The sequence below is a fragment of the Papaver somniferum genome, unplaced genomic scaffold (assembly GCF_003573695.1).
Source record: "Papaver somniferum cultivar HN1 unplaced genomic scaffold, ASM357369v1 unplaced-scaffold_114, whole genome shotgun sequence".
NCBI lineage: Eukaryota > Viridiplantae > Streptophyta > Magnoliopsida > Ranunculales > Papaveraceae > Papaver > Papaver somniferum.
In genome coordinates this window covers 2,074,108-2,146,196 of record NW_020620381.1, presented here as the reverse complement: position 1 = coordinate 2,146,196, position 72,089 = coordinate 2,074,108, and the positions used below count along the sequence as shown (strand labels likewise).

The 72,089-nt window shown below is 36.3% G+C and overlaps 5 protein-coding genes and 3 non-coding genes across 8 annotated transcripts; 4 read left to right on the top strand and 4 right to left on the bottom strand.

The window, feature by feature from the left end:
• Window positions 1-4,076: 4,076 nt before the first annotated feature.
• Window positions 4,077-9,765, bottom strand: LOC113328745 (heat shock 70 kDa protein 18-like). The gene is made up of 4 exons (XM_026575761.1): window positions 9,552-9,765; window positions 8,923-9,404; window positions 7,460-8,210; window positions 4,077-4,765 (listed from the first exon to the last, which is right to left on the bottom strand). Exons 1-4 carry the CDS (start codon window positions 9,763-9,765, stop codon window positions 4,077-4,079), a joined length of 2,136 nt encoding a protein of 711 aa, XP_026431546.1.
• Window positions 9,766-10,764: 999 nt separating this feature from the next.
• LOC113328744 (receptor-like protein 20) lies at window positions 10,765-12,425 on the bottom strand. Its single transcript, XM_026575760.1, has 4 exons — window positions 11,741-12,425; window positions 11,322-11,582; window positions 11,010-11,205; window positions 10,765-10,828 (listed from the first exon to the last, which is right to left on the bottom strand). Exons 1-4 carry the CDS (start codon window positions 12,423-12,425, stop codon window positions 10,765-10,767), a joined length of 1,206 nt encoding a protein of 401 aa, XP_026431545.1.
• A 9,175-nt stretch (window positions 12,426-21,600) lies between these two features.
• On the bottom strand, window positions 21,601-22,422 carry LOC113328743. The gene has a single exon (XM_026575758.1). The coding sequence runs from the start codon at window positions 22,420-22,422 to the stop codon at window positions 21,601-21,603; it is 822 nt and encodes a 273-aa protein (XP_026431543.1).
• A 1,029-nt stretch (window positions 22,423-23,451) lies between these two features.
• On the top strand, window positions 23,452-25,083 carry LOC113328939 (ornithine decarboxylase-like). The gene has a single exon (XM_026575939.1). The coding sequence runs from the start codon at window positions 23,522-23,524 to the stop codon at window positions 24,773-24,775; it is 1,254 nt and encodes a 417-aa protein (XP_026431724.1). The 5' UTR covers window positions 23,452-23,521; the 3' UTR covers window positions 24,776-25,083.
• Window positions 25,084-40,115: 15,032 nt separating this feature from the next.
• LOC113328967 lies at window positions 40,116-40,241 on the top strand. Its single transcript, XR_003349667.1, has one exon. It is a non-coding gene; the product is annotated as a small nucleolar RNA snoR86 (small nucleolar RNA).
• A 1,072-nt stretch (window positions 40,242-41,313) lies between these two features.
• LOC113328969 lies at window positions 41,314-41,441 on the top strand. Its single transcript, XR_003349669.1, has one exon. It is a non-coding gene; the product is annotated as a small nucleolar RNA snoR86 (small nucleolar RNA).
• A 7,533-nt stretch (window positions 41,442-48,974) lies between these two features.
• On the top strand, window positions 48,975-49,099 carry LOC113328973. Its single transcript, XR_003349673.1, has one exon. It is a non-coding gene; the product is annotated as a small nucleolar RNA snoR86 (small nucleolar RNA).
• Window positions 49,100-60,415: 11,316 nt separating this feature from the next.
• Window positions 60,416-62,687, bottom strand: LOC113328823 (receptor-like protein 53). Its single transcript, XM_026575829.1, has one exon. It carries the CDS (start codon window positions 61,586-61,588, stop codon window positions 60,680-60,682), a length of 909 nt encoding a protein of 302 aa, XP_026431614.1. The 5' UTR covers window positions 61,589-62,687; the 3' UTR covers window positions 60,416-60,679.
• Window positions 62,688-72,089: the final 9,402 nt, after the last annotated feature.

The following is a 72,089-nucleotide window of genomic DNA, read 5'->3' as shown; positions in this document are numbered from 1 at the left end:
ATGGACAATGGGTAACTGATACTGGTGCGACCCATCATCTAACTCCTGATGTGAACAACATCTGCATACCGCATGAGTATGAGGGCACGAATCAAGTTCGTGTAGGTAATGGTAATGGTCTGGAGATTGCGCATATTGGTAACGCAACATTCACTCATAATTCACGTTGCTTTATATTAAATCATATTTATCATGTGCCTAAGATTAAAACAAATCTTCTATCTGTTTCTAAGTTCTGTAAGGACAAAAATGTGATTTTTGAGTTTCACACAAGCTTTTTTCTTGTGAAGGACAAATGCACAGGGGAAGTGCTGCTAAAGGGGAGGAATAAGAATGGGTTGTATATTTTCGATGGCGTAGGTGACTTTCATCCATCCAAAATGCCTTAGTCTTTTCTCTCAGCCAGTTTACCTGTTTGGCACCAGCGCATGGGTCACCCCATGCTTGGAACTGTTTCAAAAATAATTAGGAATTACTCTCTTCCTGTTTTGCATAAGAAGTTCGATTTTTGTCACTCTTGTCATGTTAGCAAGAGTAGAAAACTTCCCTTTTCACTCAGTACTACTACCTTTGATACTCCTTTAAGTTTGATTGTTTCTGATATTTGGGTTTCTCCACAACTATCAAGGAATGGTTTTCGCTATTACCTGTTGTTAATGGATGTTTTCTCTCATTACACATGGGTATTTCCAATGGTTCATCGTTCTGATGCTTACAATGTCTTTGTTCATTTTCACAAACAAGTAGAAAATTTAACTGGTTACAAAATCAAGGTTTTTCAATCTGACAATGCTCTTGAGTACAAAAGAATTACCTCCTATTTAAATAGTTCAGGCATCCAACATAGATTTTCCTTCCCTCACACCTCGGCTCAGAATGGTCTTGCAGAGCGTCGTATAAGGCATGTAACAGAAAGTGGTCTAGCACTTTTATTTCATGCTCACTTGCCAAAAGACTTTTGGTCAGAGGCTTTTACAACTGCTTGTTATCTTATCAATAGGGTGCCTAAAACTAAAACAGATTCAAAAACACCTCTTGAGTTGTGTACAAAAGAAACCAATTATACCTTTTTAAGGGTGTTTGGTTGCTTGGCTTATCCCTGTCTAAGGCCATACAATGCAAAAAATTAGAACCCAGGTCACTTCCTTGTGTATTTTTAGGGTACAGTGCAGCGCATAAAGGCTATATTTGCCTTCATCTGCCAACCAATAGGCAGTATATTTCCGTCACGTGAGATTTGAAGAAACCACATTCCCATTCTCTCCTCAACAGCAGCAAGCTCTTGCCGTTTGTCAGCCGATTCCTGCACAAGCACAGATATTCTTAGCTCTGCAGTTTTCAGCCCATCATCTCCTGATCAGCAAGCACCAGCCGCTGTCACCAGCATTAGAGCTGGAGTCTCAGGCAAATGCTCCAAATTCTCCAGATGTTTCTCCGGCTGCTTCAGAAGAGTCTGTATTGAATTCCTTGTCTACTGCTCATGCTGTTTCTGAGATTCAACCTACTCTACATCAAGTGCAACAAGGTCACATGATGGTCACACGTGCTAAATCAGGCATTACCAAACCAATTCAAAAATTGTGTCTTGCTGTCACTAAATATCTTCTGCATGACGAAGATTTTATGGAGCCGACTTGCTACTCTAAAGCTTGCAAAATACCAGAATGGAGAGACGCCATGGACATTCAGATAAATGCACTAATACGAAATGGAACTTACTCACTTGTAAAGTTTGAGTCTGGCATGAATGTAGTGGGGTCTAAGTGGGTCTTTCGGATTAAGCGAAACCCAGATGGTACTATACAGTGCTATAAAGAACGCTTGGTTGCTAAAGGGTTTACACGGCAAGAGGGGGTGGATTATGGAAAAACTTTCTCACCAGTGATCAAACCATGCACTATCAGACTAGTACTATCGCTTGCAGTGATGAATGGCTGGCAGTTGCGTCAGCTTGATGTTGAAAATGCATTTTTGCATGGTGTCTTGGAGGAGGATGTCTACATGAAGCAGCCTGCTGGCTATGTCGATCCTAACTTCCCTGATCACGTCTGCAAGCTCCATAAATCCTTGTATGGCCTCAAACAGGCACCGCGTGCATGGTTTTCTCGTCTCAGCAGTCATCTTCTCCAGTTGGGGTTCAAGGCGTCAGTGGCAGACTCATCTCTTTTCATCAGAATTTCTGGTAATTCAACCACATATGTGTTGATATATGTTGATGATATAATTGTCACAGGCTCTTCATCTGCATTGATAGATCAACTGGTGATTGATTTAGGCACTGCATTTGCTGTGAAAGATATGGGTCTTCTTTCTTATTTCCTAGGTGTTGAAGTTTTACGTCAAGGTAGCAAATTAGTGCTTTCACAACGGAAATACATCTCATACTTACTACATCGCACTAAACTAGATGGGGTTAAGCCGTTTTGCACTCCACTGGCTACTAACCTCCAAGTTCGTCGACAAGGTGCTGAGTTGTTTGCAGATCCCACACTTTACAGAAGTGTTGTGGGGGCCTTGCAATATCTGCATATCACACGGCCCGACATAGCAGTGGCTGTTAACAAGGCCTGTCAGTTTATGCATGAGCCATATTTGGAACATTGGGAACTAGTTAAACGAATCTTGCGCTATTTGAAGCACACAATTGACTATGACTTGTTCTTCTCACCAGTCTTGATCTATTCTCTCAATGCCTATTCGGATGCAGATTGGGCAGGTAATTTGGATGATAGGCGTTCCACAAGTGGTTACTGTATCTACTTTGGGGGTAATCTTATTTCTTGGAGTGCCAGGAAACAAAAGACGGTTTCAAAGTCAAGCACTGAATCAGAGTATCGTGGCATTGCTATTGCAACTTTAGAACTTATTTGGATTCAGTCTCTGTTACGTGAATTAGGGGTTCTTACGCCTGTGCCTTCCTTATGGTGTGACAATCTGGGGGCAACTTATCTGACAGCAAACCCTATCTTCCATGCAAGGACAAAGCATATTGAGATTGACTATCACTTTGTACGTGAACGGGTCGCTGCTAAACAACTGCAGGTGCACTTCATTAGTTCAAGGGATCAAATAGATGACTTATTTACTAAGGGGCTTCCTTCCGTTAAGTTTCAACTTCTGCGTGACAAATTGAACATCCGTAAACTCCATCTCAACTTGAGGGAGGGTGTTAGTCAGCACACTGCGTCAGCTGCATCTTGTTAACAATAACAAGATAAGCACTATCACAGAGTCAGAATACCGAGTAACAAGGAAGAATTCTAAGGCTAGGTTTACGCTAAGTTAAATCAGAGTCTTGAGTTTGTTAGAGTCGTTGTTTTGATAGAGTCTGTAACAAACAATGTAACTGCATTGCAGTATCTTTCTAGTATAAATAAAACTCTAAAATCTGCACATTAAGTGTGGAAGTATTTCACCCAAATATCATCTTCTAGCTAAATATGAATTAACCCCTAGTTAAACATCTTAGATCCAACCTTCTATCTACACAAATAAGACTAATTAACAAAATTAAATAAACTAATCATTCAATACCAAATAAAACATTATCCAAATTGGGATGATGATGGCAATAGATTTTCCAGTATAAATCCTCCTCCACCACCCCTGGCACTGCCAATTACAACGCCTTATCACGATTTCTCTAGAAATCTATTGCAGAGAGTGTAAGTACTTCATCTTTAGATTGTAAATCGGTTTGGAGATGTGATTTATGAACACAATTTTAAATTTTCATCACGATTACGATGATTTGTTTTGATCATCTTCTCTCAATTTTTAGATCTGGTTTGACACATACACAGTGACACATCTGCTTCTAATAGTGGAGGACGTGGCGGTGGCGACGACGGAATTGGCGATGAGTTGAAAGAGAAGGAGAGAAGAAGAAAGATTTGGATGTGTAAATGAAGTGCGATGGACAGGGGTAAATATGAAAGAAAAATAAATATTAATAAAGAGGGACATATTTATTTTTTGATAAGGATATTTTTGAAGTCCATCACAAATAAAGACAATAATTCAATTTCGGCAACTTAGATACATCAAGCCAATCAAAAATAAGAAAGAAAAGAAATTCAACTGCAGCAACACTCAAATTCCCCTGGTTCATCGATCTCATCAGGTTGATCACCACCCGTGTCAGGATAGCCAGGGCCCATAGCAGGATTGGCACCACCCAACTGGTACATCATAGTTATGTCAGGATAGGCAGCATCCATGTTAGGACCGGCATTCATGTCAGGACCGGCACCACCCAACTGGTACATCATAGATGTGTCAGGATAAGTAGCACCCATGTTAGGATCGGTACCGATGTCAAGATAGGCAGCACCTGTGACCGGAAGGGCACCACCCAACTGGTACATTGTGGTAAAATCAGGTCCGCAAATGTTTTGCAATGTATTCCACATGTTTTGGATATCCTCTAGGTCAGATGATTTATCCAACCATTCCATAGAGTGGTTGAATGCATCCATGATGTCCATCTTTTCATTCAGTGTTTCCTTACCTCCATTATTGATCTTGTTCCTGATTTCATATGCGCAATTCTCAAATGAGTTCCTTGCCTCCACCTTCTTCTGAAATTTTCCATCTTCTAACTTGTGCCGCTCGACCTTTTCAATCAACCCATCAATCTCAGCCTGCGATAACCTTCTTTTGTCATCTGAAACTCTGAAGCTCTCTTTATTCCCTGTTTGCATGTCCTCAACAATAACATAGAATATACCATTCGCATCCACCTCATAGCACACCGAAAACGAATCTAGGAATTACCAATAGGTACCATTATAGTGTTCTTAGTTAGTGGCAGGTCCACCCATTAAAGCCCACTAATCAGAGGTCCATAATTAAAAGAAAACATGAAAATGGACCAAATTTTTTAAGCCCAGGTCATGTACACGTGCGGGACCAAATATGTGTATTTCAAAAATTCCTAAAATAACCTTCACCTAACAAATCACATTTTAAGTTTTCTATATTCTCGATCAAAAAAATTTAGATCTGTTTTCTTCTCTCCTTTCTGTTTCTTCTGCTGTTGTTGGTGCCGGTGAATTTAGACGTAGGGTTTCTGAAGGTCGCCCTCTTTTTGCAGGTATGTTATCTAATCTTTTCTATAATGTTTGTTTTTGTTTTCTTTTATGCTTTCAACTGAATCATAAAGATTAGATCGATTTCATGATTTTGGTAACTCGAGTATAATGATGTTCTCTATGTTAGTGATTTATGTGATTTACATTGTTTATATTTCTATTTGTGAATTGTTTTTTTTTTGTTTTTGTTTTTATAAATCTTCTTTGTGATTGTTCGATTCTGTTGTTTCTCATAGATTCTTAAAAAAGTGAGAGATCTATGCTTTCGATTTCATTATCTTTCTGTTTTCGCTTCAAAATCAGGCTTGTTTATACTTTCAGATCGTATTATCCAGCAGTACATATACAGAATACTCATAGAGCTTGGTCGTTTTTGTTCCTTTTTTATGAATCTTGTTCATATTTATTCTGTTATTTGGTTAGATTATCATGTTTTTAATGATTTTAGCTATCGATTTTATTATTTTTCTGTTTTCGATTTGTTTGTACTTTCAGATCGTATTATCCATCAGTACATATATGGAATACTCATAAAAACTGCTCTTAGATTCTGGTTCTTTCATAGATCTCTCATTTTTTTAGTTTGATCCATCAGTACGTATGTGAAATACCGTATTATGTGCTTCGATTCTGTTGTTTCTCATAGATTATTAATTATTCTTGTCATGAAGTTGATTTGTAGTTCATGAAACTGCAGTACATATATGACATACTCATAGAAACTTCTCTTAGATTTTGTTTCTTTCATAGATCTCTCACTTTTTTAGTTTGATCCATTAGTACATATGTGAAATACCGCAGTATGTGCTTCGATTCTGCTGTTTCTCATAGATCCTTAATTATTCTTGTCATGCAGTTGATTTGTAGTTCATGAATCTGCAGTACATATATGGCATACTCATAGAAACTGCTCTTAGATTCTGTTTCTTTCATATATCTATCACTTTTTTTAGTTTGATCCATCATTACATATGTCAAATACCATATTATGTGCTTAGATTCTGCTATTTCTGATAGATCCTTAATTATTCTTGTCATGCAGTTTGATTTGTAGTTCATGAATCTGCAATACATATATGGCATACTCATAGAAACTGCTCCTAGATTCTGTTTTTTCATAGATCTCTCACTTGTTTTAGTATTGATCCATCAGTACATATGTGAAATACTGTGTATTAATACTGTTACATCTTTGTCACATTTACAGGTTCAAAACATGTCTGATGCTGAGTGATCCAATCCAAATACTTACTCCTATGCATACATCTATTATAAGCATCATCATTTTGCCTTCCTTCTGGCAACCAGGCTATGTAATGCTGGTATTAATTGATAGTCCCGACAGTTCCTTCATAAATGCCTTTCTACATGGATCAGAGAGTGCACCAGCTCATTGTATACTGATGTCTACTTTCCGAATGATTCATACACAGGTTTGTACTCTCCATTTTCTTTGTGCTTTCTCTTTGTGTTTTCATGAATCTTTAGTACATATGTCACATACTGATAGGAAGTGCTCTTTGTTATGTTTGATTCAGTACGTATATGAAATACTGAAATAAATGATCTTTGTTACGTTTGATTCAGTACTGGAATTGGATATGGAGATGATCTGGAGCTGCAGTTCAAAACTTATTGCAAGAAATGACAGATTTTGAATGATAGGAACAAGAGTTGCTATTGGTTCAGATTTGCAAGCTTGTGAAATTGGTGGTGGTCTTGATAAAGTTACAAATTGGTTGTGATGTGTGTTTGAAAGAAGGTGTGCTGAAAATGGATTTGGAGGAACATAGAAGGTTGGGTTGCTGATGTAAACTGAAGATACATATGAGATAGAGGAGGAATTGTATGTGGTGATTACTGTGAACAAAATGAGTGGATGAGATGTTCGTGTCAATGGGTTTATGAAGATGATAGTGCTGTGTAAACAGGAAAGAAGAACAAGTCTGTGTTGCAGCTGAATTGAAATGACAATGGTGTTGATGTAGCTGTTGCAGTTGTGGTTTAAGCTAAGAAGATTGTGATGCAGCAAGAGAGAAGATTACTGAGAAATAAAATAGTAGAAGTACTCAAATTTGTAAACAGTGTAGCAGATATGTACTCAAATTTGTAAACAGTGTAGCAGATATGTACTCAAATCTATGGTCCTTTATATGTTTTAATTAAATTTGGACCTCCAGATAAATAAAATCCTGATTTGGTAGAAGTATGTTATTTCACACGTACTTAAACAGTGGGGTATATTAGTCATTTCCATGTTTTCAAATAACTTTGGACCTTAGGATAAGAGTAAAATCCAGTTGGACCCTACTATAAATAACCTTATGGGCTTAGGACCAAACAAGAAATTTTCCAAAACGAATTACTGATATCAGAATTTTCTGCAGAAAATCTAGTTAACTCAAACTCACCTAACAAGTTCTCCACACTGGTTATATTTCTATCTCCCAGCTCATACACATTTATCTTAAGACTAGTACTATTTTTTGTGTTTTGCTTGCAGAGAGTGTAAACCTGCTTATTCTTGGTGGGAATGGTTGTCTTCCGATGGATAAACACATTCGCAGGACCTTCTTCTGGCTCAATAAAAAGAGTAAAAGGGGTGACATCCAACAACCCCAAATCCGGCACCTTTTTATTATATTCACCACTCAAGATAGCAGCTCGCACTGCAGCTCCATATGCCACAGCTTCATCAGGGTCGAAACCCATGTAGAGATCCTTACCATTGAAGAGATCCTGCAATAGAAACCGAACCATTGGAATTCTGGTGGACCCACCAATGAGGACAATTTCGTCAACACTGCACTTGTCCATCTCAGCAATAGCCAAACACTTCTGAACAACTACCATACACTGTTGGAACAAATCCATGTTCAACTGTTCAAACTGAGCACGGCTAATGGATGCATGAAAGTCGACTCCTTCATACAAGCTGTAAACTTTTATGGCTGCCCGAGTAGTGTATGTGAGGATCCTCTTGGCGCTCTCGCAAGATGTTCTCAACCTGCTAAGAGCCATTGGGCTTCCACTGATGTCCTTTCTGTGTTGCGTCTTGAACTTCCTAACAAAATGCTCTAACATCCTGTCATCAAAGTCTTTCCCTCCCAGATAGGGCTGCACAAGACCCGCCCACGATACCCAAACCCACCCGTACCCGCTAAGTCCGCGGGTTTTTAATCCATACCCGCCCGTTGTGGGTGCGGGGTTGGTTATGAAAAAAAAAACCCGCTGTCTGTGGGTGCGAGGTTGGTTTAAGCTAATACCCGCCCATACCCGCCCAAAAAACCCGCAGATTATATATCATTAGATAAAAATAATCCTAGTCGTCCATTATGAAACTCTAATACTAGTAGATAGGATAACTGATAACCCTCATTCACTTTCTACACTCTTCTCTCGGTTCGGCCTTTCCTCTTTTTCCTCCTCAGTTCTTCTTCTTCACCTACGAACGACAATTACCAGAAATCTTCACCAGAAATCGACAACAACAACTTCGAATCTTCACCAGAAATCGACAACAATCGAAAAATCAACAGATTCAACACTTAATCTTCATCTATGAACTTCCTAGATATGAATATTTTGGGGGTTTTGGTTTTTTTTTCTCACTTAATCAAGGAGAATAGAAGTTATTCTAAATACTTGAATATAAAGCGGGTTTAAACCTGTTTAAATCCATACCCGCCCAACCCGTAACGGGCGGGTAACAAAACCCGCCCGCTGTTTATGGGTGCGGGGTTGGTTATGAAAAAAAAAACCCGTAATATATGGGTGCGAGGTTGGTTTTAGCTTATACCCACCCATACCCGCCCATGTGCAGCCCTACTCCCAGATGGGTATCTCCGTACGTAGCCTTGACTTCATAGGTATTATTGTTAATATTGAGTAGCGAAACATCGCAAGTTCCACCGCCAAGATCAAAGATAAGAACATTCCTGGCAGCAGCCCCAAAAGCCTTCTTCTCAAAACCGTATGCTATTCCAGCCGGTGTTGGTTCATTGAGTACATTGAGGCCAGCAATTTTCCCAGCATCTAAAGTAGCTTGACGCTGAGAATCATTGAAGTTAGCAGGAACTGTAATAACAGCATCCTGAACACTTGAAGCAAGATAAGCTTCGGCAGTTTCTCGCATCTTAAGGAGAACCATGGCTGAAATTTCCTCACTGGTAAACTGTATTTCCTTTCCCTTGTAATTGACTTGAATCATGAGTTTATTCTTTTGGCCAGCAATTACTTTAAATGGCCACATCTTGATATCTCTCTGAACGAGGCTATCGCTTATTTTCCTACCAATCAAATGTTTCACATCTACAAAACAGATAAAAATATTTAGAAAAAGTAATAGTAACTCTTTTCCAGAAACGGAGAGAGAGTATGAAACTACTAATGTGTCAAAAACTAACAGGGCCATGAATTGTAGACATTCAACTGATGTAAGGGTGCCAGAAAGCTTACTGAATACGGTGTTGGTAGGATTCCTAGCAATTTGATTTCTAGCAGCATCACCAATCATACATATCGATTCGGTAAAAGCAACATAAGAAGGAGTAATACGATTTCCTTGATCATTAGCGATAATCTCAACACGATCATTCTTCCATACTGCCACACATGAATATGTTGTTCCTAAATCTATTCCTATGGCTGCTCGTGCCCTCCTTCCAGCCATTGCAAGCCCGTGGTAAAAACACTCGCAATAAAATGCCTATTAGAAATAAGAAAACTAGCTTAGAAACTTGTGGTGAAGGGTTGAACTCATCATACAGATTATTACTCAAATGAAGTCGGACTCAAATTTCTACTATTACCAAACTTCTTCTAGGCTGCTAATGGGGATACTATTTTGCTTGGGTGTGTATCAACCCAAAGGAAAATGTTTTTTTGTCCTATATGTATATCGGTACACCCCCAAACAAAACGCACCCCTTTAGCAGTCTTATTGGGGCAAGTTGTATATGATTTTCATGGCTAACTTAAAACCAAGCACATAACACGAGAGAAAACTCGGGACTTCTACACCCAAAAAGCCCGTCAAAATATGTAAATAAAGATTTTTCCACGAAAACATGTGTTTATGAAATTCATAATCTTAAAACCAGTGTTTCAAGATGCATTGATATAGCTGCATCATGGAAGAGGACTTGGATTCGGATAGTCGTCTATCATGTTTGTTTGTCCTTACATAATGTCTAGATTTAAAATCGGCTATTCGCACCTTCTTGTGGTGGAGTGCAACTAGAGACTTATCTTAGTTCTGAAAATGATACATAAGAAAGACCCTTCCCGTCATTGACAAATCAAACCAGGGGCGTGTACTAATCCATATAGAAACCGACTGGTGATTCGGACTTTTCTGGGCTGGATTCGGTTAAGTGGTAAACAGCAAGAATATGGCTCTGTATATCAAATCTTTTAGTTTTGGATGCGTTATCTGCGGAGCATGAGAGACCCTAAATAACTGCAAATTCATGCCTGCTCAGAAAAATTGGATGCGAGCATAATCCAGATGATCCAAATGCAGAGATTTTGTTGTGCACTATAACTTTTAGTGATGCTTTCTTCTATATCATATTCCAACGAAAGAAGGTAATTCCTCTCACAGTCTCTCGGTAATTCACATTGGTTTTATTACAAGTTGTGAATAATTTCATGCATGTGTTCAGATTTTTTATATAAAACCCGTGGGATTCTCCAATAGAGTATCCACATAACTGTGACCTGTAAGTTTTCCTCTGAAATATTATTAGAAAACACAAGAACAAGAAAGAGCAGAACATTGCATAAATCAATTTTTTTAGCAGGTATCTTGCAATTATGATTGCAACAGAATCAACAAATCTCCAATAGCCAAACCACCATTTTTGTTTCCTTAGAAGCAATATGAAAAACAGGCCCCAAAATCCAGCTACAAACCCCAAAGCAACAATGCTATAAAACAAAAATCTCTCTTTTGCATCCTCAGCTTCACTTGCGTCTTGTTGATCATCTTCTTCCGATCCCGTTGCATCATTTTGTTCACTCTCGCAAGAATTCTGAGTAGGGAAACCACACAACAGATTGTTACCAGCAAAAGCTGAACCGTCTAAACTCAGTGTATCAAAGTGAGTCCCTCTGACAGTTAATGTATCAGTGTATCAAAGTGAGTCCCAAGAGAGTCAATTGATGTTAAAGATTTTGGGATTTCTCCAGACAGTTTGTTGAAACTCAAATCCAAAGAGTCTAAACCTGTCATGTATCCGACATTATGTGGGATTCTACCTGATAAATGATTGTATGATAGATTTAGCATGGAAACCCCTTTAAGAAGACCTATCGCTTCTGGGATGTTTCCTTCAAGAATGTTGCATGATAGATCAATTCCTGAACTATAGCTATGAAGCTGTTTAAACTGAACGATTGTCTCTTTGATGACCATTTTCAGTTGGTACGCAACATCAAAAGTATGCTCTGGATCCCCTGAATTTGTAACATCTTCCAATTTCCTATCTGCTTTGGAATTGGTCCAGAGAGATTGTTTATAGACAAGTCGATGAGTTGTAGATTGTGTAAATTAGTAATTTCAGATGGGATTGATCCCCTGAATTTGTTTGAACTTAGAGAAATGACCCCAAGACTGTTGAGTGATCCAATGAAACTGGGTATACTTCCTCCAAAATTGTTTTTCCCCAAGTTGAGAAATTCCAGATTCTGAAGTTTTCTGAGATTAGGAAAAGAACCATTTAGGTTGTTGTCATTTAATAGAATAATAGTGAGTCTTGTTGCATGTCCAAGCTCATTTGGAACATTTCCACTGATATTATTCCAGCCAAGGTTTAGTGATTCAAGGAGAAGGCAGTTACCCACGCTCGAAGGTATAGGCCCAGACAGCTGGTTGTTCGATAGATCAATGTCACTTAGGCTTGGTTTGGAATAATTATCTTTTCGACAGAACGTGGATGGTATTGAACCCACCAATTTATTCCCAGATAAAGAAACATATTTAGCACCAGATAATCTTAATCCAGCTTCCATTGAGATTTCACCACTAAATTTATTGTTTGATAGATCAAATAAGTAAGAATTTTGTGGTGGAACAGGAAGAGGGCCATGCAGATTGTTATTCGATAAGTTTAAGGTTACACTTATTTCAGGATCTGAGTCAATACCAAAATGAACTCTGTGGGGTATTTTTCCTTGGAAGTAATTTTGTGAAAGATCTAAATGAGTGAGAGCTTGGAGATTAAAGATACAAGAAGGGATAGTTCCTGTTAGCTCGTTGCGAGACAAATCTAATTTTTTTAAATCACCCAAATTACAAATGGATGGTGGTATGTACCTTTCATATTGCATGATTTCAGCTGCAACCTCTCTAGTTGAAATTTATTCCATGGAAGTAGGTTCTGGTCTAATACTACTGTTAAGTTATTTTAGTTAAGATTTAAAAGTGTTAAATTTAATCCATTGATCAAAGAGAATAAGGAGGCTATTCCACCGATAGAATTTTGAGATACATCCAAGTGGTTGAGGTTATGGAGCTTGGTAATGCAACTTGGTATTGTTCCCGTGAAATGATTGTATGCTAAATCAATTTGTGTGAGTGAGAATTTTACAGATGGATTTCGGGATGGGTCCTTGCAGATGATCCACTCAAACTGAGAAACTGTAGATTGTTTATTTTGGAGATTGATGAAGGAAGGTAACCTGTTATGCTGTTGTCAGAAAGAGCTAGAAACTGCAATCGAGAAAGGTTGGAGATGGAAGAAGGTAATGCTCGTTTAATGGAACAACCTGAGGCAAATATGCTTATCAATGATGGAGCTTTTGTTGAAATTGAACCCAAAATTGATCCTGTTACTCTAGTATACAAGATGGCAAGTATTTCGAGTTTAGGCCATTCGTTTTTAAACATCTATGTAGGATCAATATGAAGATCATAATTATAACTCACACGAAGCTCTTTCAGATGAGGAAGAGAAGGAACTGATCCTTTTAGCTGACAATTAGATAATTCAAGAATAGAAAGTGAAGTGAAGATGGCTAGTTGTATAGAAACTGGGGAGTCGAAGTTGGAATTCATTCTTAGAGCTGATAGACGCGAAAGATTATAGAATTTGGGAAAAGGAGATAATATATTACAATTAGAAAGATCGACATCCTCAAGATTGCCAAGAAATGACAAATCCTCAGCTAAGTTGTTCTCTTGGGTTAGCCAAGAAACAGCCCTTACTTTTAAGTTAATTAACCCTCTCAGCCATTTGTGGATGCTGTTTTTAAATCAGAAGTAAAATAATTATTTCCGTTTATAGAGGCAAAAGAGCTAGAGAGATCAAGGTATTTTAGGGAAGACATGTTTGAGAATTGATCTGTAATCGAGTCAGAGATAAAAGAATTGGAGATATCAAGATGAGTGAGTTTCTTGAGATTGGACAACTGATGCCGGATTTTCGAGTTGTCAAAATAATTGAAGCTAATGTCTAAATACTCGAGGTGTGTAAGGGTGGAAAGGGAAAGAGAGATTTTACCTGTAACGGCAGTTCTACTTTGCTCTCTTAGGAGTTCATCGTTAGGGACACGATAATCATCTGAATGATCTTTATATATAGAGTTGGCAAGGTGGGTCGCCCGGAAACTGTTTTGGAGGTCGATTGAGATAACATGCAAGGATTCGTTAGAACATTTGATACCATTCCAACTGCAACAGTTTTGCTGGCTACCTGCTTGCCATGATGACAAACGCTTCGAAGGGTCATTGAGTAAGGATTTGAAGCTTAAGAGTGCAGTTCTCTCTTCATCGTGGCAACCATGAGATGCTGCCGGTGATTGAGCAGTCACTAACAAAAACACGAAAAGACAAACAGGAGAATAATAAAATGAATAGAATCGCGTAAAATTCTTTTTGATTTTCATGATTAAATATGAGTTGAATACTTAAAAATTTGCTGGATGAATAATTATCTATAGAAATGGCTTTGTTTTATGGCTTATTTATTTAAATCTGGTATACGTAGATATCTTCGACTTTATAAATTATTTGAAAATTCTATTAAATTCAAGATTTGAGTATTCATTGACTAAATAACTAGAGTGTGCTTGACTTAGATGCATTGCCATATGGAAACTTTACTGTTTGGTCCTAAGCCCACAAAGTTAGTTATAGTTAGGGCTGCACATGGTTCGGTTTTTTTGGCAAAACCTAAACCGAAACCAAAGTACTCGGTTTTCCAATAATGAAAACCAATGAAACCGTATAGCACATTCGGTTTCATTGGTTTCGGTTTCTACTCGGTTTTGTTAAAAACCATACGGTTTTTGGTTAACCGAATGATTTATAAACAATAATGTGCCAGTGCTTTATAGTTTACACAAACAGTACACCCAATACTACAAGCGGCGGAAAAGTTTACTGACAACATATCAGAGGCATAAATGACGAGCAATTAAAATGACAACAAAAGGCTTTAACTCGAATAATCCTCCTAAGAGTCCTAACCATTCATTAACTACAATTCATCAGTGTGAAAACATTCATTCTGCTATGGTCACTATTAATCGGTTAACCAATTGGTTTTTGGTTCGTTTTGAGATAAAACCTAAACCGAAACCAATACTTTTGGTTATCTGAAACTGACAACCATTAATAAACCATAGCAATATGGTTTCGGTTCGGTTCGGTTTAAAATCTTCGGTTTCGTTTTCGGTTCTGGTTCGGTTTTGTGCATCCCTAGTTATGGTAGGGTTTAATCGGATTTTTTTTATATAGAGGTCCAAAATTAATTAAAACACGGAAATGACCATAATACCCATTGTTACTGTGTGTTTACACGTTCATTACATAAAGTACATATTTGTTATACTGATTATAAATTCGAGTACATATCTACTACACTGCTTATAAATTCGAATACATATTTGCTAGATTACTTACAAATCTGAGTACATATCTGTCGCGTATCCGCTAAACTTCTTACAAATTAAGTATATATCTGCTGCTTACGAATTTGAGTATGTATCTGCTGCACTGCTTACAGGAAAAGTACATGTTTGTTAGAATCAATGATAAATGAATTAGAAAATGTTATACATCACATATATTGTAGGATAATACCAATTAATCCCTAATATTTCTTTAATACAATATTAAATCATAATAAAAATAAAGGAAAACCTTAATATGCACTGCAAACACAGAAAAAAGCTATACAAAATTAGCACATATTTCAGTATTTCACATACGTACTCATGGATCAAACAAATAAAAATGTGGCAAAACTCTGAATAAAAAAGAATCAAAAGAAGTTTCTATCAGTACACCATATACGTACTGCATATTCATGAACTAAAAATCAACTGCATGTAAATAAGAATTATAAATTGATGAATATAACATAATCAAAGAACATGTTTCAGTATTACACATACGTACTCATAGATCGAACCCACAAACAATGACAAAACTATGAATAAAACAAAATCAGAAGAGGTTTCTATTAGTACACCATATACGTACTGCGTATTCATGAACCAAACAATCAACTGCATGTAAAGAAGAAATAATGAATCCATGAATATAACTGAATCAAATCACATGTTTCAGTATTACACAAACGTACTCATAGATCGAACCCAAAAACAGTGGCAAAACTTTGAATAAAACAAAAATTAAAAGAAATTTCTTTCAGTACGCCATATACGTACTGCGTATTCATGAACTAAAAAATCAAATGCATGTAAAGAAAAAGTGATGAATCCATGAATATAGCCGAATTAAAGAACATATTTCAGTACTACACATACGTACTAATGGATCAACCCAAAATAACAGTTTATATCAGTATGCCACATATGTACTGTTGATTCATGAACTAAAAAACAATTGTATGTAAAGAATCTATCAAAATAACATAGTCGAGAGAGGCTTATTTCAGAATCGAAGATATGTACTTATGAATCAAACAAAAACAAGTGATAAAACAAAGAACAAAACATAATCAAAAGAAATTTTTATCAGTATGCAGCATATGTACTGTTGGATAATACCCCTGAAACAACAAACAAGCACAATTTTGATAAAATAAAGAAGCGAAAACAACAAGATAATCAAATCCAAAGTTCAGATATGTTAAAAACATCATAATCTAACCAAAAATTTGAATAATTACGATCAAGATTCGTAAAAAACAAACCAAAACGAAAATACACGCAAAAAACAAAACAAAAAACAAAACAAGAAAGTGAAAACATAATCAAAATGATCCGATCTTCACAGATTCAGTTGAAAAAAAAAACAGAAAATAGCAGTAGAAAGAGATATTACATAACATACATGTAAATCTTCAAAGAGATCTTCAGAAAAACTCTAGCTCGTAATCAAAAGCAGAAGCAAAATTTGAGCAGAAGCAGAAAGAGAGGAGGAGAGCGGAACTCAGATCTATAAAAAATGGTGATTTTTTTTTAAGAGATATATATGTATTATCAGGGAATGGGTAGTTCGAGTATTTTTAAAAGTGGATTATGACATTCCGCACGTGTACCGGACCAGGGGATAAAAAATTTGGTCCAATTTTCTCTATTTCTATGTATTATGAACCATTGATTACTGGACTTTAGTGGGTGGACCTACCACTAACTAAGACTACCGTAATAATACTTATTGGTAATTCCTACTTATCATATTGGTCCGAACTCCAAGCAGACGGAGTTGTTCACTGAAAAATCTAGGCGATAAGAATGAGTTGAATGGGTGAGGTCTGCAGTGAATGAATGAATGGAAATAATAGGATTTATGGATGTGAAGTCTTTGTCTGGTCATTAAATTTTCAGAACCACTTGTTATTTAGTGGGACATGATTTTGTTGCGCTGAAATTGATTTTGTTTATGGAACGATAAAGTGATTAACTACTTGAACGTTTGATTTATTGACTAAACCATATTATCTGTATTCACTCACAATTTTAATTTAGATGTAGCACACATTGATAGTAAATGCCTTTTTCCTAAGTTAGCTGTAAAATTCTTCCAATTAATTATCCCCCTGTGATGTTTGCTAGGGGAAGCATAATATGTATTTTAATGTCTTACAGTACTAATTAATTGTTCCTTTCTTTGCTGTAGTTTTTACTAGCAAATGATAAGTGCATCAGTCAAAGTACAAGGATAATTGCAACGTCGTCAAAAGTAAGTGTCGGAAGGTAATCAATCCTTATCTATTATCATTCCATAAACTCATATAAATAGAGTTGTACTATTACAGGAAATCTGGTATTCTCCCAGAATATTATGGTAACTAATATCTCTAAATATGTCTCTAAATATATTGTCTATTACACCCCCTTAGTCGTAACGGGAGAGGAGCACACGTTAAGACTAGAACGGAAACGAACAAACAATACTCGTGGAAGGCCTTTGGTGAAGATATCTGCATATTGACTGTCAGAAGGGATGTGCAAAACATGAATGTCACTGATACGTACACGCTCACGTACAAAATGAATATCAATCTCCACATGTTTAGTGCATTGGTGCTGGACAGGATCCCCGGACATGTAAATCGCACTAACGTTATCACAGAAGACAATAGTGGCACGTCGTAATGGAATGTGAAGCTCGAGAAGTAAATTGCGTAATCAAGTAGTCTCAGCAACAACATTTACAACGCCTCTGTATTCGGCCTCCGCACTAGAACGAGATACAGTAGCTTGTCGTTTGGATGACCAAGAGATGAGGTTGTCTCCAAGAAAGATGCAGTAGCCAGAGGTCGATCGACGAGAATCCGGACAACCCGCCCAATCAGCATCAGAATATGCAGTCAAACCAGTGACAGTGGAAGCGGAGAGAAACAAGCCGTGATCAAGAGTGCCTGAAAATAGCTGAGAATGCGTTTTATAGCCTGCATATGTGACTCCCTAGGGTCATGCATAAATAAGCAAACCTGATGCACGGCATATGAAATGTCGGGGCGGGTGAAGGTCAGGTATTGAAGAACTCCGGCCAGACTTCTGTATAATGTTGGATCCTGAAGTGCTGGGCCAGATGTAGTACTGAGCTTCGGTTGTGTATCAACTGGAGTACCGACTGGGTTGCAGTTCGTCATCGATGCATGAGCAATAATATCCCGTGCATATGAAGACTGTGACAGAAATAATCCTGAATCTGAGCGAGTCACAGTAATACCCAGAAATTGGTGTAACACACCAAGATCAGTCATAGAAAATTCACGTTTCATCAACTCAATGAAACGACCTAGAAGGGCATCAGTAGAGGCGGTTAGGAAAATATCATCCACATAAATTAATAGGTATGCATGAGGTGAAACAAATAGTGAGGGATCAGAAACACTGCCACGAAAACCGCAACCAATAATAAATTGTGAAAATCGCTGAAACCATGCATGAGGTGCCTGTTTAAGTCCATAAAGAGACCTACGGAGGCGGCAAACATAATCGGGATGAGCGGAGTCAACAAAACCCGGTGGTTGATGCATATAAACCATTTCGGCCAGGTCACCATGAAGAAAGGCATTTTTGACGTCTAGTTGACGAATACCCCACGAACGTGATGTTGCTATACTGAGCACAGTACGTATAGTTGCTGGTTTAACAACCGGACTAAACGTCTCAAAACAATCAACTCCAACCCGTTGAGACTTGCCATTTGCCACTAGGCAAGCGTTGTACCGCTGTAAAGTGCCATCAGCGTGAAACTTGTGACGGAAGAGCCACATCGACCGAATGATAGGAGCATTCCGGGGGCGAGGAACAAGATCCCAAGTACCGGTCGTTTTCATAGCATTGTATTCGTTATGCATGGCAAGATTCCAGTTTGGGTCTCTAAGTGCATGAAGGTAAGAACGGGGAAGAGGGGATATAGGAGAATTGGTTTGGACATGAAGGTTCAGTTTCTGGATGGGGCGGAAAATGCCACGGGAAGCCCTAGTAGTTGGGCGAGAGGGTGCGGGAAGCTGTGGGCTGGAAGGGGAGGCTGGATGGAGTGGGCTGGAAGGGGAGGTTGGATGGAGTGGGCTGGAAGGGGAGGTTGCATGGAGTGGGCTGAAGGGACAGACGGAACGTTGGTGGCCTGTGGGGAGTCTACCGTGATGGGCAGCACGGGAATGGGCTGGGCAGGGGAGGTTGGTGGAGAGTGGAGTGTAGTGGGCTGTGGGAAGGACAGAGATGTGGGCTGAGTAGGAGTGGGCTGAGAAGGAGAACTGGGCCGTCGGTGAGGAGGAGTGTATTGAGTTGATCGTGGGCTTGGTGCAAGCAGAGGGTGAACAAGAGCGGAGATGGGGAATGGCGTAGGAGAAGTTGTAGAGGCTACAGGAGGGGCAGAAGGTGAAGAGTCTAGAAAGGAGTAAAAAGGATGAATTCGTGGGTCTTGAGGAGGGGAAGAGCCTAGATGAGAGGAACTTGAAAAAGGGAAAGTGTTCTCATCAAATGTGACATGTCTTGAAATGATGAATTTGTTTGTGGAAATATCAAGACAACGATAACCACGATGATTAGGTGGGAAACCAAGAAAAACACACCTAATGGAACGAGGAGCAAGTCTGAGTGGTGTCGTGGAAGAAAGATTAGGGTAGCAAAGACAACCAAAAATGTGAAGATGATCATACATGGGTTGGCGTCTATATAAGATGGACACCGGTGATTGGAAACGGAGAATTTTAGTGGGAATAATGTTGTGTAGGTAGACGGACATAAGAAGAGAATAGACCCAATATTGTGGGGGAACGGATGCATGAGAAATTAGAGTACGAGTGATATCATTGATTCGGCGAATCATGCGTTCCGCCTTACCATTTTGAGAGGATGTATGGGGACAAGAGAAACGAAATGCTAAACCGTTTTGACTAGCAAAATTGTGAAAAGATGAGTTGTCAAATTCGCGACCCATGTCGCATTGGAAGGATTTAATTTGACGTTCAAATTGAGTTTGAACAAAAGATCAGAATTCCAAAAATTTGGTGAAGACTTGGGATTTTAGTTTTAGTGGAAAGACCCATAGATAATTAGTGAAATCATCCAGGAAGAGAAGATAATAACGAAACCCCGTGTCAATATTCAACGGAGATATCCATAAATCACTATGAATTATATCAAAAGGAGCAACACTGGTAGAATGAGAGTCATAAAAGGGAAGACGAACATGTTTGCTAATTTGACAAGAATGACAAAGATTGGGGGAATGATCCTTATTACATTTAATAAAAGACTTTATGCGTAATGCATCTAAGACAGCCTTGCCAGGATGACCGAGGCGACTATGCCAAAAGTCAAGGGAGCAGACAACAAGAGAAAATTGGTGAGGTAGTGGCGAAAGGGAGGATTGCACGGCAGATGTAGTGATGGGATAGAGCTCTCCAGAACTATCACATCGTAGAATAGTCCTCGAATTCAAATCCTTCACAGAAAAACCATAAGGATCAAATTCAATAGACACATGATTAGAGCTGTCAAACGGGCAAGCTAGGGTCAACCCGGCCCTAGCTTGCCAACCCGTACTAGGGTTAGGGTCAACCCTAGCCCTAATACTATTCACGAACAAGCTCAAAACCCCAACCCTAGCCCTAGACGGGTCAACCCTGACGGGTTGGCGGGTTGGCTTGTTAATGTTATCAATTTAAAAATTAAATTTAAAATCTAGGATTGTTTAGGATTATTCATTTAGTAAAGGTCGAATCTAGGTCAATTTGGTGTTTAACTAGAAGCCCCACCACTGAGTTGTAAAGTGGACGTTTTTATTGCCACTTAATCAACGATATAGCCGGTTACGTCGCTTTAGTTTTCTTAGGCAGAGAACCCTAACATCAACTAAGCATTTTACTTTTTTTTTATCATTTTATAAGTTTAAATTAATGTGAGTAAGACTAACTCACTGTTTAAATTATGCTAGTCCTTTTATCAATTTAGGACATCCCGAATAAATATGTGATTGATGAATCTAAGTTGTAATTTAATTTATTGATTGATTATTTAAAATCTAAAAATTGTTATATTTGTTTGGGTAGATCCAAAATTAGTTTTATTTATTGATTTAAAATTAATTAATTCTAATATATGTTTGCAAATCATGGATTTTAAAGAGTTGGTGGGATTGAGGGATATATTTATTAATTTTGACGGGTTGATGGGTAACCCGCGGATTGGCCCTAGCCCGGCTTGTTTTCTAGTAGGGTTGTCTATGCCAACCCTAACCCGGCTCGTTTAGACAACAAGCCAAGCCGGGCCGGGTTGAAACAAACCGGGTTAGGGTCAACCCGCAAGCCGGGTTATAAATTGACAGCTCTACACATGATTATCGGTGGTAAATTTACGAACAGAGATTAAGTTTTTGATGATGGAAGGAACGACAAGAGTGTCTTTGAGGTGAAGGGTGTGAGATGGAAGATTTATGAACTTAGAGCCACAGGCAGTTACTGGAATGCTACTACCATTTCCCACTAAAATAGACTGTACAATACTCTGAAGGAAAAACATTATGTAAGGTACCTGGATTCGAGGTGATGTGTGAGGTTGCGCCAGTGTCCATTTAGAAATCATCATCTGGCTGTCGAATGCTCATGGAGCTGTATGCTTCAGCAATATCCGATGGTTGAAGGTATTCCGTGGTAGGAGTGATGTATGCTTGTGGTGAACGGGCTGAGAAGTTGCTGCGACCACGGCCACGACCACGCCCACGGAACTGGCGCCCTCGGCCACGACCAGAAAACTGCTGCTGAGAAGCCCAGTCAGGGACAGACGGATATGGGCTTGGCGGAGGCGTCCAGTGAGGAGCCCAGTGAGGAGCAGTTGGGTAGGGTTTCCTTGGGCCTGCTGGGGTTGGCAAGATGGGTGCTTGGCGGCCCAGATGAAAGCTGTGTGCACTGGGCTCAGATCGGTGATGTACAGACTGAAGATGACGACTGTTGGCAGCGGAATAAGGAGTAGCAGGCGGAAGACGGTGGCTGTTGGCAGCTGCAAGGGCAGTGTGGGAGCCAGAATTTGATTGCTGGTCGCGTCGAATCTCCTCAGTGCGCAGTTGAGATCGAGCAGTGTCAAAAGATGGCATCGATTGTTGAATGAAAGAGGCAACAGTATTGTATTCCTCTGGAAGTCCATTGACAAGTTGGATAACCAATCGTTTTTCATCCATAGGAAAATCAAGGTCACTTGGTCTATTTGAAAGTGCCTGTAGCTTATCACAATAATCATCAACATCGTTACAATCAACAAATTTGAGGTTGACGAACTTACTTTCCAGGTTGGCGGCACGGCTTCCTTTGTTGTCTTGGAAGAGGCGTTTAAGATGATTCCATAACTCCTTCGCAGTTTTTCCAGTTTTGAGAACAGTAAGCATCAAATCTTTGGCCATGGTGGAGAACATCCATTGACGACAGAGAGCATCAAGTTGTAGTACGGTGGCAGCATCAAGATCTGGTGGTGGAAAGGAATCGTCAATAAGATAAAGGAGGTTGTGTGCTTGAATATGAAGTTGAAAAAGGAAGACCCAAGAAGAATATTCGTCTTGTTTGATATCTAGAGTAATAGGATCAAAACTTTGATGTTAGAAACGGCGAAGGCCGGATGTAAGGATTTTTTGTCACTTCCCATGGATTTTTCACTTGTCATGGATGATTATTATTGATTTTTAGAGGAAAATGAAGATGGATCGAGGTTGGTCTCGTGATACCATGTCGGAAGGTAATCAATCCTTATCTATTATCATTCCATAAACTCATATAAATAGAGTTGTAGTATTACAGGAAATCTGGTATTCTCCCAGAATATTATGGTAACTAATATCTCTAAATATGTCTCTAAATATATTGTCTATTAGTAAGTACCCTTACAACTTGATTATTTACATCGAGTCCATATCGACTACTACCACTGAGCTAATATTCGTCACCTTATTAATCACAGGACTACTATTGCTCGCAACTGTTGGCGTTCTTCTCATTAAAACCAAAGAAAGTAGCAAACTGACTCCAAATCCGCTAATGGAGCGACGAGATCCCTATGGTACTTCTGACATGTAAGTTATTTTCTAATTACAGAAGAACTAGAAAAATAAACATGCCCCAAAATCCGACTACAGACCCCGAAGCAACCATAGCATAAAACAACGACACCTTCTTTTTGCATCTTCTTGATCATTTTCTTCCACTTCATTTGTATCTCCTGGAGCACTCTCACGAGTGATCTTCGTAAGCAATCTAGGCTCAATTAATGTATCAAAATGGTCCCCTCTTGGGATATTTCCACTCAGTCTATTGTTTATTTTAAATTCCAATTATATTTCCACATCTACTGGCATTCAATGCTTTTTTTATCTACTGGGATAAGAAACCTACTGGCATGCAATCTTATCTTATCTTTTTTTATAAGACAATACCTTTAGCTTAGTTTCGACTTCCTCTTATTTCATCATCTCTGTTTGTTTCGTTTTCTTGATTTCCCAGATTTGAAAAATGGAAATGAACCAAAAGAATCATCAGGAGGTATTGGGAGCACCAGGGATTAAAGGAGGAAAAGGGGTCACGACTGCAGCAACAAATGGAGTTACTGATTTCATTAACTCAATTATTTCAACCACAAAACAAGAAGTAAAACATCCTTTCTATGTTTTGGACTCGGTACAGATTGTTAATCTTATGGAGAAATGGAACCATAGTCTTCCGACTATCAAACCCTTTTATGCTGTGAAATGTAATCCTGAACCATCTTTACTTTGTACCCTTGCTTCGTTAGGAGCAAACTTCGACTGCGCTAGCAAAATCGAAATCAAAACTGTTCTTGATTTAGGTGTTTCACCTGATCGTATTATTTTCGCGAACCCGTGTAAGAGTGAGTCTGATATTATTTACGCGGCTACAGTTGGTGTCAATCTTGCTACATTTGATTCTACTGATGAAGTTGAAAAGTTGGGAGAATTTCACCCAAAATGTGGGTTGCTGATGCGTATTAAGCCACCTGAAGATGCAGGTGCTCTGTGGCCGTTAGGTGATAAATACGGTGCCTTGCCAGAAGAGTTTCTTTCACTGCTAGAATCTGCTAATGCTGCGAATTTTATTGTTCACGGGGTTGCTTTTCATGTTGGTAGTGGTGCGAGACATGCAAGAGCATATCGCGCTGCAATTTCTGAAGCTAAAACGGTTTTTAGTACTGCAGCAAATCTTGGTATGGCTAAGATGCATATACTTGATATCGGTGGTGGGTTTACTGCTGGTTCACAGTTTGAGGATGCTGCGATTACTATTAAAGATGCTCTCAGAACTTACTTTCCTGATGACCAAGACTTGATGTTGATTTCAGAACCAGGACGGTTCTTTTCCGAGACAGCATTCACGTTAGTCACCAACATCATAGGTAAACGTGTTCGAGGAGAGTTGAGGGAGTATTATATCAGTGACGGCATATATGGTTCTATGAATATTTTGTTATACGATCATCATACCCCTCTCACGGCGAAACCATTAGCTTATACATCAAACCCCGATAATCCTAATTGCGCAGGAGTGAAGACATATGCCTCTACTGTGTTTGGGCCAACTTGTGATGCACTAGATACAGTTCTTAGAAATTATCAATTGCCAGATCTAAAGGTGAATGATTGGCTTGTTTGGCCAGATATGGGGGCCTATACTGCATCGACTGGTACCAATTTTAATGGTTTCAATACCACGTCAATACCTACATACCTTGCCCATTCCATTCTCAAATAGGCCTCCTTTATTTATTTTTTGAAGTGTCAGTTCGGATGAAGTGTTTAATGGTATCAACAAACTTTCCAGTACCTAGCTACTTTCCATTCATCGACTGCAGACCTCACCTATATATTCAGCCATTCTACTCCATTCATAATTATGGCCAAGATTTGAAGACTATTCGGAAGTTACAACACCATGTGTTTGGACCAATTACATAGATTTTTCAAATTATTCATCAAGTTGTAAAAATATCTATGCATTATCTATTTATGGATGTGAAGTCTTTGTCTCGTAATTGAATTTTCAGAACCACTTGTTATTTAATGGGAAAATGATTTTGTTTATGGAATGAACCACTTGAACTTTTCATTTATAGGCTAAACCAAATTATCTGTATCCACTCACAATCTTTAGATGCAGTGGCATGGATAGTAAACGAATTTCCCGTAAGTTGGTCGTAATTATTCTTCCAATTCTTCCCCTGAGAAGTTTATATGAATCACCGATCCAAGTGTAAATTAGAAAACGTAGAAAAATAGAAATATTTCGAAAGTAACTAAGTAGCATTTTTCTAATTTTATGCAGATTTCTACCAGTAATTCCCAACCATCTACTTCTGTAGGGAAGTCTGTTGTACCTAGCAACCCTTCTGATGGATCTAAGAAGAAGTCTCCTAATCTTATACAGAACTCTACCAGTAATTCCTAGCCAAATCCTTCAATATCTCTAGAGAAATCGTGTGCATTTATGAGAGAACCTCTGGCTAAGACATCTAATGGAGTTTTTTTTTTTTTTGGTTATAAATCTATATTGCTAATTCTAGCTAGCGTCTTCTCTTTATATGATGTTCATATGCCGTACCAATTCTGTAGGCAGAAAAATACGACTTTTGGGATGGATCTAGGGAAAATGTAATTCCTAGAGGAAGTATTTTACCTATGGTGCCTAACTAGAAAATACATGGAGAAAATCTTCCTAGTAACTTTTATGCTTTCAATATTCTTGAGGTTATCGATCCATTGTTCGTGTTAACAGAACCAAGTGGTGACTTTAAGACAATGATCTAAGATGAGAACAGTTTTGTGGCATAGACAAAAGATAAATGTACCATCTCCGGTGACAAGGTTAGTTTTATAGCTCTTTTGCTTTCTAATCAAGTATATATATATATATATATATATATATATATTGTTTTACGTAAATCATGTATTCAGTTTGATTAAAGAATAAGTATGAGACAGAAATATATTAACAACTAAATGGAACATGAATGCTAGTGTAAATTTAGATAATTGATCTATTGAATAAAGATATTTGGTTACAGATTTTATTATAGGCGTCAGTTGTGAAAAATGGTGCGGCTTTCAGACGAATTCTCCTAGGATTTTATTATATCTAATACATTTAATCTCTTGTTGCAGGAAACGCCACAGCATGGAAAACCTCCTAAGCAACCAGAACCAGTTTTAAATTCTGAAAATAAATTGGATAGTGATCTAAGAACACTTACCAGCCTAGCAGATGATCAACGGAATGAGGAGCACCTAGCATTAGTTCAACACTCCCGGAGTCGTGCAGCCTCTGAAATGCTTTCTGCGAAGCCTAAAGAGGTGCAAAAGAAGTTATATGTTTCAAATGTAGAGCAGGCAGACCAACTTCCATATGGGAAACATAGAAAACAAGGTTTGGAGCGTCGAGAATGTCACAACCTGATCCATTGAATAAAGAGACACCACCATCAAAAAAGTTGAAGAAAAACTGATGACTTTTAGTTAACTGCTCTTTAATATTTTGTTTTGCAAACTGTCAGATCAAAGCTCAACATTTTACTGTGTGATTAATAATACTATGAATTTTTGGCATATATGAATTTCATATTTAACCACAATTTCTAATATATAAAAGAATTTGGATAGATGCGTCATATATGAACGTCTTAGAGGCGTCACACGCGTATGACACACGCTTTAAGATTAATTGACGTGGCTAAACATAACATGAAGCCACGTTAAGCAAATGTAAATTGGCGTGGCGGAATATAAGATATATCCATGTTATATGGTGTATCCATAGGATATCAAATCAACGGATCATAACGTTACAAGTGTATAGTGTAGGATGCATCAAATTTGACGGTCAATATTGAATCACCTTAAAAGAGAATCAATGGTTCCTAATACAGTCACGTGGATGAGGATAATTATAATTTGGCATGGCTAAATATAACATGTACCCACGCTATATGGCGTGTCTATAGGATATCCAATGGAAGGCTCACAACGTTACATGTGGACGGTGTCGGATGCATCTAATTTAAAGGTCAAGGTTGCATCATCTTAAAAGAGAATCAACGGTTCCTAATACAGCCACGTGGATGAGGGTAATTTTAATTTGGCGTGGCCAAATATCACATATATCCACGCTATATGGTGTGTCCATAGGATATCCAATGAACGGCTCACAACATTGCATGTGGACGGTGAAAGATGCATCTAATTTAAAGGTCAAGATTGCATCGTCTTAAAAGAGAATCAACGGTTCCTAATACAACCACGTGGATGAGGGTAATTTTAATTTGGCGTGGCTAAATATCACATATAGACACGCTAATCCCATACTGGCGTGTCTATCGGGTAACCAATGGCAACGCCAAAACAAAAATTGCGTGTCTGTATGATACACAATGGCTACGCAAATTACAAGTTGTGTGTCCATAGGAGAACCAATGAAAACGCAAAAAAGAAAATTTGTGTGTCTAATTGGTACCATTGGCCACACCAAGTGCAAAATGCTTCATGACCAAATAGCAACGCCCTGCTGACCTAAAACCACGCAAGCTGAGGCCACGCCAAGTCCAAACCAGACTGGCGTGGCTGAAGAGTCGGTTTGTACTAGTGTCAGTCTCTTGGTTCGACTCAACTATGTTCAACCAAGTCAGTTCACAAGAAAGGTTTATACATTATTTTTTTCCGAAAAAGAGGCAAGCCTCAAATATATTAATAACGATACTCCTGTTCAGGTTCAGGATTGATTAAATGACTGACCCAGGAATTTCCAACAATTACATGTATGACAAACGGGCAACAAACACAAAAATAATCACAAAACTTAGCAACACGTACGGTTACAGACCATATTATGAATCAGAATCTTAACCATTCCAGACAAATTTTGAAGTAGTAGAACAAGTTTAAATGATCTAGTTTGGATACTAAGTAACTCATCCCACTTATATAACACCCTTACAATCAGTAAAGATGTAAGGATCTAAGGATCCAACCATTTCTCAAGGTTTTTTTTTTTAAAAGCAAAGTAAAACAAATGATCTGGGTATAAACGAATCAAAAGATTCACCCATTTTTCAAGGTTTTTTCAAAGTGACAGTAACAGAGATAACCGGAATCGGTTATCATCGGACGAGATCTGTCTGAATCGGTCTGGATTTCATCTGAATCGGTCTGCAAAAGAAATTTGTTGCTGGTGTCTTTTGTGTCTCTGGTGTTGTTGAAAATGTCTTAGAACATGTTGCTGTCGCTGAAGTCTTTTGATAACATGTTGCTTAAAGTCTAAAACTAGTAGAAACAGAAATAAATATAAGAAAACCAACATGAAATTCATTGAAATTTAAAACATAATAACCTAATCTCCGATACTCATCACCATCAGATAAAGAAAATTTGATTTGAATCGATGGAGATGATATTGTTGCATCAAGATCTTTATAAATCAGGGACACATACCATATGCTATGATTTCTTCCGTAGAATAGATCATAAACTGTACATGAATTAACATTTATAGATCTAGAAAACAACCCACAAAATCTGAAGAACAACCACTAATCTAAAAAAAATCTAAATTAAAAGGTAACAAGATAGTAGATCGAACAGTAGGAGTACGTGGGATGGTAGTTGATCTGCTCAGATCAGCCTCTAAGGAGCCGATCTGAGCAAAGAAAGTGTTCGTCTCAAAGTTGTGGAGAGAAAGTTTGGAGAGAGAGAAAGTTTTTCCTTTTTTTTAACAATTTGGAGACAAGAAAGGCTAATAAGTATTTTCCTAAGTAGGATGACCGACACATAGATAGTTAAGTGCAGTTATATATTTTTTTTAAGAAAACCGAAAAATGTTAAACTCGGCCATTTTATATTATTTGAAGTGAAAACTACAAGGAAACCCATTTTTCATTTTTTCTTCACCGTAAAACCCATAGGAGGAGAAGTTCACGCGCGAACCCTTTTTTGGTGAAAACATTTCTCTCAAACCCATAGTTTATAAAATTAGGTTTCACTATTTTTCTGTTATTCTTCTTCGATTGCTCTTATTCTACCTCTCCACTCTAATTTTCCATCTGTTCGATTTTGATTTTACGTTAGATATGTTCATATTGGCATCTTGTGTTATTCGTATTCTTCTGCGTGTCTGTTGTAGTATCCAGTAACTGTGACCAAGTTCAAGAAGAAAGTCCGCCGCCGATCAAGCCATGAGTCTTTTGGTTGTTCACCAAGGGATAAGAGTCAGTTTCAAGGTGGAGACAGGGATGGAACTAGTGGTGATAGTTTGGTGGAGATTCAAGACATAATCAGTTGAAGGAAGAGGATATGATGCTGGATTTTGGGAGACGATTAATGGAGTTTTTATAGTTTTGAAGGTCTTGGAAGAGTGGGTTTAATTCACGCTCAAGTTAAAAACCAGGAAATGAGCTTAATAAGATGTACAACTTTGTAGTTGGAGTTGAGTCGTTGCTACAGTTGAATGTGGCAGTAAATGGTGATGATTGATACTAGTTTACAAGTCTTGTAAGGAATATGAAAATAGGTTGTATATGAATTGTAATATGCAGGAATTGGAGATCCAAATATGGGGAATTGTTGACGCACAACAGCACCATCATTTCTGCTCATATGGTGTTCTAATAATTGCCTGAAACTAGGAGAATGAAATTTTGATCGATATGAGTTAGGAGATATGTTAGAAACTCGGATTGGAAGGATAATGGTTCGAGCGACTGGTGCTTGTTTTCGACAGGATAAGAAAATGAATTGGGCAGCAAGGAGATTGGTTGAGTGAATGGAAGAGTATCATGGGTTCTGATCAAGTCTTGGATGAAAGGAGAGAAAGAGAAAGTGTTGTTGCTGTCCATTTGTATTGTTGCAACCAGGGTGATGGTGGTATGATTACAATGGGTACTGACTTGTTCTAGTATTGAAGGATGATCTCGACAAACTGGGAACAAGAAAAGATAATCAAGGATATTAGATGTATCCTACATGTGGTGTTCGAGAAAATGTCTGCATAACATGTAATGCAGTTATGAAAATTGATGCATAACCTGTTATGCATCTACAAAAGTTAATGCATAACTTGTTATGCAGTCCAGAAAGCAGTTGCATAACACGTTATGCATCATTTTTTTTGTTACTATTGAAACCAACAAAAACAAATATTGCATAACTTGTCATGCACCTATAATTATATATGCATAACAAGTTATGCAGTCATGAAAATGTCTACATGATGCATTATGCATCAATTTTATCTGTACGCACTAAAAATCAACCAAAACAATGGCTACATAACATGTTAAAGATGCATAACTTGTTATGAGATTGAGAAAATGGTTGCATAACTCGTTATGCGTCTGTTTTTTCTTTTTGATTAGGGCGTATACATTTTTTTGTGGCTGCACAAACCAAAATAATAGATGCTTGAACAAAAATATGGTTGCATAACGTGTTATGCATCTTTTTTGGAGGTTGCATCAAGAATATGTAGTCAGATTTCGAAATTTTTCCCTAAACTGATGATCACCACCGATTTTTTCGTGAAAAACAAAAATTTGATATTGTTGTTTGTGCTCGTTACATAGTTCTCTTTAAAAGCTTTCCGACGAGATCAAATTTGTTAAATTCCAAGGCACGGTTTTTTAGATGTGTTATATTCAAGTTTGCTTACCAATTATACCCCTGAAAAAAATAGTATGCATAACGAACTATGCAACGATTTTTAATAATTTCAGATAATTTTGGGTTTCATGGAAACAAAAATTAATCATGGGCCTGACAACATGAATATTTTTTTATGGAGGCCTTAGCCTAATTCCCCCTTATATAAAGAACGATTATTTATGGAACGACCTTTTTTTGAGGCGACCATTTTTTTATTAGGCTCACTTCCCTATACTTATAAGGGATGTCTTAAAGATAAAAAAATACACATTTACCCATTACTCTAATTTAAATTAAAACTAACCTAATAACCATATATACCTAATCATATATATATTTCCAATCTAAATGAATCATTAATCAAAATCAAAAACAAAGACGAAAAAAGAACTCTTCTCTTCTTCGTATCTATTTCCTTGAAGTTTTTTGTTCAATTGAAAAATACATCACTTTTAATTCGTTTTTTGATCGAGAAAAGAGATCATAAATCATCGAAATATGGTTTAAAAGAGAAGTTACTATGGCATGTTCGGTTAGAAATTGTTTCAAAAAAACCTAGTTCGCTATCCGAACATGTGAAACCAAGAACACGAAGAACACTTCGGTTATCACGAATTTATTTTTTCGCAACCGAATTCCGGGTTCGGTTGGTTCGCAATTTTTTTTAACCGAACTCCTCTTTAAAAACCAATATATTGTGTTCGGTTGGTTAGGTTAATTGGAAAATTTTGTCCTTTGACCGAACACTTGTAATAGAACAACAATGTTGAGTTCGGCTGGGTCGCAAAAGAAAAATTTCTAGCCGAACCCTTCTCTGAAAATCAATATGTTGAGTTTGGTTGGTTCGCAACAAGAAAATTGGTAACCCAATTACTCTACTATGCAAAAACATATGCTGATTAGTTTGGTTTATTTGAGAATTTTTTCTGCTAACCGAACTTCACTCTGATATTCAGTTCATAGTTGAAAATTAATGTTGGAAACCAAACATTAATCTTTATATTCTAGGAATAAAAGTTCGGTTACCTGTCCCAGAACCTGTTAGCCAAACTTATCAAAACCTCCATTAAAAGCGAGTTTTGTGACCTGCGTCTAAGGAAAAAGTATCCGAAAGTACACTTCCATATAAGTTCGGCTACATGTTCTTCAGATCTTGTTGACGAACTTGTTTAACCTAACCAAAATCTACTTAAATTTTTTTCAATTTAAGGGAATTTTTGGAGAATTCAAGCAACATTAACGAATACTCTAGGAAATGGAGGTTAATTAGGAGGAACTATCATCACTCGAATCAATCAATTCATATTTATCAATCTAAAAAAAAAATGTCTTCTCAATAATTCTTGATCTTTAATATAACCTCACTAATTACAAACTAACTAATCATTATATAAATATAATTAAAAAGGATAATTTTGATATTAACATAATATTTGGATAAGGGATCACTTAGTTTTACTTCAAATTGCCTTACCCAATCACGGCCTCCCAAAAAACCATGGTTCCAAAAAATCGTCCTTATATAAAGGTTTAAGAACAATAGTACAAAAAGTGGGCTACTTTATTAAAAAAAGCCCATCTAAATCCATATTAAGTTTTCATGTGGGTTGTGGCCCAACCAGCAATCTAATATCAACCCTAATCGGATTAGAGAGGGCCTCACAATTGCTATGAAGATCATTATAATGTTTGTAGTTTTTCTTTGATTTGTATGATTCAACAAGATCATGTTTATTACTTCTCTGTTTGCTCTGTATGATCAGTATCATGTTTGGATCTTTGTTCTGGACGATATTATGTTAAGGAACTCTTTGGTTGTTTTGTATGATTTGTATACTTGGGACAGTAAATTGATTAATTGCTTGTTTACTTCTTTTTTTACTTTGTTAACATGATTGATTCTGATTTTCTTCCACTGAAAGATTGAAAAAATTCAGGGTGTATTCATATCTGATTTGCTTACATCTTGTTTTACTTTGTTAACATGATTGTTTTTGTTACTTTGAATCTGAACATATGCTTTGTAGACCTTATTTATAAATATTTGCACTACAAGAAAACGTGGCTTAAACGACTAAAATCTTAGCAAGCACCCAAAATTTTAGTCGCTTTAATGGTCAAGCAACTAAATTTGCAACTGCCAGATAGTTTGCTTGCTGCAAATTTATTTCCACTATTTCTTAGCGACCAATAAAGGTGTTTAGTTGTTGCATCACTTTTTCAAGTTGCCTGCAGCAACTACAAAAGTGCTTGAATCGCTATTTACTTTGAGGCACAATGGGGCAGCAATTCAAAAGATATTTGGTTGGTATAATCCTATCTCAGCAACCAAGTCTTAGCTAGCGTCCTAACAAAGAAAAGTCAGATTGTAAAGTTTGTTATTTGTTTACTATGCTTTTTGTTTTGCCCATTCATAATGTAGTAATGTAATAAAATTTAAAGAACTAGTTTTTTGTGGGTAGATTTACTTTAAGGATATGTATATATGCCCAAATTATAATTTGTACCGTTCTTGACGATTGTTTAAAATATTTAATGGTAGATTTTCTCACAGAAACATTGTTAGTTGTTACTTTACACTATTGTCCCATTTGGCCCAGTTCATTAAACACGAAACACTCTTTTTAAGCAAACACGTGAAGGATGAGCAGTCAACTAGACAACTATAATGCTTCAAAAAAAAAAAGCTAGACAACTATAAGTCTTTGTTTGACGGAAAAAAGGATAACCAAACACGTGAACGAGAAGCAAACACGTTGCTCTAAGTTTCTTCACATAAAGTGGTGGGAAATTTTTCCGCGAAAAAAGAACCTTTAATTCAAAACCATTGAATATTGCCGCATATAAAGTTTCCCAAATCATGACCAATTTGTGATCGTTGGATAAAGTAGCAATCCGTATGAGCCTTCTGTTTGAGTTAATATCCGGACGATTATACATTTTCGCTTCCTATTGGTCAGACTAATATCATACAGATCATGATTATTATCTCTTAAGTGGATTTACATTTCGTTTTCCATTAGAAAAAAGAATTACATTCTGTTTTCACACATGTAATTTGTGATAATTCCGTTCATATCTTTAGTGATCTAGCATTTTCTACATATATAATTTAATTTTATCTTGACAATATTTACTTTACTTATTTCCGATTAGGATAGTTTGGTCATTTTCACAGTCTCAATAATATTGTTTGCACTAATTTCCATTAAGGGTAATATGGTCATTTTCACAGTCAGTAATATTAACTTTACTTATTTCTGATAAGGGTAGTCTGGTCATTTTCACAGTCTCCATAATATTTTCTGCACTAATTTCTAGTAAGGGTAATATGGTCATTTGCACAGTCTGTAATAATTACCTTACTTATTTCTGATAAGTTCATCCAAATGAGAAACTCGAGTCTAACTTTACTAATCTTTGAACCTGGGAAGTTCAAATCAGACATATTTCCGCTCAAGTTCATCCGAATGGAAAACTCATGTCTAACTCTTGTAATCTTTGAACTTGAGATGTTCAAATACAATATATTTCCGCTCTAGTTCATCTGAATGAGAAACTCGGATCTAACTCTAGTAATCTTCGAATCTGGGATGTTCAAATCTGATATATTTTCCAGTTATCCGAATGAGAAACTCAGGTCTAGCTCTAGTAATCTTCGAACCTGAGATATTCAAATACATTATATTTCCTCTCCAGTTCAATTGTGGTGAGAAAGTCAGGTCTACCTCTAGTAGTCTTTGAACCTGGGATGTGCAACTATGATGTATTTCGTCACTAGTTCATCCAAATGAGAAACTCAGGTCTAAATCTAGTAATATTTGAACCTGAGATGTTCAAATCTGATAAATTTCGTGTTCATTTCACCCGAATGAGAAACTCAGGTCTAGCTCTAGTAATCTTTGAACCTGAGAAGTTCAAATCTGATATAGTTCATCTCCGGTTCATCCTAATGAGACACTCAGGTCTAACTCTAGTAATCTTCAAACCTGGATGTTTAACTCTGATATATTTAGGTTTATGCTACCGTACTTAAACGTGTACACCCATGTTGGATCAACAATGGTCAACCGAAGTTAGTCATATGATAACTCTCATATCAACCATATTCATCTTATCCATAACTACTTCAAATGACTCAAATGAAACTAGTTAAAGAGTTGTTCAATTGCTATATTCTCATAGAAGTATACAAGAACACAATCGAAACAAAATCGGTTTGATTCACTTGAATTAATCATAAACATTATAGCGACGGTTTACAAAGAATGCATTCCTTATAATTTAAATGTTTAAGTTCATGAACTGAACGATTTGATAAAGTAACCATCTTAAGTATGCGTAGGAGTATGCGTACTTTAGCAACCGGATTTGAGTTTGTTTTTGTTTCCAAACTCAGCAGAATTTTTCGGTTCGAAAACTTCCGCCAGTATACGTACGGGTACGCTTACTTAAAGTAACTAGTTAAGAGTTTGTCAAAACCAACTCAGCAGAAATTTTCGTTGGAAAACTTATGACAGTATGCGTACGGGTATGCATACTTAACCTATCTCCTTCACCAATTTCGTATACACACATATGCATACACTTGGATCCCGGTTTATGGATTAATACACTAATGTCTGAACACACTATATATGTTTATATCCAAAGATGGTTACATAACCTCAACTCTTCATTTCAATCATTGAAACTTTCTTAGAGGATATTATATAGTTGTTGTTCACAAACTATTTCTCGTCAAAGAGATTTTCAAGTTATTGAAATTATCATAATGAAACATTCCAATGCAACACCAAATGATTGTATCACACAAACCATGTAAGATATAACTAGGAAATTTTCATATGATCTTATTCTAGTAATCTTTGAACCTGGAGTGTTTTTAATAAGATTAATATATATGAGTCAAACTGGCGAAGTTCGGTTGACATTCGTTTAAATGATGGATAACATGACAAACCGAAGGAATCCTAGAGAAATTGAGTGGTGTTAACCGGTATTAAGCTGATGGATTCCTAGAGAAATTGAGTGAAATTAAGCAAAGTTGTTGAAAATTCAATTTGAATTGATAGATAATCATATAAATCCATGTAATTTATGAGAGATTGAATGAGGTCGAGCGACATCAAGTATAATAGATGGACGTTTAGTGAAGCTGATAGATAACCAAAAAAATCCTTGATATGTATATATATATACACACACACGTTATCGTGTAGATTGTGATTCATAATGAATGATTTAAGATTTAAGTGACCAAAAAGTCAATAAAATTGCTTATAACTAGAAATGTGCCCGTAGGTCTAAAATTCATCACGTAACCAAAATTGCGCCTTGGCTAAGAGGATTATAACTCTTTAACGAAGACGAGAACAAATGAGTAATTGTCAAAACTGACCGAGTTCCACTGATCTTTTGACAGATCGAATCATCAAGTAGATTGAAGGATATAATTTTCAATTTTTTAGGGTTTTGGTAAACCTCAAAGATCAACTTCATTTTAAATCATAGAAATCAAGGTTTTTTTATTCTTTCTCATCTCCGTCTCTATTATTTTAGGTCGCGCAAAAAGGTGTAAATTATAAAAAAAACAAGAACTCTTTAATTATCTATCAGATTAGTATAAATCCATGAGTATTTGACAACGAGAATGATAAGAAACAATCTCGATAATTGTCATTGATTTTCTCGACGAAATTTCGAATAATCGGTACAATAGGGATGGGAATGAACCCGAAATTTACCATTGGCATAAACATTGTTTGGGATTGAATAGTAAAAACGCGAATGAATCAGTTGAGTGGAAATGGATTAGAAAATGAGAAAGACTGGAAAATATCGTTATTAACAATCGATCTGATGAAAAATCAAAAAATAAATTCAAAAGAATTGAAAAAATTTTGGTCCCAGAAATAAAATTAGCTCACCCACAAATCTATAACGATTTTGTTTGAAAATTTAATTAGAGTATTTATTAATTTGACGTGGTAAAATTAAATTACATATGAAAAAATCAGTCAATCAATATAAATAGGAAATCATTAGGACTAATGTACATACGAATGTAAGAAGAAAACACAAATCGGTTACACATAGATGCATGAAGAAAACACAAGTCTGCTTAGAAGATGACAATCATGATCCATTGGTGAAAAAAAAAGACAATCATGATCCGTATGACACTTGTCCAACCAATAGAAAGATAAAATGTAATCGGACGTATATTAACTCAAATGCAAAACTCATACGGATATTATCTGCGGCAGTAATTTTTTTATCTACGGAAATCTTGTAGAAAAGCCTTATTCTTTTCCGTCCAACCCAAACTGAGAGAACATATCATAATCAAATAGATAATCAATCTATTTTTCTTATGATTTGTTTCATCAAAACTTCATCATGTTTGCTTCCAAAATTCATCAGGAGCAGCATATTAAGCACTGCATGTTCATTCTCTAAAATGGGTTAAATTCAAGTTGTTTTTTCCTAATTTTTTGAGGAAAAATTAGGGCTTTTGTTAGTTGAGCAGCTGTATGTGTATCTATTCTGATTTTTTGTCAGATTTCAACGATGATGGTTATTTGAGTTGAAATTTTAGATATAAATTATTTGTTTCTTTGATTCTTCAAGTTGTTTATTTATTTTTCATTTTTGATAGATTTTTAAGAATTACTCTTTTGTTACTTGCTGTTTTGTGCAAGGATTTGGTCTTATTCTCATTCTATTGAGTGAGACATTTGGTTTTGTTTTTGGATTTTTTTTCTTAACTGTGTTGATTCTATTACCGACTACCCAATGTAGATGATTTAGGTAAGTGTAATGGTTCAAAAGCCTAATATGATTTCCATGTACAATTTTTATCTCTCCATTTTAAGGATAAAAGTAACACACTTAAGTGTTTGTCAAAATGTCTCTGAGAATATGAGGTTTTATTTTTATGTGATTTGTTGATTGCATCTATAAACTAGTTTGGATCCATCAGTTACTGTAAATGGTAGATTTTTAATGATTCGAAGGATGGATTTACTTAATAGATCTAACTATTTAGTGATGCAGCAGAGCTATCTTAAATTTGTTTTTGGTTGGGATGGAATCTTTCACTGACCTTATATAATTTTTTGTTTCTTTGTATTTTTTTTTTACTTTCTTTCTTTGATAGATCTCGTTGTTTTATGGATTTTTTTTTGGGGGGTGAATTTCATTTAGGCCATTGCTGTGAGTTTTTGGTGTTTGTAAACTTGTAAAATATAGCTTGTTTTGTTCATTTTCTAATTTCATTTGTTTTTCATGAGTTCCGGGCGTCCATAATGTTTAATTTTTTGGTCATATGAAGTCCTTGTTTAGTAAGTTTCTTGAGTCACAAAATAATAAGCCCTTGTTTAATTTTTGGTTTCTTTTTTTGAATACTGATTCTTTGCTATTTTCTTGCTTTTGTTCCATCATTTGAAACATCATCAGTGGCAAACAACATCAGCGACAACTGATTGAAATTTGGTTTAATTATGAAAAGGCAATCTTCCACCACATGAGCCAAAATCATCAACAATCAAAACCAACAAAAGGGTTGTCAAGAATGAAATTTGTTTTCCTTTTCAGAGTGACGACTATAAAGAATTATATTGATGCTTAAGATTCGAGTTGGCGATGGTATGCTTAAGATCTGTTGCTTCTCATTCTCACTGAAAAAATAATACAGAATTTCAGTAAGTGTTCGCTACCACTATATTTTTACAGGATTTAAGTAGTAAATTAATTTGGGTATTCTTTTATTTTTGCAGACTAAACTTCTACATCCATTAAAAAGAGGAAAGGGAGTTTCAAAGATATTGATCAAAATAAGATCTAGAAAATAAATTGAATGCTACCAGGATAGTATTTTTATTTAATCTTGTCCACAGAGTTTCGAAGAATCATGAATTCTTGATGTGTGCTTCAAAGTTGAAGAAGCTGTTGTATCAACGGGGTTAAGATTGAAGTGTGTTGATGAGAATGTTAGCGAGATTGTATTTTATTTAAAATTTGCAAAACAGATTGTAAATTTTTTGATTTTTTGAATACTAAATGTTATTGTAAGTTGAATTTAGTTGATAATAAATTTAATTACTTTTGGATTTAATTTTGATCGCTTTATGTAATTTTAATTTAATCTTTATTCCCCCGAGTCTAACTTGGCCGGAAGTGCTTTAACGCGCCGGAACGTTCCCTGTTGAAGAATTAGAGCAACTAATTTCACACAACTTAGAAGTTAGCACCAAATAAAATCTCTTACATCAAAAACCCTTGAGCAACTGATTATTAGTCAGTTAAATTGGCGTGGCAACTTAACATATTAATCGCTATATGTTTGGAATAATTTTAGAGCAATGATATTAGTTAGCTGTTGATGTTAGTTGAAGCAAACTTAGAGCGACTCTCTTTAGGATGATCGGAATAAATCTAAAGCAATGATATTAGTTGATGACTGATGATAGTTGAAACATATTTAGAGCGAGTGCCTGGCTGCTTTAGGTCTATACAAATCCCACTTCTTGCAACTCAAGAGCAACTGCCACTTTTAATAGCTATAATAATTAGAGCGACTCAAAATGGGCTTTTGCAACTAAATTTGCCCTGTTGCTTAATCCAATTTTTCTTGTAGTGTTGGTTTACATTTGCTTCATTTATATATGTTTTTTGATTTGAATTGATATCTCCTATATTTTAGTTGATTATTTTTGTTCTTTCAGTAAATTGATTGCATGTTAAGGAAGAAGATGAAGGATCCAGATGATTTTAATATGGTGTGATATACCAAGTAGACTTCATTTCAAGAAAGTTACGCATTTCCAATGTGTATCAAAATCTTAGTTTAAGCAAATTGGTGAAAGTACTATTAAACTGATCTTTTACAAAAAAAACACTGACGATTCTGTGACTGTGCCAGCATATATCAGTCAGATTACTGGCACCATAGAATCACCACGCATGAATCCTTTCTGTTATAAAAAAGTTCCAGGAGTCGTAAATAGGTTACCTGTATCTCACATCACTTTGAAGATAAAGTTTGCGTCTTCAATTTGGCCACTAGAACTGACAGATTGATTAGCCTCTAGAGTTAGAAACCAGACTGTAGGAGATCAAAAAGGAAGGGGAAGGTGAACTAGTGGAAGGCAGTCAGGTTACATAAGGTGAACTAGTGGAAGGCGGTCAATGTGAAAAGCTTCAGACATGAATAAGGTTCTTGATGGTGCAAGAGAAGGAGAATGAATAAGGTTTCATCCGTTTCATTGTGTACAATGAAAGCATGCTACCACCGTCACCATAAGTACCACATTAGGATCTTTCAAATTATTTTTTAATTTTTGTACCTGTTTTTTATTTTCAACTACCACCTTTTTCTTATGTTTCAAATAAAAAGCCAATTGAGATGGCAAAGTCGTCTAAATCTAATGACGTTCACATTTGCGTAGATGATTGGCAATAGCAATAAGCAATTCTTCGTGCCTATTCAAATCTCTTTATTTTGAATAAGGCCCCGAACAAGTTGATGCGTTCAACTTGTATTTCTTTCATAGTATCAATTATGATGTGTTCTTTGTTAGTTATCATCAACCTTTTGTTTCTTGTTGTTGGATTGGTTTTAATCAACCTGTATTTGTTTCGTGTGTGTTGTATATATGTTTTGGTCAATGCTTGGTTTGTGTATTTTGTTGCATTTTTTAGCTATATCCTTTTGATTGGTCAAGCAAACAGACTTCTAAGTTGTGGGGCTTTTCCTGCACAGGTTTGAACTATGCTGTCTTTTGTTCTCGATATGGATGTTGAAGAAAGTTATGCAATTCCTATGTGTATCAAAATCTTGGTTTAAACAGATTGAATATATGAAGTCACATCTCTCGCACTCCCAGTCCAAGAATCCTCCGTGTCTTTCTTATAGAGGATCCTAGAAATGGTGAAAGTACTTTTGAGCAATGAGGCGCACCAACATGTTTCTCGACTGCTGAAGTACATAAGTTCATCTCCGATTTTTGCCGTTGGCACCCCTGGATCACCTCACATGAATTCTTCCTGTTATACAAAAAATCCACGAGTTGGAAATTGGTTATCCTGTTTCTCTCATCAACTTTTAAGATAAAGTTTGGGTGCTCAATTTGGCCACTAGAAGTGATGGATTGGTTAGCCTTGAGAGAAAGTAGAATATAGAAAATCAGAGGGAACAACGTGCACTTGCGATTGGATACAGTCATGTTAGGAAACAGCGTAAATTCTTATGGAAATGGTAAGTTAGAGAAATTCCGACAAGATTAAAGTTCCTGCCGGTGCAAGAGAAGTATGGGAAAATTGAGTCTATTGACTGATGGCCAGGACACTTGGAGAATAATCAAAAAGCATGCTACTACTGTTTCAGCCGTTTTTATATATGCTGTCTGTTCTGGATTTTTTTTCATACCTTGATGTGCAAGAAAATGAGAATGAATGAGGTTTCAGCCGCTTCATTGTCTGCTACTACCGTCACCGTAAGTACCACAATTCAGATCTTTCAAATCATTTGTTTATTTCTTTACCAGTTTTTTTATTTTTCAGTACCACGTTTTTCTTATGTTCGCAATAAAAAGCCATTTGGGAAACCAAACTCGTCTAACTATAATGGTGTTCACAGTTGCATATAAAGTTGGCAGTAACAATAAGCAATTTCTCGTGTCTATCAAATGGTCTCTTAATTTTGAATTAGGCCTCGAACAACTTGAGGTGATCAATCTGTATTTATTTCGTAATATCAATATTGATGTGTTCTTTGTTAGTTTTAATCAACTTGTATTATTTTCATGTATGTTGGATAAGTTTTAAATTTAATCAACCTGTATATTGTTGTGTATTTTGGATTTGTTTTGTGTATTTTTTAGCATTTTGTAGGTATCTTGGTCAAGTAGACAGAATTGAAAGTTGGCTTCTCCCGCACAGGTTTTGAAATATGTATATAGACTAGGTTATGACACGTGTCGTAACGGCACGAGGCTATAATATGTTTTCGTGTTCATTATATTCTTTTTTTCTTGTGAGAATACCATGAGCTGAGTGTGGGAAAATTGGGTGAATTGTAATCTTTTTTAAACTGATTTGAAGCTTTGATCGATATTTTCAATACCAGTAGGATCGATTTCTTGTTAAATGGTGATTAGGATGTCCCTAAAAATTAATGCAGTTCGGTCATCATTTAAATAGATTGTCATTTTGTGCTAAAAAAATTAATGTAATTTTTTTCGAAATTTAAAAATTTGAATCTGAGCTGGGAATTCTTCTTCCACATCCCTTAAAAGTGTCATATCTGCATCAATTTTTGGAACTGCTAACTGTTTTCAAAAGTGAATATTGACCTTGTGCTCGTGTCAATGTATAATTGGCATGTTTAAGCATTAGTAATACTCGAACCCATGGTAAAAATTTAAACGATTGGGTTAATATAATTAACTGTCAGTCATTTTACGGCCATTAAACATGTCATTTGTATAAATACGGAAATTAATATTTATCATTTCCTATAATATTCTAGGTTTAATGACTACATAATTATGGTTTAAACTAACATATGAAAAACGCGAAGCTTAAATCGTCACAAAAAAATACAAGAAAATAAAAAGAATGTAAAATATTGAATCCTACAACATTCCTTTGGATATTTGTAAAATGTAAAACTTGGATATGGAACTAATATTACACCTTGGCCTAAGAGTACATAAGAGACCTAAAACAACCACACTTTTATAATTTTCTAGCGGAAAATGAACATGACATTACATCTTAATATTGAAATATTTCTTAAATCAACTTCTACAAAGTTTAAGATATTTACACAAAGTTCGGTTGGTTGGTGTCTTCGATGAATTAAAGAATCTCAAGTATTAGATGATATCACAGAGTATAAGATAGGTGATGGATCAAGTATTAGTCATGGTATCTTTAGATGCAAGATCTAAATGGATATTAATGCGCTAAGCTCTCCTTAACTAAGATAGTATTTAGAAAAATCGACATTTTAGGCATGGAAATCACATAGGTGCGTATGAACCACATCTTTTAACAAAAATTATACTTGTACCTTTCTGGAATACCAAAATTTCTTCACCTGCATCAATGATAAAATGCATGGAATATCAAATTGTGTAATCCCGACATATATAGGTATAATGACGCATCCCACAAAAAGAAATTTTGCATCACTGTATTTCTCCCTAAATCGTTTTATTCATATCTAAAAATAAATCTCTTCAAATCAGAAAATGAAAGATTATAGGTGAACTTCAATAAGCCAGTTTCGTGTTGCTTGTTTTGAGACTTCCTAAATTTCGGTATTAGCAAGATGGTTCACTATACATAAATAACTTAAGATGACCTTTTAAGATAATAACCATTTTTCTCTAAGCCGGTCAATTAACCACTATTTGACTATGCACGAAGAATTTAAAATAAAAAAATACTTACTTTGTAAACTATCAAAAGATTATAAATATGAAGAGATTTAATTTCAAGATTTATATGATACAAAGAATTAGAAGAATAATTAATATAATCAAGAAACTTCATTCCATTTCGTACAAACATGAAATTTCTAATCCTAGATTCAGGAGTAGGAGTGAGCCTCAATCTCATACTAAAAGATAACATGGAGATGATAAAAACCTGTTTTCCATGGTAACTGTTGATGCACCAATGCATCTTTAATATGTCGCTTATTGGATTTCATTCCTAAAAGTAATCTCGGATAAGTAAACGCTGCGTACATGTTTTAAGAAATTTAGTAAAAGAAACAGATTAAATGTGCTACAACCATTCTGACTTATGTTTCTGGTGGGACAGAGTTCGCCCTTTAGGAAACATATTACGACCAATTTTACTTCCAGAATAGTATGAAAAGGATCATGGGAGTTCATCACTAAAAGTAATTTCGGATTAAGTAAACGTTGTGTACATGTTTCTAGGAAATTCAACAAAAGAAACTGATTATATGTGGAACAACCATTCTGACTTCTGCTGCTGCTAGTGAACAGTTCACCTTTAAGGAAACACAGTATAACAAATTTTACTTCCCAAACATGACCGAAGGGATTGTGGGCTATGTAGATGATACAAATAAATTTTTCAATATATATTAGGTGACTAAACATCCTCTAAGAACCTCATATCGATGCTATCTCGGATCTAAGTCTAACGGCGGAAAATGAGTTAAATACTTTCAATATGATACCTTTGCTTTAGGTGTAAACCGAGCCATTAGAACAGCAATGACATTTCCCCCTGATGGACCGATCATTGATTTTGATCATTTGAAGAATGGTGAACCCAACCAAGTCCCGCCAATCTGGTGGCTTTTTCTGTAGAAAATAAAGAACAACATCTAATTAAAACCCATCCAGATTTGAAAACATTGACCACTTCTCCTATAGAAATAGCAACGATCTTTATTTGTACAAAACACTTAAACAATTATTATTCATGATATTTACATATGGGACTAAACCCATTGCTTTCGTGTTAGCAATTTTAAACTTCCGAAGTTCTGTTCTCTTTTTAAAATCAACTTAATAGCAAACATTGGTTGGTTTGAAGTTTCTACCACTGTAGCTGGAACAGTGTAACAACTTTGTATATTTCAAATATTCAGAAATAGGAATCTACCATGTAATCTAAGAAACAAATGATTAATATTTTAAAAATATTGTCATGTTAATGGATCTGTAAGATGTAATTTCATTCACATTGGTAACACCGAGGTGAACAGATCCCAAATCTCAATTGTTAACTTAGTACGGAAAAGAAGATTAATGATCTCAATCAACTGAAATAACAGTGAAGCATACCTGGGAAAATAATAGAGTTTGTGCAATGTACGAACATATGCGAGAAGGAATTTTTATTTTGAAAGGGACTAGGGTTTCATTAACAAAACAAAAGCTTTTTTTTCGCATTGACAAAGATATCGAAAATTTATTTGTTAACAATCGCATTAAGTGCCTAAATTGTAACCGCCCTTTAAGTGCCTAGTTCATTAAGTGCCTAAGTTTATTTGTTAACAATCCCATTAAGTGCCTAAATTTATTAGTTTATATGAGACGTTTAATCACACGAAACTGGATTTGCTCCCGTGGTTTATATAATATAAAAAATTAGACATTACAATACACTGTAACGTCTCTCAAACCTAGAACACTGTAGGGAATGATGAATGTTAATTACCATATATATATATATATATATATACGGTGATGTTAGGGGGCGCCCGGGCGTTATCGCCCAAGTGATGTGGCAACTTGATCTGCCAAACAACTCAAATGACTAAAAAAATTTGAGTGGAGATGATTAGTTTGGGCGCAGAGTAGGGTGGAGAACATCATTTCCGATATATATATAATATATGCAAATGATATGTTTAATGGTCGTAAAATGATTGGCCGTAAGTTATATTAACCTAACCAATTAAACCTTTTTATCATGGGTTCGAGTATTACAAATGTGTAACCATTCCAATTATACATTAATACTACACAAACTTGGTTAAAAAGACCAAAATCAACAATTTCTGGGTGAAAAGGACAGTTAGATTTTGATACTGTTTAAATGGACAAAAATGTAAAAATAGGCAGGATGTATCTAGTTTCATCATGCCCATTTTCAAATATTTTTAATTTACACAGGATGTATCCAGTTTCATCTTTTCTATTTTTTAAATTTAAGCTAGGATGAATCCATTTTCATCCTTGCTAAAATTTTTTTTGTCCATTTCACCCAAACTATTTTTTACTCGTCCATTTGAACCGTGATTTAAAAATATTTGCACAAATGACCCATTTTCCGTTAATACTAGCACAAAGTTAATATTCATTTTTAAAAACAGTTAATGGTTCCAAAAACTAATGCTTATGTAACACTTTTTAGGTATATGAAAGAACGGTTCCCATCTCAGATTCAATCTCAATAATCAAAGGCAAGCTTTTGGGGAGTGAATGAATAGTTATCTCAATAAGCATAAACGAAATTATGTGTAGATTCCAGTATACACATTTACATTGGATATCTTTAACACCAAAAAAATTTACTCTTTGGTGTATATATGTCTGTGTACATCCATATATGGACATCCTAATCACCATCTAACACGAAACTGATCCTGTTCATGTTAAAAATATCGATCAAAGCTTTGAATTCGTTTTAAGAAAGATTACCATTCCCCGAGTTTCCCACGCTCAGCTCATGGTAATCTCGCAAGAAAAGAATTATACAACTAACACTAAAACAACTCATATCACGGGTCATATCCTAGATTTTTGTATATAGATGACTGTAGATAAATTTGTATTGATCAAAACATGTTCATATTATTGATGAACCATTTTTTGGGGACCATGGCTTTTTGGGGGACCATGGTTTTATTTTGGGTAAAGACATTAGAAGTAAATCTTGGTCACCCCTTATCTAGATATTTATATTAATACATAAATACCCTCATGATTAATTTTGGGTGATGATTAGTTACCGTTAATAATAGTTAGTGTAATGATTAGTGAGATGATTAAGTTAAAGATAATTAGTGAGATTAAAAAATCAGATGTTTTTTTTAAAGAAGTAGAATTATTGAGAGAGTAAAGTTAGAGAAGATGAAAAAGGAAAACATGAAAAACGATGGATTTTACCAACCACAACCGGAGGAAGGGTATTTGGGTACCCATGTATGCTTCAAACTTAAATAATGTTGGTTGAATTTCTCCAAACTTTCAAAAAAATAAATTTCTTTATGTAGTTTATGCCAGTTCGGTTACCATATGTCAAGAACATGTAACCGAACACACCTGAAAGTGCAGTTCGGTTACGTTTTCCAAACACGCAGGTTACCGAACTCGCTCGTTAATGGAGGTTTTGGTCGTACAGTGTAATGTTCGGTTACCTAGGATAAAATTGTAGGTAACCGAACTTTGAACTTAACAATTTATTTGGGTACATCTTGTGTGTTCGGTTAGTTCGCAAACTTGAACGCAACCAAGTTCCCAACCGAACCTAATAGTTCGGTTAGTTGCTAAAAAAATTCCCAACCGAACTGCAGGTTTAAAGTAACCTAGTGTTAGAAGTTCGGTTGGTTCGCAAACTTCAACATATTTTGTGAAGGAACCGAACTTTGAACTTAAAAATTTATTTGGGTACATCTTGTGTGTTCGGTTAGTTCGCAAACTTGAACCCAACCAAGTTCCCAACCGAACCTAATAGTTCGGTTAGTTGCTAAAAGAATTTCCCAACCGAACTGCAGGTTAAAAGTAACCTAGTGTTAGAAGTACGGTTGGTTCGCAAACTTCAACATATTTTGCAAATCAACCGAACTGGGCTTTTATATGCATATATGCAATTAGGAAAACGTTCGGTTACTACGAAATTTATTTCTTGGAGAATTAGGTAAAGTTTGGTTACAAAGTTTCAAACGTAGAGTTTGGTTATAAAGAAAACTTAACATTTTTGCGAACGTACCGAACTTTCGGACTTCTCATTATTTTCGTAAACTAAAGTTCGGTGATATCCTTATTTTGGGAAGGAACCGAACTTATGGACTTGTGTTGTTCTAAAACAAGGAGTTCGGTTAAAAGTATTTTCTTGAGAATCAACCGAACTCTAAGTTCGGTTAAGAAAAATCTAATTCGTGATAACCGAACTTTTCTCTGAAAACAAAACCCTCCATTAAACCTCTTTGCAACTTCCAGTTTCAACTCATTTTGATGATTACTTCTCATTTATTCAACCAAAAACGAATGACAACTAATGGGTTTGGGAGAATATCTTTGTTAATTTTTTAAATTAAGCTATATATATAGTGGTGGTGGTGGTGGTGGTAATAGGAGGTGGTGGTGGTAATCAGTGGTTGGTGGTGGTGATAATCGGAGGTGGTGGTGGTGGTAATCGGCGGTGGTGGTGGTGGTAATCGTTGGTTGGTGGTGGTGATAATCGGAGGTGGTGGTGGTGGTAATCGGCGGTGGTGGTGGGAGGAGGTGGTGGTTATATATATATATATATATGTATACAGGTGGTTATTGGGTTGGTTTTAAATTAAATTAGGTTAAGAATAGGTTAGTCATTTCAATGTTTTAGGACACCCCTTATAACTAAAGGGAAGGTGGTCTAATCAAACCATGGTCCCCTCAAAAAAAAAATGGTCCCTAAAAAATGATTCTTATTGTTAGGGACGGAGACAGTGTATCTGCACACCCTGGCCATCTAACTCCAAAGCCCAAAATTTGTAACATATTGGGTTTCTAAGCCCATTTATCATACTTGCACCCCTTAGAAATCGTTTTGCTTCCCTTAGTTAGATCTCTGGCTGCGTCCCTGATTGTTGAGCTTAGGGATGCACATGGAAGGGTATGGGAGGGTATAAGCTAAAACCAACCTCGCACCCACAGACTGCGTTTTTTTTTCCATAACCAACCCCGCACCCACAAACAGCGGGCGGGTTTTGTTACCCTCCCGCTGCGGGTTGGGCGGGTATGGGTTTAAACGGGTTTAAACCCGCTTTATATTCAAGTATTTAGAGTAACTTCTATTCTCCTTGATTAAGTGAGAAAAAAAAACCAAAACCCCCAAAATATTCATATCTAGGAAGTTCACAGATGAAGATTAAGTGTTGAATTTGTTGATTTTTCGATTGTTGTCGATTTCTGGTGAAGATTCGAAGTTGTTGTTGTCGATTTCTGGTAATTGTCGTTCGTAGGTGAAGAAGAAGAACTGAGGAGGAAGAAGAGGAGAGGCCGAACAGAGAGAAGAGTGTAGAAAGTGAATGAGATCAGTTATCCTATCTACTAGTATTAGGGTTCTATAATGGACGACTATGATTAGTTTTATCTAATAGTATATAATCTGCGGGTTTTTTGGGCGGGTATGGGCGGGTATTAGCTTAAACGAACCTCGCACCCACAGACAGCGGGTTTTTTTCATAACCAACCCCGCACCCATAATGGGAGGGTATGGATTAAAAACCCACGGATTTAGCGGGTACAGGTGGATTTGGGTATCGTGGGCGGGTCTTGTGCAGCCCTAGTTGAGCTATAATACTAGAAATGATTATTAGCTTTAAAGCAAAACTGGTATTTATCTGTCACCTTCAAAAAAAAGAAAAAAGAAATAAAAGGCATTTATATGGCAAAGAGCCTGCTTCATGAAATCGGTAGGTAGACTCATGTTTGATCTAGACCTTGATATTAACGCTGTTGTTTGTAATGTTCAATTTTGTTGTCGTACTAGATAGCCTTTTTGTTGAGCAAACCCGTCTAAATTAGTAATGATGTGACATTTGCATTGAAAGTTGTCAAAATTAATAGATGATTCTCCGTGCCTACCAAAATTTCTATTTTGGAAAAGGCCTTGAACAAGTCGCTACATCTCCTTGTACTTCGATATTCCTTGCATATCTTGGATGGATTTATGCTGTATGCATCTTCTTGAAAAGCTTAATAGAGTTGAATTCAACGTTTAAGTACTTGATCTCGATCTGTCTGAGTGGTAAAGGGGGCAGACTTGGAATCTGTTAGGCTTTGCCCGCGCAGGTTCGAACCCCTTGATATCGACCCAATCCTTAGTTGTTGTCGCTTATCGCGTTGTTGAACCCTGAAAACTCTATTATGGAGGAGCTCAGGCAGAGAGGGCTGACGCTGACAGGAATGACAAGTCTGTGAAGGATTCGGTTCTGATTTAAGGAGCCTACCACCTTCGGGGACAGAATCCACAGGATGTTGAAGTTGGGTTTGCGCATTGATGAAGATAGTGCTGACACTGAAGCTGACTTAGTGATGCCTGAACTTGTCGAAGGAACTTTGATTTTCTAGTAATGACACTCGTTTTTACAGATTAAGCTTCATTTTCTAGTACTAATTTTTTTTTGTTCTTGAAATTGAGTTGGTTTTTGTTCTCATCTATCTGGTCTCAAGCTGCAACTGAAATTCCTTACTGTTCTCAGTTCTTGTTTTTTGGGGTTGTCTAAGCTGCCTTGTTTAGTTCTTTTCATTTGGAGATTTTGCTCAGATTTAATGGTTTACAAAAGACGGAGTCGTAAAAAAATGAATGGTAGAACTACAGCCTCCATCAGACTTGTAAATGCATGTCAGTTGCTGACAATTACTGGTTTTACTTGTAACTTAGCAATTCTGCAACTACTTAGTCTCAAATTACATCATTTCATGTTTTTATTACTGATTATCAGCAAAAATCAGCCAAAACTGCTGCAATTGGCGTGGAATTGGATGGAAGCTTGATATCCCCACACTACATCGCTAAATACTACTCTACAAAGTAATCTTTCCTTTGTTTTACAAAATAACCGACTATGGATCACCCATCCGGCATGTCTGAAACAGCTCAACTGGCATGATGGACTAGGTATAGTCCCTGCAATTGGAAAAACTATTCCTATGTGCCAATGCATTAGCACGCGTAATTTCATAAAGTGCACAACAAAGATGAAAAACAACCGAATCTTTTTTCCTATATAAACTTTTAAAAATTCAACTTGCTATGTGCAACGCAACGGAGTTAACAAATATTCAGTATAGAAGCCACCATTGCTCTTCCTTTAAAGCTACACAAACATTGTATCGATACAAGTAAGATGCAATTCCGGCCCAATGCTAGAAGGTATAGTCCCTGATAGCTGATTTTTGGGGAGTATATCCGGACATTGTAGAGAATTAAAGGGCGCTGAGTATGGTTTTAATCCAACTAGTTTGAGTCTTTGAGAAATGCAACTTCAGAACATAAGATAGTCTTTGACATTCTGTTGAGATCGCCCCACTAAACATACTTTGTGAAAGATCTAGGTTACTAAGATTTAGAGGCGGAAGAGGAAAATGCGAGACATTTCAAAATTCGAATGAAAATGCGAGACATTTTTGTTGTAGATTGGAGCTATTAGTTGTATTCAACGAATAGTCCACTTGGGAATTTTCTATGAAAACTGTCCTTTTTCTTTGAGTTCTAGTCTAGGGTGTATGACCTGGAAATCCACAGGAACAGGAACTTAGTGAAATTTCCTAGGGTCAGCTTCAATTTTTTCTGTATGCCCACTCACATCGAAAGGTTTTCATACAAAGAGTCTGATGAAGACACTGCACTACGAGTCTGCGACGACGGTGTTGAACAGTTGATGTCTATTGAAAATTTCATATTGGTGAAAGTTGTGATCAAGTAAGAGAATGAAGTTTCCGAATTGCTGAAGGATTATAAAGGTCAGTTGAATGTGCTGTGTAATATTACTTAATGGAGATAGTGGAAACTGTTCAATGAGATGTAGTTTTACCTAATCGCGCTTGTTTATCTTTTACATTTCACTTTTTGGCCAAAATTGGTTTTGCTTTGACGCATTAGTTCAGTGATAGCAAATGCGAATAGCAGGAAGCGATGTTGTGAAGAAGGGGAGTGATTCTCCTGGCTACAGAGAATCCTGTGAAAGTGAAGTAGTGAATAGGATAGAGCGCAGCTAGAAACTAAGTCTCCACAACCCGACCCCTGGGAAATACATTGCAGCAAGTTTCTAGCATCCGCAGAAGCAAAAAAGATCGAGTGGATCACAACAACAACAAGCAACAAAATCATGCGCATTTTGCTTTCCATGTCTTGAAAATTCGATCTTATATTATACTTTTTTTCTTTTTTCGGTGGATGTGGAGGAGATTATAGCTCTCTATAGAAGTTAATGTCGACCTTATATAGTGTATATTTGGTGGTATCGTTTTTTCTTCCAAGAATGATCTTATCGCAATCGGTTAGGTAGTCAAAGCGTGCATTTATGACTTGAATCCATAAAAAAGATCTATCTTATCCATCCATTAAGAAAGATGAGATAAGTATCAAGATCATGTCAATTCCAATGGATCCGATCAATTCAGAAAACAATTGTTATACTAGATATTGTTGGCCTCATAAAGTTTGTTATATTAGATATTATTGGCCTGATAAAGTTGACTTCATCCCAGATGAAGGTGCATTCAGACCTCAGATCCCAGATGAAGGAGCAAAGATTCGTGCGAAGTGTGCATGGAGATTTTGTCTTAGTACTCAATTTCATTTTTATTCAACTTAATACAATTAAAGCTTAATTCAAAATTAATTTTGATCAGCGCATCTAATCGCATGCCGTCAAACACGGAACCTACGTGGGAAAGCACACCAATCATGTGCTAATAACAACCAAAACAAGGAGTGATATCCCCTTTGTTTCTGTTTAGACAATGGTTTAAGGTTTTTTACAATCCCCATATATTCTATAAAGATTTTCATATTACTTCCAAGAATTTTCTGATTTGTCCTTGCTTAGCATTTGAACACTAATGCACAAAGAGTGGGCTAGAGGTTTGGTGATCTGGCTACTATTTCCTGAAGTAGAGCCGATACCTTTGTCTTCTTTTTTATGGTTTTACAATGACCTCCATGAGCCTCTGGCAGCAGCTAAGCTCATTTAAGCTAGTTTTTTTGTTAATGTTTTCTTTGTGTGTTTTATTGCATTCTGACGGCTCTATTACCCAAAGTGACATAATTGGAAAACAATTTCAAAAATTCCACCATAATCATATATAGCCTAACCTAAATAAATGAATAACCTAATAAAATGAATAATTTTTTTCGGCTCGACTTGGGCAAAGGAGCTAGATAAACAATTTTCACTAGATGTATTCATGAGTAAAAATTCTTGATTACTTAGAGGCCATATGTAAATATGAATGAATAAACACTAAATTTTATATAAAAAATAAATATTAATAAACGAAAATACGAGTGCAATCAATATTAATAATGTTGGTTTAGGAAGTTATTTGTTCTAAAAAAATGCATTTAAAGTTGATTGTCTTTTTCTTCCACCTAAATTCAAATACATCCCATCCTTAATTTTTGTAATGCATGTGTAACATTTGGATTTTTTTTGTATTATAGCAAGGTTTTGTCTATGGTGATTATCGCTTCATACAATCATCTTGTTCATGATCATTTTTTTCCTTTATTACCGACTCGATAATTTTTTCATTCGTATGGAATTCTGTAATTGCATCATTCTCATTAAGATAATTCAAAATATGTTCGATCTCATTCACATTTCTACACCGTAAGTTAGAAATGATATTAGTTAATTCCTAATATTTACTTCTAGTTGACCAATTTCTAGTTCGGAAACATCAAAATTATATATGTTCAAAGCTTAATATAAATAAATATCCATGTTAAATAAATATTTTGTTCTCTGGTCCAAAAAAAGCATTTATTTGTGGAGGTTACACTGTATACATTCATTATACACATAAAACATACGAAGGAGTAGTACGATTTCCTTGATCATTAGCGATAATCTCAACACGACCATTCTTCCATACTGCTACACATGAATATGTTGTTCCTAAATCTATTCCTATGGCTGCTCCTGCCTTTCTTCCGGCCATTGCAAACACTCTCAATAAATTTCCTATTTCAAATAAGAAAATTGTTAAAAACATTTGATAATTGTGATGGGTAAATCTAGAATTATCTAGATAGCTAACTATAAACTCCCATGGGCTTATCTCAATGCATAGGCCCAGTCTAGAGATATCTAGACTCTTCTAAGATAAAAAAGAGTGCAAGCCCATTCTAGAGTTTTCTAAGACATTTTCCATCATGTGTATCTAGAGAATTCTTTCTCTAGAATGATCAAGGTCAATTAGCTCTAGAGATTTCCGAGTCTAGAGTATTCTTAGTAGTTGGTCATGAAGTAGTATAAATAGAAGCAAATGTTGGCCTTTGTGGTCATCCACAACTCAAGTGAGTGAGTAAGTAGTAAGAGTGAGAGCTAGAGTTTAAAGTAAGAGTTAAAGTTCCTCTTTGTAAACAACTAGTGTAAGCCAAAGTTGCTACACAAGCCTCTTGTAATATTTTCATTTTCATATTAATATAAACCCCACCTTTCAATTAACCAACCTCTCTTCCTAAATTCATTTCCATAAACCCATCACATTTCCGCATTGCGCTAACAAATTTGGTATCAAAGCAAACCTAACCCAGTAATCCTAAAACTCTACCCATGGCAATTAACCAAAGTATTCAAGGTTTCAATTATGCCCAAAGTCTAATTCCAATCTTAGATGGTGAGAGTTATGATTATTGGAGTTTACAAATGAAAACATTATTCATTTCACAAGATTTATGGGATTTTGTAGAAGATGGTTATAAGGTACCCGAGTCGGCAGAAGCTCTATCGTCATGGACGGATGCAGAGAAAAAGGAGTACAAGGAAAACAAGAAGAAGGATGCTAAAGAACTACTATTTCTACAACAAGGGGTAAGCAAAACTATTTTTCCTCGAATTTCGGTGGAGAAAACTTCGAAGGAGGCCTGGAATATTCTCAAAGTAGCATTCCAAGGATCAGAAAAGGTAATCTCCATTAAACTACAAAACTTATGGCGAGATTTTGATAATCTACTTATGAAAGAAAATGAAACTATCCAGAATTTCTTTTCAAGAGTTACTGGTATAGTAAATCAAATTAGTAGTTATGGAGATACCATAGAAAATAAAAGAGTTGTTGAAAAGATTTTAAGGAGCTTACCGTTCAAATTCGATCACATCGTCGCTGCCATTGAAGAGTCCAAAAATTTATCGACTCTCTCGGTACACGAATTAATGGGTTCACTCGAGGCGCACGAGAAAAGGATAATTAGGTTCGCTGAGCAACCGTTGGAGCAGGCGTTTCAATCAAAAATAAATTTCAGTGAAAAAGAAAAATATGGAAGCCAGAAAAGAAAGCTCCAGAGGGGGATCGTCATCAACATCACCTCACGAGAAAGGGTCGACATCAAATCAAGGGCCCAAAAATTTCTACCGCGGACGTGGAAGAGGAAAAGGAGGTTATAGAAACAACAACCAAAGGTACGGAAAAAATAACTCCTCAAATTTCCGATGCAATGTTTGCAAAAAGTTTGGACATGTAACTGAAGATTGCAAGTATAAGTGCACCAAGTGTGATAAATTAAATCACATGGAAAAAGATTGTTGGCTTAACGAAGCTAACTATTCCGAGACAAATGATTCTCAAAATCAAGTATTTTATTCCTGCCTCACCTCGCAACAAGAAGCACAAGGTATATGGTATGTCGACAGCGGATGCAGCAGCCATATGACAGGAAACAAAGAATATTTCGTAAAATTGGAGGAACAAGAGATTCCACTGGTCAAGCTCGGAGATGGAAAGTTCCAGAATGTTGAAGGAAGAGGAGTCATATCCGTACGTACAAGGTCAGGTAAAACTCGATACATATCTGATGTTCTCTATGTTCCTGGCCTAGCTCAAAATTTATTAAGTGTTGGACAACTTATAAGAAAAGGGTACTCACTGCATTTCGAAGACGGAGAACGCACAATTTATGATAAAATTAATAAACAATTGGTGGCAAAAGTAAAAATGTGCAATGAGTACCAATCATATAGATGAATGCAAGCTATGGCATATGAGATACGGACATCTCAACTACAGATCCTTGAAGGTTCTAAAATCAAAGAACATGGTAATTGGTCTTCCTAATATCAACGGTGGAGATAAAATATGTGAAGGTTGTATTCTTGGGAAGTTCCATAGACTTCCATTCACAAAAAAATCGTGGAGAGCAAGAAAGCCCCTCGAATTGGTGCACGCCGATATCTGCGGTCCGACAAGAACAACTTCACTCAACAACAAAAGATATTTTCTCCTATTCGTGGATGATTATACTAGGATGATGTGGGTGTATATTCTTGAGCAAAAATCTGAGGCATTCACTAAATTCCTGGAGTTCAAGGCGTTGGCAGAGAAGCAAAGTGGCCATCAATTAAAAGTATTCCGGTACAGACCGTGGTGGAGAATTTACTTCAAATGAGTTCATCAACTACTGCAAAGAAAACGGTATTAAGAAGGAGCTTACCGTCCGATACACTCCACAACAAAACGGCGTCGCAGAAAGGAAAAATCGTACGATCCTGGAAATGGCTCGGAGTATGCTAAAATCAAGGAAGCTACCCAAGAGCTACCGGGCAGAAACAGTTAACACGGCGGTTTACATCCTTAACCGTTCTCCAACAAAGACAATTCTCAACAAGACTCCATATGAAGCTTGGCATAAGAAAAAGCCCAAGGTAACTTCTTTCAGAATTTTTGGTTGCGTTGCATATTCACATATTCCATCTCAACACAAAGAAAAGTTTGATGAAAAAGGAGAAAAGCTAATATTCATCGGATACAGCGAAGAGTCTAAAGCATATAGACTTCTAAAGCCAGATACAAAGGAACTGGTAATTTCAAGAGATGTTATTTTTTATGAATTCAAATCATGGGATTGGAATGATGAACCAGATAACCATGAGTTTCCACTACTCATTGAAGACGAGCCAGATCAGCAACGTCAGGAAGAAAGTACTCCACCAGCAAGCCCGAGATCTCCTAGTCCAACACAACAAAGTCCAAGTTCATCGGAAGCAAGTGCCCCACCAAGAAAGGTGCGTTCCCTAAGAGATATTTATGATATATCTAATTGTGCGTTTATAGTACTAGAGCCTCAAAAATATGAGGAAGCGGCGAAGGAAGAAAAATGGAGACATGCCATGGACGAAGAAATGCGAGTAATCGAGAAAAACAAGACATGGGAGCTTGTTAATCAGCCAAGTGACAAAGAGATCATTGGTCTGAAATGGGTCTACAAGACAAAGTACAACGAAGATGGTTCGATTCAAAAGCACAAGGCAAGGCTAGTTTCAAAAGGATATTCCCAGCAACCAGGAATCGACTACAGCGAGACATTCTCCCCAGTGGCTCGCATGGAAACAATCCGGATGGTGTTAGCTTTGGCAGCTCAACTAAAAATGAAGGTCTACCAATTGGAGGTAAAGTCGGCGTTCCTAAACGGAGAACTTGAAGAAGAGGTGTACATTGAACAACCTCAAGGATATGTCCGAAAAGGAAAAGAAAACATGGTTTATCGTCTCCGCAAAGCACTATATGGCCTCAAGCAAGCACCGCGTGCATGGAACAGCAAAATCGACAAGTATTTCCGAGATAATGGATTAGAAAAGAGTCCAAGTGAGCCATCCCTCTACATAAGAAAACAAGGTACGGATTTCCTAATCGTCTGTCTCTATGTTGATGATTTAATTTACGCCATCACAAAACAAGACATGGAAGAAAAATTTAAGAAGGATATGATGAAATAATATGAGATGACAGACTTAGGAATTATGCGATATTTTCTTGGGATTCAAGTAAAACAATCTCCAGAAGAAATATTCATTTCTCAAGAAAAATATGCGGAAGACTTACTGAAAAGGTTCAACATAATGGATTGCAAACCAATTGCAACTCCAATGGGTACCAATGAGAAATTGGTAAAAAATGATGGAGCGACAAAAGTTGATCCAACCTTATTTAGAAGTCTAGTCGGCTCACTGATCTACTTAACAAATACAAGGCCAGACATCGTCAATGCAACCAGTATTGTTTCTCGGTTTATGAGCGAGCCAAGCAAGTTACACTATGCAGCCGCAAAGAGAATTCTTCGGTATATCAAGGGAACGAAGGATTTTGTCATCAAGTATACAAGAGAAAAAGATAATGATTTAATTGGCTTCACAGATAGCGATTGGGCAGGTTCTATTGAAGACCGAAAGAGGACATCAGGCTATGTTTTCTGTATGGGAACAAAAGTTATCTCTTGGAGTTCTAAAAAGCAAAGCACGGTGGCATTATCCTCAGCCGAAGCAGAGTACATAGCATCAACAAGTGAAGCATGTGAAGCGGTATGGCTAAGAAGATTAATGACCGACCTACAACAAAAGCACAAAGAACCAATAACTATCTACTGTGACAATATGTCTACAATTGCAATGACAAAAAATTCAGTGTTCCACGGACGGACGAAGCATATAGAGCTACGACATCACTTCATCAGAGAGTTAGTAGAGAACAAGGAAATCGAGCTCCAATTTTGTCCGACGCAAGAACAAAATGCGGATATTTTCACAAAAGCAGTCACGGTGGATAAATTCAATCATTTTAGAGATAAGCTCAACATCACAATTAAGAGGGGGTGTTAAAAACATTTGATAATTGTGATGGGTAAATCTAGAATTATCTAGATAGCTAACTATAAACTCCCATGGGCTTATCTCAATGCATAGGCCCAGTCTAGAGATATCTAGACTCTTCTAAGATAAAAAGAGTGCAAGCTCATTCTAGAGTCTTCTAAGACATTTTCCATCATGTGTATCTAGAGAATTCTTTCTCTAGAATGATCTAGGTCAATTAGCTCTAGAGATTTCCGAGTCTAGAGTATTCTTAGTAGTTGGTCATGAAGTAGTATAAATAGAAGCAAATGTTGGCCTCTGTGGTCATCCACAACTCAAGTGGGTGAGTAAGTAGTAAGAGTGAGAGCTAGAGTTTAGAGTAAGAGCCAAAGTGCCTCTTTGTAAACAACTAGTATAAGCCAAAGTTGCTACACAAGCCTCTTGTAATATTTTCAATTTCATATTAATATAAGCCTCACCTTTCAATTAACCAACCTCTTTTCCTAAATTCATTTCCATAAACTCATCACATTTCCGCGGTGCGCCAACAAAAATGAATTATACATAACTGATGAATGATCTAACAATCACTCACAACTGCGCCCTTCCCGTCAAATCAAACTAGGGGCGGGTACAAATCCATATGCGACAAGGCCATCTCGTCCGTTGGAGGATGAATTGAATACTACTGCTGGTTGGGTTGGATTCAGTTAAGTGAAAAACGGATGAATGTTGAAGCATCAGAGACCCTAAAGAATTGCAAATTCATGCCTGCTCAGAAAAAATGGATACATTGACCGGCGTGGAGTTGATAGATTTTGAATGCGAGCATAATTGAGATGATCCAAATACAGAGATTTAGTTGTGCACTGTAACTGTTTGTGAATTTGTCTAACAGAACAAATTGCGTAAAAATTTCATCAATTCGCCAAGGAAGTGGTATAGGATGGTACATCTTCGTCTTCTACTGGTGCTTTCTTATGTATCATTATTCCAAAGAAAGAAGGTAATTTCTCTCGCTATCTATCGGTAATTCACATTGGTTTTATTACAAATTGTCAATTGAATACATGTGTTCGGATTTTTTATATAAAACCTGTCGGAATCTCCACTGGAGTATCCAATAACTGCGAGCTATGATTTTTTATATATCAATTTCTTTGCAAATATCTTGCAACAGAATCTACCAACCTCCAATACCCACTACCCGGACCACCATTTTTGTTTCCTTAGAAGTAATATGAAACAAAAACTTGCGTCCTCAACTACACTTGGGTCTTCTTGATCATCTTCTTCCGAATGCTTTGCATCATTTTGTGCACTCTCGCAGGAATGTTGAGTAGGGAAACCACACAACAAACTGTTACCAGCAAAAGCCGAACCGTCTAAACTCAGTGTATCAAAGTGAGGCCCTCTTGGGATCTTGCCACTCAAGTCATTGTTAGATAAGTTGAAATACCCCAGTGAGTCAATTGATGTGAAAGACTTTGGGATTTCTCCAGACAGTTTGTTGAAACTCAAATCCAAAGAGTCTAAACCTGTCATGTATCCGACATCATGTGGGATTCTACCTGTAAACCCCTTTAAAAAGAACTATCCCTTCTGGGATGTTTCCTTCAAGAATGTTGCATGATAGATCAATTCCTGAACTATAGCTATAAAGGTGTTTAAATTGGATGATTGTCCCTTTGATGACCATTTGCAGTTGGTACGCAACATCAAAAATGTGCTTCGGATCCGCACACATAGGAAGGTGGGTCATTTATTCTACTCCATAACATCTTCCAGTTTCCCATCTGCTTTGGAATTGGACCAGATAGATTGTTTATAGACAAGTCGATGAGTTGAAGATTGTTTAAATTAGTAATCTCAGATGGGATAGATCCCCTGAATTTGTTTGACCTTAGAGAAATGACCCCAAGACTGTTGAATGATCCAATGAAACTGGGTATACTTCCTTCGAAATTGTTGTTCCCCAAGCTGAGAAATTCCAGATTCTGAAGTAAATTAGTAATCTTACACTTATTTCAGGATCTGAGTCAATGCCAAAATGAACTCTATGGTGGAATTTTCCTTGGAAGTAATTTTGTGAGGTATTGTAGGGAAGACATGTTTGATAATTGTTCTGTGATCGAGTCAGAAATAAAAGAATTGGAGAGATCAAGATGAGTGAGTTTCTTGAGATTGCACAACTGATCCGGGATTTCTGAGAAATTAAAATAATTGAAGCTAAGGTCTAAATACCCGAGGCGTGTAAGGGTGGAAAGGGAAGGAGAGATTTTACCTGTAACGACAGTTCTAGTTTGCTCTCTTAGGGAAGGAAACCAATCAGCAGACGGTCTAGCAGACTATGCAGACCGTCTAGAATGTGTTGAATAGCCAGGATCGATTAATGGTTTCCCCTATAATTACCTAGATAATTTAGCGGTACAATTCTTCCAATTATTCCCCTGTGATGTTTGCTTGGGGAAGCATAACACGTATTTTAGTATTTTACAGTGTTAATTAACTGTTCGTTTCTTTGCTGTGCAACAAATAGGTCGCGACATTCAGGATTTGATGTAGTTTTTACTAGTAAAAATGAAGAGTGCATCGGTGGAAGTACACCAATTGCATTGTCGTCAAAACTTAAGTACACTGACACTTTAATTCATGCATTCAGTTCATATCTATTAGTACTATTGAACTGATATTTGGTATATCATTAATCCAAGACTCCCATTGTTTGAAACAGTTGTATTTCCTCTCTTTAAAACCAAAGAAGTGGCAAACTGGTTTCAAAACCGCAAAGTGAGCCACAAGATCCCCATGGTTGAGAATATAAGACTAATTGCAACAGCATAGTTCAAACCGGTAAGTTATCAGTCTCTTTCTAATATTGTTAACAAGTACATGAGAACTAGAAAAACATAACATAACTCAATTCCTTAGGAAGTATCTTACAGTTCTAGTTGCAACAGAATCTATGAATTGCCAATATGGAAACCACCATTTTTTCTTACTTAGCAGCAAAAAGAAGAACAGGCCCCAAAATCCAACTACAAACCCCAAAGCAACCATAGCATAAAACAACAACATCTCTTTTGCATCATCTTGATCATTTTCTTCAACTTTATTTGCATCTCCTGAAGCATTCTCACGAGTGGTGTTTGTAAGGATCCCACATGACAAATCATTACCTACAAAAGCTGAGCAATCTACGCTCAGTGTATCAAAATGATCCCCTCCTGGGATTTTTCCACTCAGTCTATTGTAAGATAAGTTCAAATACCCAAGAGAGTCGATTGATGTCAAAGACTTTGGGATTTCTCCAGACAACTTGTTGAAACTCAAGTCCAAGGAGCCCAAACCTGTCATGTTCCCTACATTCTTTGGGATTGCACCAGATAAGTGATTGTGTGATAGGTTTAGCATGGAGAGCCCTTTCAATTGCGCAATCTCTTCAGGGATATCTCCATCCAGGATGTTGCACGATAGATCAAGTCCTGAACTATAGCTATACAAGTGCTCCAATTTGGTCACAATCCCTTTGATCACCATTAGCAACTTTATATCAGCATAGTAACCAAGAGAGAATGTCTCATTAGGTCTGGTTATTAGCATCTTTAAGTTTGCTATCTTCCTAGGAACCAAACCAGAGATATTGTTTACCGACAAGTCTAGTATCCGCAGATTATTCAACTCGGTAATTTTTTCGGGGATAGACCCACTGAACTTGTTTGACCTCAACGAAATAATCGTAAGACCATCCATGAGACCAAGAAAACTTGGTATAGCACCTTCGAAATCGTTGTTCCCTAAGTTGAGAACTTCCAACCACCGAATCATTTGTATGCAGTTAGGAAAAGAACCATTCAAGTTGTTGTCATTCAGTTGTAGATAGCGGAGATCTTCTATTTGTTCAAGCTCGTTCGGAACATATCCTGTGAGATTGTTGTTACTAAGCTGTAAAGATATAAGAGACCTGCAATCACCTATACTAGAAGGTATAGTCCCAGAAAGATGGTTGTTGGAGAGATCAAGAGTAGCCGGACCTGGAAAGGACCTTGAATATGTTCGTTTTGTACAGAGTGAGAACGGTATGGATCCCACTAGTTCATTACTAGCTAAAAACACAACTCTAGCATTAGATAATCTTCTGCCAGTCTCTGTTGATATCTCCCCACTAAATTTATTTTTTGATAGATCAATTCTACTAAGATTAAGAGGTGGAAGCGGAAGAGGGCCATCAAAGTTATTGTTCGATAAATTTAAACTAACCACGTCGGCTATATTAGCAAAAACTAGATGTGGTATTGTACCTTGAAGGTTGTTTCCAGAGAGATCTAAGTCACTGAGACTTTCGAATTGGAAAGGCAAGAAGGTATGGAGCCTGTCAAGTTGTTATGAGACAAATCCAATATGTTTAGCCGATCCAAATTACAAATCTCAGGTGGGATCGTTCCATAAAACCCCGAACTGGAGAGGTTAAGATGAGTGAGTTTTTGTAAATTCGAAAACTGTTTTGGAATCTGCGATTTTTGGAAATAATTGAAACTAAGATCCAGATAATCCAGATGAACAAGAGTGAAAAGTGATGAAGAGAGTGTACCAATAAGTGAAGTATTCGGTGTGGTATGGGATTTCATACTTGTGAAGTAGTTTTCAATGTCTGGATTGTGAAGGTCGACTGAGACTACCCGTAAGGAGTCATTCGAACACTGAATTCCATGCCAAGCGCAACAGTTTCCATTATTGTTTCTTACTTTCCATGACGACAGGCGATTCGAGGTGTCTTGGAGAGAGGATTTGAAGCTCAAGAGAGCATTTCTCTCTTCGGAATGACACCCATGAGCGAGCAACTGGAACCGAGTGTCAATCAATATAAAGAACAAGAGTAAAATACGAAGATTATGAAGTAATATCTTGTGTTGCATTTTCTTTTTGTTGAATCCATTCATTGCTGGAGCTGGTTTATTATTTCATAGTTGAAATTATATGGAAAATTTCAGCACTTTATTATTATCAGGTTTCTGTCATTGACTGGTTCAGTGTTCTGATCTTGACTTGGACAAAGTCTTTGAGATTTTTCTTTTTTTGCGTGTGCTCCAGTAATGCATCTTTGCATGCATGATAGTTTATTGATTTATGTCAATTTTCACAACTGCTCCGTTGAAAATGAGAACTTTAATTTGGAAGAATAATGAAACAAGTTTTCGATGAAAACAATAGGCTAGGATAAGAAAGAATGGCTAGGCTATTCTTTCTTGTGTAGAACAACTGTTAGATTGATACTGTAAGATCAAACATTTCTGGAATATTTAAAGCTACTGAATAGGTACATCAAATTCAAAGATTTTGAATATTTACCGACTTAAAGGCCTAGACAAATAAATCTCCCACGTTAAACGGTAAGAAAATCCTCGCTTCCTATTAACCGAAATAGGCCTTTTTTGAATTTTGTGAAACGAGTGTTTTGGGGAGGACATCTGGCAACGTATGGTTGGTCTAAAAAAAACAGGAAAAAGATTTGAAAATGGAATTCAATATTTAGTTGATGACACTTGACGTATGATTAGTTTGAAGTATCACAAACTTAAAAGGAAAACGTAACTTACCGTGTATGGAATTTTATGAAGTCCAAATTCAATTTGGAAACCGAGTAACTAATATATTAGAACCATTTTTTCCAAATTAATATTTAAAGGGGAAAAAATTCGACATATTTTCTACGAAAATAAAAGGAAGAAATTCGACATATTTTCTACGAAAATAAAATGAATAAATAAATAAAATCTGCAAAAATTCTCCGCCTGTTTAATGTATTTTCTCCGCCATACCAAATCAAAAATATTGTCACCGGGCGGGGCGAAGCCCTGCGCTCACCAATCAAAAATGCATCGCCACGGGGCGCGGTGAAGTCCCACGCACACCAAATAGAAAATGCATTGCCAAAAGACGCGACGAAGCCCCACGCACACCAAGTTAAAAGAATAAATAAATAAATAAAATATTACATATTCTCTACCTATTTAATGTATTTTCCCCGCCACACCAAATTAAAAATGCATTGCTACTCGTCCCCCACACAAAATTAAAAATACATCGCCATGGGATGGGGCGAAGCCCTGCTCACACCAAATCAAAAATGCGTTGCCACAAATCTAGTTCACTTAATTGCGCGACAAACATTTCTCGCAATAGGTCCATCAAATTCTTTTGAATGCAACTACGCAAGAAAGGGACGCAAAACTCTTCTACTGATCTGTGAATAGTCCCAAAAGTCAACAAAGATGTTATACAGAAGGTATATCGTGCTTGGGGTTAAACTAAAGCGGAATCTAACATCAATCAACAAAGATGTTATAAGAAGGTATCATTTTGTTTGGGGTGAAACTAAAGCGAAATCTAACGAAACACAAGCTGCTAGCTTATTAAGCTGTCCCGTGTGACCATGCCTGACATCACTACTTCTCTTTGATGTGTAAGAATAATGAAACAAGTTCTCGATGAAAACCAGCAAGTCGTAACAATAGGAAAGGATAAGAAAGAACAGCTAGGAGATTCTTCCAAGTTTTCCTTTGAATCTTAGTCCTAACCTCTGAGCAACTGCTTTACAGTAAGGTTTGTGAGTTTATTTGTTATTTCTTTGGCAATCACAATAGTGTAAGCCTTGTATCAGTCTCATCCCACATTGTCATGTACCCGGTGTTGTATTAGAGTGCCCATATCATATTCGAAGGGGTAGCTTAGAAAAAAAAATCATTTTTGATAGGAAAAAGCCACTCTTACAACGAGGAAAGTTGACCTCAGTCTAGCTTATTGGACTCAGGATCAATATTGGGTGGAAAAAAGTATAAGCTTTCCTTCTATCAAAAAGTTATGGTTGAAGTTTAATTCAATAGGGAAAGCTTATATTTTTTTCCACCCAATATTGACCCGGAGTTATATAGGTTAGATTGAGGTCAGCTTTCCCTCGAGTAAAAGTGGCTTTCCGCCTATGCATCTAACTCCGACCGTTCTCATCAATTTCTGCATTATCCCATAAAGATTTGAACTCTTATTCTATCTTTAAGCAAATACATTGGAGTACAAGCATCCTCTGACCACAATATGTCTATAATTTCATCACCCTTCAATCTCAACTTTGGCCCGATCATGTCTTTTAACCGATCAAGCCCAATCTCTTCTCTATCACAGTCTCGGAACTCAAAACTCTGGCAAGTTCTCAGCACATTTACCTTAAAACTTCTGAAAGGCATCCTGTCCTCTTTAACATCGTTCCTAAAACAAACAAATAAATCAAATTAGAAAAGAATATAATACAGTCCAACAATATAGACCCTAAAAATAAATATAAACCATAGATATGAAATCAAAATAGGGTAAAACATAAACCCTAAAAATCTAACAGAAACCCTAGAATCAAATGAAATCAAAGAAAATCAGAAACCCTATAAATCTAAGACATACCATAGAAATGAAATTAAATTAAGGAAAAACACAAACCCTAGAAATCTAACACATATCCTAAAAATCTAATACAAACACTTGAAAAATCGATTCACAAAGAAACGAAAATCAACCGAATGATCTCAAAATCAAACAACCCTAGCAAATAATTTTTTATAAACTCTTGAAATTGAAATCTATTCTAACCATAAACGAACATGAATCAAATACAATAATCTTCTAAAATGGTTTTGTAGGATCCAAATATCGCACAACGATAAGAGTTTGCGATATTATAGATAGAGCCTGCGAAGTTATAGACAGAGTTTGCGAGAAGGTAGCGAAGCTTCCGAGAATGTAGTTTGGGCGCGAGATAATATGAGCTGTACTCCACTACATATGAGCTGTCATCCACTATGTAAACACCTATATAAAGGGAAAGTCAGAGAGAGAGAAGAGAAGTTTTAGAATTTGTATTATTATGATTTCCTTCTTCTTCCTCTACCAACCTAGAGCTCCAAATACTCATTAATGGAGATTCTGAATGTAAACCAAATGTAATTTCAACAATTATAGTGAAGATCCCTAACCTCGTGGATGTAGATCATATTGATCGAACCACGTAAATCTTGTGTCTTATTTTCTATTTTCATTATCTTTATCTTTATTTTCATATCAAATAAGTTTAGATTTAGAAATCATAGTCATGATAATACAAGGGGTGTGTTGTAGGATTTCCTGCAACTACATAATGGCGCTAGAAACAGGGAACGAGTAAAGGTTTAATCCTTCCTGTAACTTGTTGATTCAAGAAATTTTCATGAAGATTAGCTATTGTTCATGTTTTTCTAGATCCACAAAATTTAAGTTCAAAAATGGAAATTTTATGGAAGAAATCACATTTTCAGGGAGTAAACATCATCAACAATTTAAAGACATGAAAAGAGTGGGAGAAAAAATTAGTTGTTGTGGTGAAATTTAAGGAGAAAATGGAAGTTTCAGTGGAAGATTTTTTCATGTTCAGGAGAAGAATGCAAATGTGAAAGAAGTTAAGGAAGGACGAAGAGAAGAGGCAGATGCTGCAATTTCTATCACAAACAGAAATTCGCACAGATGGTTTGAGCTGGAGCGAGTAAGCGATAGGTAATGGGTTTGAATTTCGCAGAGACACATATTTTCATTTTCTTCTCATTTGCATGGCAGAATAAAAGAATAAGAGAAAAACATTGTGCATTTATTTCGCAAAGAGATTCTTGAACAGTTGGTCAAGAGAACAATATGTACGTTCGTGGTCGCAAGTTCGAACTTCCCTGCGAGCATAGTTTTCTTCTTTTTACAGATAGCGAAAAAATGAATAATTTCGCAATATTGTTTCATTAGTTCGCAAACAAGAGGTAGCACAGTTGGTCAAGCTTCGCTAGAGTGAGTTGTAAGACTCGAGTTCGAATCCCTCATCAAACTTAATTTTTCGCACATTTTTGAAATCCTAAAGGCGAAGAAATGGAATACAGTACAACATTGTGTGTTTCTTTCGCAAGCAACAACTAGCGCAGATGGTTAGAGAAGGAGTATGCAAACTAGAGGACATGGGTTCGATTCTCCCTGCGGCCAAATAATTTTTGCTTCACAAATATTCATTTCGCAGAGTTGATATTTGATTACTTCGCACAGTCTTTGATTATTTCGTAAGAGAGGGTTAGGACAGTTGGTCAGAATTGCCTCTTACACAGTTGGAATTTGATTACTTCGCAAGAAATTTGATTATTTCGCAAGAGACGCTTAACACAGTTGGTATGGTGCAAGAAAATCCAAGAAGTAGGTCGAGGGTTCAAATCTCACTTCTCACAATTTTTTTGCTGCGCGAAATTCATACATTTCAAGGCATTTATTCACTTCTCTGATAACAATAGCGACTCACATGAAAGATAAGTACCACTTCCTTGAACATTTTACTTTATACTAAGAACGAATAAAAAGATTTTTGATTTGATTTACAAAAAGCGATTCAATCGCACGATAACAAAAATTTCAAGATTTCAAAAATTACAAAAATTACTAAGATTTCAAGATTTCAAAAAAAAAATCGATTATATATTTATAGAATATTTATTTTGCAGAAAATAAAAAAATTTTGGTTTGATTTACAAAGATTTCAAGATTTCAAAGATTATAAAGATTACTAAGATTTCAAGATTACAAAGATTTCAAAATTACAAAGATTGAGAGATTTCAAAATTACAAAAAATTGAGAAAATTCAATTTATATTTCTCTAGAATATTTCTTTTGCAGAGAATAAAATATTTTTGATTTGATTTACAAAACGCGATCGAATCGCAGAATTACAAAGATTTCACAACTACAAATATTTCAGAGTTACCATGTATTAGAATTTCTCTTGAATATTTATTTTGATTCAATGATATGATATTATGAGAATGAAAGAATGAGTGAAAGAGATGTTAGAAATGAAAGAATGAAAGAAAGAGATGACAGAAATGAAAAGACGAATGAGAATAAAGAAACGCGAATAAAATTTCGCAGATAGGGGCGAACCTTTATGGCGTACACCCTAGTTCGCGAATAAAATTTCGCAAGAGGCAAATGTAATACCTAAAGTACGTCATATAAGGGGGTACCTGTTGCATGGATCAGGGAAAGGTTACACCGCCCCCGGAACCTGAGTCATGGAGATTTGGGGTCAATAAAGCCCATCCAGGAGAGGCACCTTGGATTCTCAGCTTAAGCGTATGACTTAGGTTGGGCGACTAAGGTAATAAGGACTCTCCTAAGGAGTGCAAAATCTGATCAAGGCGTCGAGGTACACGGTTGAGTCAAGAGTGACAGGGGCGTTTGAAGCGTCCTTGCCATTCTTGACAAGTCTTGGCTTATACTGCACTCGTCCCGAAGAAACCCCACTTAGGGTGCAGTCTCGTAACCATAATCCATATAAGTAAAGGGAAAAGAGGCTGCGAAAACAACTGGTTGTTGTTAAGACCGGATTGGAGGATCTAATCTTGTATGGCAGAAGTACGCCTCCTTGAAGGGGCAACCAGAGGGACATAAGGGCGGCACCCTCCATTAGGGAGCTGATAAGTGTCTTAAGACGCAAATGTCATGAGGCTTTTTACTCGCAAGGGTATTAAGGCTTGTCATATTTGTGCGACAATCCTGAAGAGGCAATAATACTAGAGAAAAATATAAGACGAGATCAATGGGTTTTTGCATGAAAGTGCAAAGACGTCATGCGATTTCGTCGCAAGACGACAATGTCATGGGGATTTATTTTCGCAATAATATTTATGCCTGTCATATTGTCGTAACATTCTTGAAGAGGCCACAATACAAAAGATAAAGTTAAGGAAAGATCAATGGGTTTTTGCATGAAAGTGCAAAGACGTCCTGCGATTTTTTCGCAATGACAAGATGTGGCAAAATAAGACCTTTAACTAGGAAGGAAAAATAAGACCACATAAGAAAATAAGAAAAAGAGCTAATGATCTTGCAAAATGATTATATGTAAGCAAATAAGCTTGCGAATATGTACATGAAAATGAAATTGAGGCAGTGAAAATACCGCAGACTTGATACTATGATCATACTATTATGAGATACTAATAGTGCAGGAAAGAGGAAAGATGAAACACAAGTAAGAACTTGTGAGGAACAATAACTACACGAAGATGAATGCATACACTAAAGAAAAAGCCAGAGAAATGAAGAATGGAAGCAATTTAAAGCTACAACAATTTTAGACGGAAAAATGAGCTAAGTAATACAAACATTGACTATACATTGCAATAGATAAGCATTCTCATATACAAGCATTACACTCGCATCATCAAAGCATCACATAAGCATTTCATGGCATAAACATCGCATACACATTTCATAACATAATCATTACATAAGCATTAGATTCGCACAAGTATTTACAAAACTTTTAAGAATTATTCAGAATTTCGCAGAATTATTCTGGATTATTCAGAATTTCGCAGGATTATTCAGAATTTCGCAGGATTATTCAGAATTTCCCAGGATTATTCAGAATTTCGCAGGATTATTCAGAATTTCGCAGAATTATTTTGAATTTCGCAGGACTATTCTGAATTTCGCAAGATTATTCAGAATTTCGCAGAATTATTCAGAATTTCGCAGAGTTATTCGGAATTTCGCAGAATTATTCGGAACTTCGCAGGATTGTTCAGAATTTCGCAGGATTATTCAGAATGTGTCAGAACTTCGCAGAATGTGTCAGAATTTTGCAGAATGTGATTATTTCGCAGAATGTGATTATTCCGAAAGATATGATCATTTTGCTCAATTATTTCGCACAATTATAAGCAACTTGAAGAGATTATACTATCGCATGAGAACAAAACATGAGACAGAGGCAAGATGAGAATGAAGAAACAATTGGCACATTCAACCTTTTCTCAAAGATTCTACCCTCAAAGATAAAGAACAGAGGCAACTATGGATTACCAAGAAAACATTTTATGTTCTTTATCTTCTCGGCAAGAATCGCCAAAAATGGAGTAATAATTTCGCATGAATAAAGGCAATACTTATTATTCTCATTCAAGGACGGATACTTCTTATATTTCGAGAATTGATACTTCTTATACTTCTTCAAGGATACTTCATACTTCGCATACTTCAAAAGATGATACTTCTTATTTACTTCGCAACGCTCCGGAACTTCACAAAAGAATAGAGGCAAGTACGTACTTTTAAAGTCCAGTATTCTTTCGCTCGTTCCATCATCAACAAAGATCAAAGACTACTCCAACGTCACGTATCTCTCTCCAACAACTACAAAAAAATGGATTTTTCCTTAAAGATCGCTCTTCAAGCAATATTCAAGGAAAAAGAGGCAAGATGTAGGATCCAAATATCGCACAACGGTAAAAGTTTGCGATATTATAGATAGAGCCTGCGAAGTTATAGACAGAGTTTGCGAGAAGGTAGCGAAGCTTGCGAGAATGTAGTTTGGGCGCGAGATAATATGAGCTATACTCCACTACATATGAGCTGTCATCCACTATGTAAACACCTATATAAAGGGAAAGTCAGAGAGAGAGAAGAGAAGTTTTAGAATTTGTATTATTATTATTATTATTATTATTTCCTTCTTCTTCCTCTACCAACCTAGAGCTTCAAATACTCATTAATGGAGATTCTGAATGTAAACCAAATGTAATTTCAACAATTATAGTGAAGATCCCTAACCCCGTGGATGTAGATCATATTGATCGAACCACGTAAATCTTGTGTCTTATTTTCTATTTTCATTATCTTTATCTTTATTTTCATATCAAATAAGTTTAGATTTAGAAATCATAGTCATGATAATACAAGGGGTGTGTTGTAGGATTTCCTGCAACTACATAATGGCGCTAGAAACAGGGAACGAGTAAAGGTTTAATCCTTCCTGTAACTTGTTGATTCAAGAAATTTTCATGAAGATTAGCTATTGTTCATATTTTTCTAGATCCACAAAATTTAGGTTCAAAAATGGAAATTTTATGGAAGAAATCACATTTTCAGGGAGTAAACATCATCAACAATTTAAAGACATGAAAAGAGGGGAGAAAAAATTAGTTGTTGTGGTGAAATTTAAGGAGAAAATGGAAGTTTCAGTGGAAGATTTTTTCATGTTCAGGAGAAGAATGCAAATGTGAAAGAAGTTAAGGAAGGACGAAGAGAAGAGGCAGATGCTGCAATTTCTATCACAAACAGAAATTCGCACAGATGGTTTGAGCTGGAGCGAGTAAGCGATAGGTAATGGGTTTGAATTTCGCAGAGACACATATTTTTCATTTTCTTCTCATTTGCATGGCAGAATAAAAGAATAAGAGAAAAACATTGTGCATTTATTTCGCAAAGAGATTCTTGAACAGTTGGTCAAGAGAACAATATGTACGTTCGTGGTCGCAAGTTCGAACTTCCCTGCGAGCATAGTTTTCTTCTTTTTATAGATAGCGAAAAAATGAATAATTTCGCAATATTGTTTCATTAGTTCGCAAACAAGAGGTAGCACAGTTGGTCAAGCTTCGCTAGAGTGAGTTGTAAGACTCGAGTTCGAATCCCTCATCAAGCTTAATTTTTCGCACATTTTTGAAATCCTAAAGGCGAAGAAATGGAATACAGTACAACATTTTGTGTTTCTTTCGCAAGCAACAACTAGCGCAGATGGTTAGAGAAGGAGTATGCAAACTAGAGGACATGGGTTCGATTCTCCCTGCGACCAAATAATTTTTGCTTCACAAATATTCATTTCGCAGAGTTGATATTTGATTACTTCGCACAGTCTTTGATTATTTCGTAAGAGAGGGTTAGCACAGTTGGTCAGAATTGCCTCTTACACAGTTGGAATTTGATTACTTCGCAAGAAATTTGATTATTTCGCAAGAGACGCTTAACACAGTTGGTATGGTGCAAGAAAATCCAAGAAGTAGGTCGAGGGTTCAAATCTCACTTCTCACAATTTTTTTGCTGCGCGAAATTCATACATTTCAAGGCATTTATTCACTTCTCTGATAACAATAGCGACTCACATGAAAGATAAGTACCACTTCCTTGAACATTTTACTTTATACTAAGAACGAATAAAAAGATTTTTGATTTGATTTACAAAAAGCGATTCAATCGCACGATAACAAAAATTTCAAGATTTCAAAAATTACAAAAATTACTAAGATTTCAAGATTTCAAAAAAAAAATCGATTTATATATATTTATAGAATATTTATTTTGCAGAAAATAAAAATTTTGGTTTGATTTACAAAGATTTCAAGATTTCAAAGATTATAAAGATTACTAAGATTTCAAGATTACAAAGATTTCAAAATTACAAAGATTGAGAGATTTCAAAATTACAAAAAATGAGAAAATTCA

What these genes read in the sequence shown, in the direction of transcription:
- LOC113328743 (XM_026575758.1), bottom strand. Translation starts at nt 22,422, where the DNA reads ATGGCCAAAGATTTGATGCTTACTGTTCTCAAAACTGGAAAAACTGCG.
- LOC113328823 (XM_026575829.1), bottom strand. Translation starts at nt 61,588, where the DNA reads ATGATTCGGTGGTTGGAAGTTCTCAACTTAGGGAACAACGATTTCGAA.
- LOC113328939 (XM_026575939.1), top strand. Translation starts at nt 23,522, where the DNA reads ATGGAAATGAACCAAAAGAATCATCAGGAGGTATTGGGAGCACCAGGG.
- LOC113328745 (XM_026575761.1), bottom strand. Translation starts at nt 9,765, where the DNA reads ATGGCTGGAAGGAGGGCACGAGCAGCCATAGGAATAGATTTAGGAACA. An exon ending in TCCTACCAACACCGTATTCA is followed by an intron (nt 9,405 to 9,551) that starts GTAAGCTTTCTG and finishes TCTGTTTTGTAG; the next exon opens with ATGTGAAACATTTGATTGGT. An exon ending in TGCAGAAAATTCTGATATCA is followed by an intron (nt 4,766 to 7,459) that starts GTAATTCGTTTT and finishes GGTAATTCCTAG; the next exon opens with ATTCGTTTTCGGTGTGCTAT.
- LOC113328744 (XM_026575760.1), bottom strand. Translation starts at nt 12,425, where the DNA reads ATGCAATATGAAAGGTACATACCACCATCCATTTGTAATTTGGGTGAT. An exon ending in GAAAAACAATTTTGGAGGAA is followed by an intron (nt 11,583 to 11,740) that starts GTATACCCAGTT and finishes ATTCCAAAGCAG; the next exon opens with ATAGGAAATTGGAAGATGTT. An exon ending in TATAGCATTGTTGCTTTGGG is followed by an intron (nt 10,829 to 11,009) that starts GTTTGTAGCTGG and finishes ATAATATTTCAG; the next exon opens with AGGAAAACTTACAGGTCACA.